General features: G+C 38.3%; 2 protein-coding genes and 1 long non-coding RNA gene across 5 annotated transcripts in view; 1 reads left to right on the top strand and 2 right to left on the bottom strand.

The window, feature by feature from the left end:
* Positions 1-15305, bottom strand: part of LOC139116635 (mucin-2-like) — a 53125-nt gene extending 37820 nt beyond the window's left edge. Inside the window, exons 1-13 of the mRNA XM_070679231.1 lie at positions 15037-15305; positions 12804-12889; positions 8871-8996; positions 8467-8586; positions 8126-8245; positions 7277-7543; positions 5927-6466; positions 5082-5224; positions 4249-4408; positions 3368-3599; positions 2124-2173; positions 1290-1603; positions 317-461 (exon numbers count right to left, since the gene is read on the bottom strand). Coding sequence (XP_070535332.1) covers positions 317-461; positions 1290-1603; positions 2124-2173; positions 3368-3599; positions 4249-4408; positions 5082-5224; positions 5927-6466; positions 7277-7543; positions 8126-8245; positions 8467-8586; positions 8871-8996; positions 12804-12889; positions 15037-15128 — 2395 coding nt within the window. The 5' untranslated portion in view covers positions 15129-15305. The remainder of the gene's footprint in view (positions 1-316; positions 462-1289; positions 1604-2123; positions 2174-3367; positions 3600-4248; positions 4409-5081; positions 5225-5926; positions 6467-7276; positions 7544-8125; positions 8246-8466; positions 8587-8870; positions 8997-12803; positions 12890-15036) is intronic.
* A 3214-nt stretch (positions 15306-18519) lies between these two features.
* LOC139115630 (uncharacterized) lies at positions 18520-21829 on the bottom strand. The gene is made up of 4 exons (XR_011548146.1): positions 21572-21829; positions 20869-20970; positions 20454-20539; positions 18520-19747 (listed from the first exon to the last, which is right to left on the bottom strand). It is a non-coding gene; the product is annotated as an uncharacterized lncRNA (long non-coding RNA).
* Positions 21830-27730: 5901 nt separating this feature from the next.
* On the top strand, positions 27731-48129 carry LOC139115629 (uncharacterized). 3 transcript variants are annotated; one of them, XM_070677897.1, is made up of 5 exons: positions 27796-28245; positions 29155-29311; positions 30683-30818; positions 35342-35409; positions 46326-48129. In XM_070677897.1, the coding sequence occupies exons 1-5, from the start codon at positions 28131-28133 to the stop codon at positions 46336-46338; spliced, it is 489 nt and encodes a 162-aa protein (XP_070533998.1). In that variant the 5' UTR covers positions 27796-28130; the 3' UTR covers positions 46339-48129. The 3 variants fall into 3 exon arrangements, with proteins under 3 accessions (XP_070533997.1, XP_070533999.1, XP_070533998.1); XM_070677896.1 differs by lacking the exon at positions 35342-35409 and having other exon boundaries at positions 27731-28245; XM_070677898.1 differs by lacking the exon at positions 35342-35409 and having other exon boundaries at positions 27774-28245; positions 29155-29307.
* Positions 48130-72089: the final 23960 nt, after the last annotated feature.

The following is a 72089-nucleotide window of genomic DNA, read 5'->3' as shown; positions in this document are numbered from 1 at the left end:
ACTAAATTTATTGAACAACAGGATTGATAGCGCACGCACCCTCGGCAGTGGGTTCCGAATTCACAAAACAACAACGTACTTTCTGTATGTCTGGAGCTTATGAAAGTTAATTTTCGTGAACATATAAGATGGTAGCCATTTTGAGTTTCACATACACACATCGGTAAATTTTGGGTAATTTTCTTTCTGTGGCCTAACATTTCTGGAGAATAGTTTGAGCTTTGATATTTTGAGCGAAGTATGATTAATAACTGAGAATGTCACCTTTTGAGCTGAATGTTGCATAAAAAACCAAAAGAAAGGAAAACATCTGTACCTGCTTTGGTGTAGAAATCATCTAATTGATTGTTGTTGAATGTCCCACAGAGACCGCAGGTCTTGTCAAGATGGTCTGGACTCACCGTGATGTACACCCTCGTATCACCATCCCATAATATGCGCACTCCATTGGGCAGGGTGGTCTATGTGAGGAAAAAGTGGACACCGAAACGAAATTATGTCTTCGACTCCTTCGAACTATTTGAAATTGCTGGCGCATATTTCATGGTATTTTACAACAAGATGGCAAAGAAGCTAACAAAGCAGAAATTACATCCGTTGACAATAATTCTTTACACGTATATCCTCTAAATGTATCATGTGGTATACATTTTACATTTATATAACTTAACATCTGTCTGTACACCAATATTTTACTTTTCTTTACCTCTAGCATGAATATCTGGCTTCAAATTTTGATTTATGGGAATGGAGTTCCCCATCTAAAAGTTATCCACCGACATCTTTAAATTCTTCTCCCTTTGTCTGGCGTTTTGTACTAATGCTTTAAACGATGGCAAAACAAGTTATCATAAACTAAACCGAATGATTTATTTGTGTTCGTTACCGCGCGCGTAGCTTTGGAGTTTCTTCGGGAGTAAAAAACAAGAGTATTTGAATAGGGCTTTGCCGTGGAGCTTGAGCACTCATATTACGTGGAAACAATCACGTAAATATGAAACTTGCACGTGTAAAATTTTCAGAGCGTGATTTTAACCGCTTACCTTTCGAAATTTTGAGTGGACGTAAAACAAAGAATACAATTACTATGGCCTAACGTACCCCTGCAATCAACAACAGGGTAATCGATGCTTCACTTGACATTTTTTCTGTTTCACGTTAACACTGAAGAAGTACTAGGACAGGCTACAAGCCGTAGGTCTATACCCTATCTCTTTCCTTAGAAGTAACATCTCCCATAATAGATTTAAAATTTGAATAAAAACAGAATTGTGTTGATGTGGACTTACCTTGGAAAATACTGAAGTCACTCTTTCTATGTGCACACCGAAATTAATGTACGGGAAGAAATAGACATCTTTGCCGTCAACCAGAACTTCATGTCCCTGTTTCATTTTGATATGGTGAAATCCCCAGTAAATGTGGATAGCCCTGGTGCACACGCCGCCATTGGAACTGCAATCGCTGTTCTCCACGTTAATTTTGTACTCCTGGTACTCTGCAAAGCAGTTTTCAACAAGCACATAGTGGCACTCCCCGGAGAAGTCGTAGTCGAGGCCGTCAAATGTCGTGTAATGCGGGTCACCAGCTGCCGAACAGGTCGCTGAAAGAATCCGTGAGAAATTGAGAAATATTTATCCTTCATGCCCTTAACGTTCCTGTACACTATATATTTAAACAATACAAATGGAAACACTGTGTTCAAGCAATTTAAATCCTACTGCAAGTAGGGTTCTTCACTCGTATAATTGTCTTGTTGTAAAATTCACATAAACTTTTAACCATGGCATAGCCAATTTCTGTCCGCCAGGAAAGGTAAAAAGCATCTAACTCGGCCATACAAATCTGTAAATCATTGTTTCAACGGAAATTTTGCGACAAACTCGAAACTTCCCATGATGCTCTTAATATGGGCTAAGTCGCGCCTCGCATAACACCTTTGTACATCCGACATAATTCTCCTAATATTGAGTGGTTTTAGAAATAGTAAACTCTATCAAATTGAAATAAAAATATTATTTAACAAGTTGGTGATTTTGAAGTTGTTTGACACTCAATCCGCAATGCCACCCACTAAATATGACTAGTTCCTGAAGCGAAAAGACTGGATGTGTTACTAGTACCTTCACATTGGTTCTGTGTGCAGTTTGTCCATCTTCCTTCCAAGCATTGACTATCAGGTAGAAATTGGAAGAAGACAATTAGACCGGTAAATCGCTTGCAAACTTATCACACAATCTTAATCTTTTTATTTAAAAAAAATGTTCACAGAATTGAGATCTTCCTTTGATTCTTTGATTCTTGTGATATTAAACGGAATTCAAAACGCAGAATTCAGGATCTAACGGAGCTTCCTGTGTTATAACCAACTGATTAGTCAAGTAAGAATTTCTCCTACGATCGTCTCATACAATACGTAACTGAGTAAGCTTCACACCTGTCATGGGTCTTGTCCCATATAACCATTTATTTATTTGTTTATTATTTATGTTTTCCTAGTTATTTATCTATTCATTATCGGTCTGTCTGTCTCTCTAACTGGCTGACTATCTCTCTGTCCATCCACCTATCTATATTGAAAGTAGTGTTTCCGCAAAAATAAGACCTTGCACGTTGTGCTTTAGCTTCAAAGAACGAAGATACCATAGATTTGGCGATCATTCATTCCATGTGTGAAGTAACGTGACGTGCTGCAACCGTGCCAACCCAATCTACACTGACATACAGAAATATCCATTTCCACTACTGATGAGCTCCACCCCCACCCCCACGAACAGATATATATGCCTTGGAAATTCTGCCAAAACAGATCCAGGCATCTGAACGGAAAAGTTGAACTCAGTTGTTGAAACGCTTACTCAAATGTTTGCAAACCCTCCTCGGGCGACAAACTCACATGATACTATAGAGGTGCGGCCCAAAAATTTAATGCGCCGGTGGTAAGCGCCCTTAACGGGCAGGATGGAAAGGCAATTTTCGTCCTAAGTTACATTTTAAAGTACAAACAAATTTGTTTCATTGTTGCTCGACAGAAGGGTTTACTAAAACAGTGTTAATTTAGTGTCGCTTACATGTTAATCAAGTCCTGTCGAATTTATTTGTAAGCTTATTGCAGCGCTACCTCATTCAATTTCAAATATTGAGCTCTTTAAGAAACCTTTCTTTTCGTATTGCTCTCCGACCAACTGACCCTGCGATCGTAGGCCTCGTCTTCAGAAAGAAAAAGAAGTCAATAATACCTTGCTATGAGAGCTACGTATATTTTAACATCAGCCAGGAATACTTTCGACATAACCCCTTTTTTATTAATGACCTCTGATCTCTCATTACATAAACATTTCTTTGACAAAAGTTGAGGTTTACCCACCATTCATTGCAGTCCTGTGAAATCCATTCCGTTGGGTCGTACTGCACGCCATGATAATGACACTTACATTCGGACTCTGTGACACATTCACCATCTTGTAGGTAGGTCCCTGCTGGACAGTGACAGCCGTCCATACAATGTCCATGCTCACAGATGTATTCCTTCCTCGCACAGGTCCGTGGACAAGAAGACCCACAGTCATCGTAAACCATACCATTGGTGCAATTTACATCTGGAATAATATGATGTACGACGTTCCTTTATGTTTTTTTCGAATGCCTTTTCACAAAAAGATTATGACGGTTCAAGCTGTAATTGATATCCAAAATCTCAGATGACAAGAATCACTACGATGTCACACGTCATCAGGCCCCACCAGTGGGCGAGCAGTTCAAACAAACACTGATCAAAAACAAAGTTGATCAAGATTTTTACGAAAATTGATCTAGTCATTCAAATATTCAAACAGAGCAACATGCTTAAGTGGGAGCCAAAACTTGTTTAATACTATTTTTAATGAACTAAATTTAGACATTATTGGTAATTTTATTACTTTTAGACCCAATTTACATCAGCTATTGATTGATTTATACATGATGTAATCTGTTTTTACTTGTTTGTTTCTTGTTTTAGTTTCTATTTTGTTTTCATTGTCCATTGTCATTTTTATCTTTCTCTTTTCTTTATGAAATGAACCCGTAATTTGGGCAACCTGTTGGTTCATAACTAACTAACTACATAAATCAATAAACAAACAATACAACCCATTTTCATAAACCTGTAAGTATTCCTTGAAAAGACTGGCATCTTCTATGAAAAGAAATCAATTAGGATATAGAGGATCTTAATATTTTACTTCATGTAATTGTCTGTCTACTCACGGCAGAAGTCCTCGGTTCTCCAGTTGGGCACGATAACACCAGCCCTAGAGCAAGCTCTGGAATAGGCCGAAACAGCACTGCACGCACAATCTTCGCGTGATGATTCGCACACACAGACATCGTACTCACAGGCCTCAAGATAGGGGAACACGTCTACATCCTGATGATTGAAAGTGCGAAGCGGAACTCATAGGACTTTAACAGTGAGTATGAACACGCCGTGCATACATAATATCAAAACTGAAAAACTATTAAGGTAGAACGCGCCTCAGGGACAGATATTTAGACTCAAACTTTTTCAATATTCTTTTGGCCTACGACTTGTGGGGACTCATTTTGAAGCTCGTATAGTATATAGAGATTTCATGGGCTTAGATTTATGAAAATCGGGAATTTTATTTTTCCCTCGTAGAGATAACACAGGGATGGCGGCTACTTTGAATTTAAAATATCGATAAATATTGAGTGATTGGCTTCTCTGATACCAAAATTTGCATCCCGATTTTTAGCCTTGATTTAAAAGAGAATTGAAAGCTTGCTCGAAGAAAATTTGGGCAACAGTTAAAGTCTTTCATATGCGAGACGCGAACAACCTTATTATACCGGAAACACAATATGTGAATATCATCTACCATGACTCTCTGTAAACCGTGAGGCGGTATCTTTTGAAGATTCGTTTTTATCATTTCGTATTTCTTCAAACAAATTCAAATTGAAATGACTGCTACTGTTTCACTACCGACGCATGGTACAACCCATTGTCTTTACGGCAAAGTCGGACCTCTCGACAGGCAAATGGATAATGAAACTGTATAAGTTAGGGTTATACATACCATATGGCAAACGGAGAACAGACCATACAGCAGTATCTCACACTCAACAAGGGCCTTCTGTTGTCTGTACCACATTTCAGAATACTCGACAAACGTGGTATTTGTACACGTGTTTGTTTCTCTTATGCCTTCTTCGCAGACACCTTGAGATTAAGACACAGATGTTAAAGTCAATTTTAATGGGAGGGGCTCGGAACTCTGCTCAAAGGTTGCCAGGGACTCCTACGGCCGATGTAAATACTGTATCTAGGGTACGTTGGCGACTGATGAAAGTTAAAACATATCTGTTAACAATGAATATCGTAAAGTTTAAATTTTGCAGATCTGTTGACGTGGTGCATCTAGATATCATGCATGAAACACATTGTTTGTAAACAAAAAAAGTCGGACACGCGCAGTTCCGACGACCCCCTCCCTTTAACGTTTAATATTATTTTTGGATTTGATGCGTGTATGCATTTGGTGTATTTGCTTCATCGCATTTCAGACAATAACAAATGATCATTTGCTCCGCTGATAGGAGGATTTTAGAGGTTTTGATCGCATTCCGTTCAACTACACCAGTGTACTAAAGTTTGTGAAAACTTTCTGCCAGTTTAAAGTGGAAACTCGCAACGCTTGGGAGTGAGTACGCCTGCCAATATTCTTTCCTCGTTGCATAATACCAGATACAAGAACAAGAACAATTTCTGGTATATTTTTGCTCATGTAGCCGGATATTTAGAACGTTGGGATTTAAAAAATGCTGCCTGCTTTCCAAAACTAACCAAGGCTGTTACGTCTTTTTACCTTACATGGATGTCTGCAAATTTGTTGGTCTACCAATAGACTTTTAATAATCTTACCGTTGTTGTCAGTAATTTCCCAACTCTTTACAAAGTGATGCATATCTGATGTTATTGTGCCCTGAGTGTCTGTCCAGTCATCGGATGGATCATTGTTGTAGATTCCGCAGAGCCCGCAGGTCTTGTCAAACAAGGATGCACTTGTGATCTCCACATCTATGTACTCGTTACCATCCCAGCGTAGCTTGAAACCAGCGCCGCTTTTCACTACGATGTAGTGGCCGATGATCTCAACCAGGGAGCCGTGCCGATAGGCAGGGATTTCCAAGACTTCATTGCCATCAATGACACTCGGACCATCCTCTGTCCTGATCAAAAGCAACGTGTTGTAGGACACGCCGTTGTCTATGAGGATTGAGCGTCTGCAGAGCTGGCTGCCATCACAGTCCGGGTCATTACTGATGTAAATGTTGAAAGACCCGGCATTGCAGTCAGCCGCTAACTTGTAACTACACTGGCAGTGAAAACTATAGAACTTGCCATCAAATGAGCTAAAATGATACTGGGAAAATGTGAAACATGTCCCCGTCATCGGCATAGCTGCAAAATAAATAAATAAATAAATAAATAAATAAATAAATAAATAAATAAATAAATAAATAAAATGAATAATGTCTGTAGGCAATGTAGAAATGTATGTCTGCAGGGCATCAAAAGTCTCTTCTGTGTATTGTTGTGTTTTGTTTGTTTTTGTTTGTGTGGGGTCTATGCACACAATTTGGCACAGTTGTCCGATTGTATGTTAAAATGGACATATCCCATGTGGTTGAACCATAATATTCTTACCAGGACAAAACAGTTTTCGTCTGATCATTAGTTCAAAATTCTAATACCTCAATTAACCCATCCCGTACGTGGTTGCTGTGTCAAGAAATAGTGTCAGGATGTGGAGTAAATACTTCGAGAAAAAGATACGGGAATTTGACATCGAATGACGTCAAAGTCATGATAGAATAGATTTCTGTTTACTGGCGCCCTCATGAGATATTTGTAATAGCACGGCCCGCCCTTCGTGTACGATGAACGGCCGCAGTGTTTCGCATGGCCGAAAGAGAAAGTTTTTTTCCGCCATGCGATATTGGAACTCACTTAATATGACATCCAAGTGATCTCTGTATTCACAAGAGCTCCGCTTTTTGATCGCAAAGAAAATCCAACTATGAATAAATGAATAATACAGTAGATTGACAGATCTTTTCCATGGAATGCTAACGGGTCGAGTAGCTGTGGTGTACCTTTTCAGTCAAATGCACGGAGTGTCGTCGATATATAACGTCTTATTACATCATCAGACTCTTGGTTAGCTTAACCATGGTTTAACCACGGTGAAATAGGTGAATTTTTCCCTACCTGGCTGATAACTGATTGGAAGATGCATTGTTGTGCCGGGAAGCGTCGTTGTAATAGCCTGTGTGGTGACGATTTCGGCTTTCTTCATCGGTATGCTATCTCGCCGGTAGTGCTGTGCGCGAAATTCGTCAAGCTGCCTGTCGTACTCGTCCCTTTCACGGTCATCTTCCTCATCAACGTTGGAGGCGCCATCCTCATCTTCCTTCAGGTCTGCGTGTTGCAAGTTAGCTGGGAGTGCGCTTAGCCCGAGGGAGTGTGTCATTTTCTCTGTTCAATAAAAGGCAAAAAACAATATAGGTTATGTACGTACATGTATTATAGAAAATTCCAGGGTTACATACATAAGTGTAAGACATAAACAAATCAGATTGGAAGATTGCCGAGGCGTATTAAAACTTAGAACAAAAATTGGAACAAAAAATAATCGCATGCAGTAAAATTGCAAATTCATGGCTCCTACCAACCATATAAAAAGACGGTCTACAGGATGCATTCTTGCCGCTGACGATAATTAGAACGATTTTACACCAACGAAATCCACTTACAGCGCGCTATAATTATCTAAAAGTACAGGCTGTCGGACTTTCTCGAGTTCTTGCTCCTCGATCGGTGATACAGAACTTGGTCACTGGGCGTATCTTGAAACCATGTAAGCGGCATTGGTGGTACACGATTCACAAACACACACACACAATAGGGTTGTGTGAAATACATAGCATATTCAATGCATGACCATCGCGCATGCATCGCGTGACGAAGCTATTTCCCGCTTTAAAGGTAATTCCTCCGCTCAGACTCTAATGTGGTATATTTACCGCTCCCCGTCGCACAGAATGTCGGTATACTTACTCGGCTTGATTTCACAGTCATTTCCAGAGAATCCCTGTTTACACCGGCAATGATATCGGCCACTGCCAAGGTCATAGCAAACACCGTTGTTCTGACACGGCCGGCCATCACATGGGTTAGCTGTTAACGGGAGATAAACGTGTAAGAATATCAAATATCTTTGAAATAATCGGATCAAGGTTTTGCAATGTTAAGAGTTGGTTTCCGAAATAACTCAGTGGTGCAGTTTTGAACATGGTATATCAACGTCGTTGATTCAATGGATCAAAAACTCGCTTATCCGCGAGCAGTGCCTTCCTTGAATTAGACACTTTCGTTTCCAAAGGAAGCGTCATACGTACCAGAAGGCGAGATTTCACATTGACTTCCTTTGTAGCCCTGAGCACAGACACAATAAAAGTTTTGACTTCCGACACTGACACAGCGTCCATGATTCTGACAAGGTGACTTTGCGCACGGATCTAGTGCAACAGAATAGAACAAGACAAATATAGTATTATTGCACGCACTTTTATTCACACTCACTTTTTTGTTCAGTAAATGGCCTAACCCTTTCCTTCCTCTCTCTCTCTCTCTCTCTCTCTCTCTCTCTCTCTCTCTCTCTCTCTCTCTCTCTCTCTCAATACTGGCGATGGATCTTAGCGTTTTATGGCCCATGGTGAAAATAAAAACATTAAAATACGCCGGACTTTCGGTACCATTGTTCAACCTATCAATACGATCTTCAAAAATGTTATTGACTTACCTGGCGCTATTTCACAATGCTGCCCCATAAACCCGCTTTGACAATGGCAAATGAACTGGTGCAAGTCTATGTCTTGACAAACGCCGCCGTTCATACATGGATGGCTCGAACATGGACTGAGTGTGACTACAGTGAGGAACAGATTGAACAAGAAAAGGGGAAATAAAGTGTATCATGGTTAGAACAAAATTCATGCATAAAAGTTATGGCAGAAAACGAAGACAGTTGAGACAAATTTAGCGGAATCCTGAACTGTCTTATAGATTTCTAAAAATTGTCAAGCTGTCGTTGTGTGCTGTGAATTAATGGCTATCGCAAAATGGTACATTAACTGAACAAAATTCAATTGTAGAAGACAAGAAATCAAAATCTTGAAAATATTTCTTTTTTCAGTTTCCGTTTCCTTTCTTTCAATTGTTTGTTTCATCGAGGTAGTAGCAACGTAACAAATGAGCGGGTTGGGTTGACACGGGATTATCAATTTCGTCTTGGAGAATAGTATTAATTTCTTGCAGTATTACTTCGTATCTTTCAGTGAACTTCGCGATTGTATCGTTACGGTTCTCCGAGTCTGGCACTAATCACTGACGAAGAGCACTGTAAGCTTACGATGGGGAATCAGCAGCGGCTAGAAACACAGGTGTAAGCAAAAAAAATCAACTTAAAAATTAACTGCTTGAAGCCGGGCTAGAGAACCAATAAGAAGAATTGCACGTGTGTGATGTTTATTCGATTGAGAGTCTCTATGACGTGCGAGAGATTACTTCTTTGAGGTATTTCGGAATTGAAAGACTTAACTTTTGCTCCAAATTTGCTCAAAATATACCGATGCGAACTGAAAAACCGCCAGGCCCATGCTTGTCGAAAAACTTAAGCCAATGAAGAAGATTAAACGGTTTGATATAGATACAAAGAGCTAGAGTTAGTTTAGACAAATCAAAAATTTAGCAATAAAGTCGGCAAATTTTGTTGAACGCGGGTATGTATAGAGCTCTCGTGTCCCTTTGTTATAGTTTTGAAAAAAATGTTTAGTTAACGTTTCAGTTCGCAAAAGTTTCACTTGGATATTATCCCCTGCCCGTCAAATGTTTCGATGAAAAAATGCAAAGAAAACAGACAGAACGATTTGTAGGATAAATGGTACTCTTAACGATTTCTCTCTCAGAACTGAATGCTTGCTGTTGTTGTGCTATGCGGAAAATCGGAGCGACGGGAAGGGATTGTGTCGAGAGAGAGCCCTCCAGCGACGAGTCTGTCGCTCTGTGCATTATAGTGATTTACGATACCGCTCGGTCGACGTGGACGCCATTGCAGCGAGCAACTTGGGTAACCATGGATGCGAACAGACATTTCGGAAGTGCTCGAGTGGCTATTAAATACCTGGTCAATATTACGCATATATAATCGCATAATTACAGAATTTTTGGATACAAAAGTTGACACCTTCGACTCGACTGTGTATACCTGTATACTAAGCTTTCAACGTCTGTTTGCATGTGATTTAAAGGTGAGATTTGATTGCTAGGTAGTGACGTCTGTGTCCAGGCAACGTGTATATATATATATATATATATATATATATATATATATATATATATATATATATATATATATATATATATATATATATATATATATATATATATATATATATATATATATATATATATATATATATATATATATATATATATATATATATATATATATACGTGTCCAGTGTTTCTCTGTTGACGCAGATATACCTAGGATTGTAAGTGCGTGTTTAAGTATCGCTCGGCATTAGCTGAGTAGAAAGACAGTCGATAGTTATTTTTCGTGTCGCGCCTGTGTTTATTGCCAGGGCTTTTTGCCACAGTTTGCTTTTCAACCCCTTGCAAGAGATTACTGTGGCACGGTGGCATTTCCATTAATGCAAAGGATCTGTGTGCTCACATTATATTTTCGGGAATCTCATTAAAATTTTTAGACATGTGTTTATTTCTTGAATGATGGACTGTGTCATCGTTTGGAATACACTTCTGGCATTTCAATGGCGGAGGACTTTCGATAGTTCTTATCTCTGATGAATCGAGAAAAAAACAAACTTTGAAATCTTTATTTTAACCTATTGGGTTGAAATATTGATTAAAGTGAGTGATATTTTTTCGCATCGTTTTATGATTTGTAAATAATTTTCGAAAAGATAAATTATTACTTAATTTATGACATTATATAAATATTTTTGAGTATTTCGAGAGCTACTTTTATGAAGGAATGTTGCAACGTCGTCAAGTTAACAAATATGATTTGGTTCAGCCGATGAAGAGCCAACTGTGTAGGTATATCTCACATGACAAAATGCTAGAGTAAAACTTTCCTGTTGGTTTGAAAGGAAATTTCGCCAGTCTACAACTTCTAAGCCATACACTGCATGGAAAATATCTATTGTGGAAGTTGTACACTCTTTGCATTGTAAGACTTCTGAACGAATCTGTTTAGAAAGGTCTGTGTGCTCCAGTATTCTGTGAAAAATGTTTGTCGTCAAAAAGTCTTCTTTTATGCGTTTGAACAAATTAAAATACGACAAAGAAAATAAAAGTCATTGTCATCACCAATGGTCATGACTCTATTAATCACTTTTTATTTACGCACTGTCTATGCATCTTCAATAAAATCCAAGTATCCAATGACGGGTGCTATTTGACACTGTAAGAATATTTTTAGCACTACAGATTACGATACAAGAAGATCGATGAAATCGGTGTAGGTTCTTTTCTTTCTTAAGATTTTTATCTGTACATTACACACACCTTTGCAAGTTGCCAGTGTAGTTTCATGTCCATTCACACCGTCCAATTGAAATTAATTAAATCACGAAGTGCGCATGAGCGCCAATAATATATCTGCGACTGTGCACAGAAGAACTTCCAGCCAATCAGAACACCCGGCAAGTCCATCGCCATATACGGTCGGCGCGTTGTCATGGTGCCAGATTTGCTATGACCTGGATGGGATTTTTTGATTTTCTGTGTCTTGCTTATAAAGTGGATGTCGGTTCATGCGAATGTCTCATTTCTCATGCTTTCTATCGCATTTATAATTTCCAATGTGCATTTTATATAGATAGTGTTTGCCAGCTCATACCTTCATGGCAAATCGAGCTCGATTCTGATTACTTCGACTAATTTGAAACTCTATTCTGGCCGTCACGGTATGTGAGGACATGAACCAGGAACAATGGCTGATTTGCATGTTTGATGACTGTTGCCCCCATGTTCATGGATGAACGAAAAAATGAGTACTCAATACCAATTACAGTCAAACGTTATGGGTTCAAGAGGGCTTGCACCGATAATTTTGTAATCAAGTAGGCCTTTCATTATGGTTTGCATAAGTATCTACTCAAGAAGAATTTGTGTGACACCTGACAAAACATCCAATAAATCAGTCATATGACATACAGGCCTACACTATTAAACCGATTCTAACAATCAATGATGAAGTGGCGCCACGTACGTGTCCGATTTTAGTGAGTCCTTGCCGAGTCTGCGGCTTTTGCCAATGGTTTGCCGAAGTCATAACAGATAAATTTGAACTAACGAAGACATCCATATCGTCCCAAGTATGACGAAGTTAAGATGGTCGTAAACTACCAAGTCATCCTGACAGGTTTGGCAATCTTCAATGACGCAAGTACCTGCGCGCCGGTACTCCTTTACGCTTGTCTGCGCGCTGGGTGTTGTTGAGGGCGTGTGTCAGGTGAACTCGCACTATAACCATAGACATAGATCATTACCTGAGCGATTGACTAATTCAATTAACTATGTAAAACCTTGCAAACACTTCTACGCGAAAAGACAACGGAAGTCGGGCAAGCGTAGGTCTACAATATTTCATGTTGTTACTCGGAAACCGGCAGTGACATATTAGCATACGGTAAAACAGGCTTACCTTCCCCATGATGTGAAGATTGGTCTTGGAGAGTGTCTCTTCTGTGTTTAAGTTCATATAATTCATCTATGAGAGAATCATCAATGCTGCAAGGAGAAAAATAACTTCATGCGTTACAATGGCCCTCTACCGGCCAAACTTTCGTTTTCATGAGAACATGTTCATGGCTGGGATTGTCAACCAAATTCAGTTGGAGATTTTTATGTGGTTTCTCAATAAAAATTTAATTTTGTTGTTTTGCAGTCTACTGTGATGCCGCCGCGTTTATGCGAGATTAACACCAGAACATGCAAAGAAGGAAACTCCGTTCTGATGACAGATAGCTTGGAACAGTCAAGTTCAATTGTCGGGTTAGGAATGCATCAAAAGAATCCATCTATTTACCAATTTGATTCTCTCAGCTGAAAGAAGTGAGGGTATGTACAAATAATATCACTTAGTTAATGATTGTTCCATTTCCGTTTTGTATGTAACATCGTGCAGTTTTTCATGTCGAAAGTCTTCTTCAAGATTTAAACAGATTTAACAATCTTGTTCTTTCATGTTACTTTGTTTAAATGTTAGTCTTCAAAAATATCATATATTGGAAAACTCCACTCTATTTCCAAAGAGTAGCATAGACGACTAAAACGTGACTTTATCGAAGTTCAGACTTTTACCACATTCGCGATCGTATACAACACCAGACTGGTCGTGATCTTGTGTTGGTGTATCCCACTCGCATCTTTCATCAGATTTATCACCTCTTTAATAACCTTTCTCTTCTTAACTGCCCCTCCCTCACTCTGTCTGTCTATCTTTGTTTGTCTGTCACTCTCTCTCTCTCTCTCTCTCTCTCTCTCTCTCTCTCTCTCTCTCTCTCTCTCTCTCTCTCTCTTCTTCTCTCTCTGTTTCGCAAATTTGGTCACAGACATTCATCGAATAAAACAAATAGTATAGAACGAAACACTTGAACTGAGATCTTTTTCGTTTCTTTTCTGTTTTTACTGATTAAGATTGTCGTCTTTTTATCATTCAACATTACAAGCTCCTAATATCACCTGACATTTCACGACAAATACAACTCAACGATTATTCTACCGTAATCTACTATCAGGTCACGCGAGAATGGGTAGCAAGGTAATCAGTTCGATTCGAAAACTTGAATGAATCCTGTACATCGTCTTATAGCTAAAATATCTGAACTATGTCGCTGATTGATACAGTCGTGGCTCACTAGTATTTTTGGTCCAATTTAATTCATGTCAGTGAACGTTACTCCGCCAGTTCTTTTCAAAGGACTGATGGAACGAAAATTATCCTGAAATACGAACTGTAACACGTCGCAGCTTCTGGGCTCTCGACAGTGATATTTCCGAGTGCTTGGGTCAGGGGTCAATGAGTGGTCCACACAGAACACTTGTCCAGCTCACTCCAAATACCGCCGTCGTCAGCATATATAGCAACGCCAGCGTGGCAAATGGCCAAGCTCGCTCTGACCAATAGGAAGTGACATAAGACAATTTCGTAATAAAAGTTTGTGAACAAACTTTCACTTTTACTAAGAACGGTCCTGATAATTTGATTAAGTAATTTTCGTTGCCAATGAACGAGTACGTTTAAAAACAGCGTCAGAAATGCAGGCCTGAGGCTCAATGTTATAATTTCGCTGTCTTGAAACCAGTAGTCATGTGGAAATTTAAACGACAATAGAGAACGCAATGAGAACAAGAAAAGATTACATTCAAGCGTTTCAGGAACTTAAAGCTATGTCTTATTCCAGAGTTCATTACCCCTTCAACATCTCCGGCCAAGCGCAGATGAGGCACAAATGAAGTAAATCTAAGACACTGCCGTGACAAAACTGCCATGGTGGCTTTCATTCATATATACTTCAGATTTTCTACCTGAAACTCGAAATATGGGACAGACACAAAATAATGCATCATAGCGAACAGACCAATAATATTCGCCCTCCGATCTCATTTTTTCCAACTAAGTGCACTTTGATATCCCACGAGCAAGGGGGTTGTATAGGACGATTTGGAGGCAATTTAAACCATAAGCGAAATCTGATTCAAATTAGAAAGATGACACAGACTAGATTTAATGAAATAATGAATTATTATTCACCTCAGAAGAAAAGTAGTCAGCAGAACTTAGGAACGATTGTATAACCTTTGTGCAAACTGTGATGTACGATGAAAAGTGCGCCAAAACTTGCAATAGACAGTAAAAAAGTTGTTTAACTTACTATTTCTTGGGAATGTGGACTTGAAATGCCCTTGGAATGAGGAGGAGGAAGAGCAACCCAGCTAGGGCTTGCGGAGCCCCACTCCGCGTCATGCTAACTTCAGTGTAGTTTGTAGCTGTGAAGTGGTTTTCTCGTCCAGTCGATGTCCAGTCCGTCGGAAAACGCTGTCTTGGCCAGATAGAGCGAGCTATTTGATGCTCAAACTCTAAATGATTCGAAAGCGACTTTTCCAATCCTTATCTGAGTTCCGTGGCACGTTTAGCACCTATCTCCTCGATCTCGTTGATACGGGAATGAGTGTTTGATTTTGTAATTTATTGATATTTTAGGCTTAAAATAAGTGAAAAATACCCTAGTATGACGTAGATTGCCACGTAAATATATATTGAGGATACCCTGTACTTCCTGCAATTTACTGACCGACGGCCGTTTCTATGATGACAAGGCATCATCTCATCACTGATTGGTTGATCGTCTCGCCACTGATTGGTTGAAAAAGTTTCACAATGTATAAATCATATTCAGGTAAGTGTACTTGACCTGGCTGCACTTACGTCCTATGTACAGACGATATCTAGATTGTAAGTGCGGTTGGAAAACCTGCCAATCATTGCTTTTCGCTTTCAGTTTTATCATAAGTAATGAAGAATTTGAAGACGTGCTATACCATTGTCGGCACGTCCATCGTCAAGTAGAATTTTAAATGATTTCAATAGGTTAAAAACAAAATATTAAATATACGGGTCAAATATTTTTTTTAACCATCCTAATTCCCGCCGGTTTCGAACATTATGTGGACACAGCTGATTGACAAATTCATATAAAGCATACTCTCTCTATATTTGTTTTTGTCGCTATATGTCCGTCGGTCCGTTCTTCTGTCAGAGGTACGCCTTCCCGTGCCATTAATTAACCTATTTCTATAAAATCTAACACACACACACACACACACACACACACACACACACGCATATATATATATATATATATATATATATATATATATATATATATATATATAAATGGTCCTAAATGGTCTATCTATGCGCCTCGGGGACATACTTTTGTAATCTCAAATTGTAACAAAACCATTCTAAATCTGCTGCTTGTGTCGAATCATGATTAAGCCTTGGAAATCAATTAAGTTTTCACCGTCTTTCTTTTCTGAAAATTGAAAATGTATCTTTTCCCGAAAGTTAATACTGGTGTGGACGCAACTTAGTATTTCAAACATCGGTAAACTTGTGGGTAATTTGTGGTGACTTGTCCTACATGTCCCTGAATATGCACCGTGACTCCTGGTTTTTTTTAAATTCTTGATCATGAAAGTGAATGGGCCAACGTTTCCATGAGAAAAAAAAATCAAAGAAAATTTTATCATTATCTGTTTTGGGGTGTATACTCAGTCTGTGGAATTTTAAGTATTTGTTTCTTGTCGGTACAATCCTTCCATTTGGGAACCCAGCTTCACCCCCACAACTTTTCCCAGAAACGAAATCTGAAATATTCAGTAGCTGAAAAAAGACATTGTCACCGAGTTACTCAGCAATTGTGACAGGAGATAAACGTGTCCCTTAACAACTACACTTTCAACAGTGGAGTTCCCAGTTACTTTAGCTTTACTGTGGCCTGCTGTTTTACCAATGCGAGATGACAGCGCTTTCGATCTAACCCCGGGTGATATTTTTCCTAATTCCTCGGACGAGATCCAATTTTACGGTCATAATTTTTTGAACATATCAACACCTGTGTTTACTTTAATGTGTAAACCTTGTCCGTCTCATTCATATCATTTACACTGTGATTTCCGAAATGGGATAATGATCAACCAAGCACTCCTTGTACAATTTGATGTAACACGCAGTAGCTGCGTGGACAAGGTGTTCATTGCCGTCCACTGCATCGACTTGAATTGGAGTTAACTGTTTCAAATTATCAAATGAGGCATCATGATAGTATCACGTGATATTGCTAACACCCAATGACTGACAAGAAACGATCCGTCAGCGAGTTGAGATGAAGAGATTCCCCATGTGCTAAGCGTCAAGGTGTGTTTTCCTGTGTAGACCAGTGGAATCAATTTATCTACAGTCTTCTCGTCGAGGTTCTTCCAGTATCGCTGGTAGTTTGACGATGCTGACGATACTTTATACAGGGCCATGAAGGAAAATACTTTTGATGCTCATAAGCCTGCAGTGTACACCCACCTAATTTTTCATTCTCGTTGTAGAATTTCAAGTTCATCTTTTACTATCAAGCAAAGTAGGTTAAAACTAGTGATGCAAAACATGCCCCATATGGCACACGCTAACAAAAAAGTGAAAATTTGAAGGCTCTTGAAAACAGAGATACTGTAAACATGATTTTTACTGACTAAATCTGTTATGAACAGACAAAGCAAAGTGGGTGAAAATACGTATTGTGTGTGATAAGAGCTATCTTCTCACTTGTATTCAGTAGTGTGTAAGATATACCATAACACAGATAATATACTTTAACGAACCGATGCAAAAATCTCGTCTGATCAGTCAAGTCACTTTTAAATTCGTGTTCTGTTTTCTCATAAACTGATTTCCCACTTGTTACTCGCATGTGTGTCAACCAAGTTTGGAAACAGTTGGCTGCAACTCGGCGTTGCAATAAGGCACTGCATTCTGTCGACTTAATTATAAACTATCTGGCACTTCACAAAAGACAGCATAAAATGTTGAAGGTCCAAAGAGAATTTGACGTTATTTCAAGAACGAAAATGCACTTTCAGTGATTAAAGAAACGCACCGTTTATTTGAATAGGCAATGTTTTATATTCAGTCTTTTTTATCCATTGCTATTTTCCTGCGGGTATACTCTCTTACTCATCTTTCCGTCTCCAGATCTACTTCTTTTTGTTTTTGTCTTATCCATTGACTCTGACGTGTCATCATGAGTACTTCCCTCATGTCGCCCGTGTAATGTTTCATCGTAAGTAGAGAAGAGAAATGGAGTTCCACTGATGTGGACCGTCTTGGATTTTCATTCAATGCAAGTTTACAGTAACTGTACCTTGGACCAATATTTTCGTTGTTTTGTCCTATAAAACATGTTTCATGTTTCTTTATTTCCAGTTGCCCCCCCCCCCCTAATATATGACGGTGCCCAAAGTCTTAGCCAGTAATGAATGTAATATTTAACAAATTATATATATTATAGCCCAAACATGGGACTGTGTACCCTCGGGGCAGAAGACCATTTGCCCTCCTTACGTCGGTCAAATGGTCACCTGGTCACCTACCCTTTGGCTATAATATTTTTATTACATGCCTCTCTTCCATGATTTTCTCTAAAAATTTGTAGGTTTATTTACAAATGAAAATAACAGGCTTTATTTCCATGTTAGACGAAAATCTGTTGGCAAAATAGAACGATTTTCATCATCGAACGGCGCATTGATATATTTGAATCACTGTTATTCGGCTTATTAATTTTTTACGCACAATTTTTAAAAACATTATTTTCTACTTCATGACATGAAATTTTAACATTTTTAAATCCTAAAGTTGTCAAGTTGAAAATAGTTTTAGTTCACTTTCAGTCAAATGATGGCGACGTCATCGACGAGTTACCATTGAATCCTATGGAGCGTTCCATGTAGGAGGCATGTAATAAATCTTAACTCGGACCAGAATTTAATTGTCATAATATCATACATCCATACGAGCAAGTTGAATATTAAAAATTTTGACATGACGTTTGACGATATTTTCGTTCAAAACACTAAACTAAAATAACATTAGAGGGATACAGTCGTCGTAACTGCGCTCAAAGGTTGTATGGGTCCCATACGACCGATGGAAACAGTGTATAGAAGGTACGATGGTGATTGATGAAAGTTAAAACATGTCTGTCATAATCTACATCGTATAATGCAAATGTTGCAGCTATGATGATGAAGTTGATTCATCACACTTCAAAGAAAACCTCAAAAGACAAGTAGACCACTGTACAACAACCACAACAAACAAGAGAACAAGTTCACTGCACACAACAACATACACAGTACCAAACAACCAACAAGCAATGTAACTCATTGTATGCAGACAGGGCATACAAAGACAACCAGAGGTAGAATTTCATGCCCACAGCTCTTACAGGACAGAGCTGAACATAATCAACAGTAAAGTAACAATATGGCTATCAATTAAAACATACACCCAAGTCTTCTTTTATACCCTGAAGGGGAAGTCAAACTGTGGGCTCTTCCTCACCACATATCACAATCAACTATTGACAGTTGCATGGGAAGCAATGCATGCACATTGATTTGTTTGATACAAGGCAACTCATTCTGGCATCACATAAACAATCAGACATTCCATGACTACTTACCAACAACGTGGATGGATACCATCTTAACATCACTACAAGAAGGAAACAGGGTGTATGATTTGTATGTTACTGAACAGGGCAGAAACCTTTCAGTTGCAGATGCAGCACATATACTTGCATATCTCAGTATACAAAACATGGGGCCAGAAATTGCTGTTGACATTGTCAATCCAGATAATTCTTCTGTTTCCCGAACACTTTCTCACCTGTTGTTGACCTTGCCAACCAAATCAGCTGGTATCTTTATTTTACAAGGAAAGTCCACTTTACTATAAGCAAGCCCAGATGATCATATTGTCCTTTTCGATAGCCACACACATGGAAATGTTGGTGCTATTGTATTATGCTGTCAAAAAAGAAGAGAGCTTGTAGATAGAATGTTGCAGTACTTTAATTCATTATCAAATTCAACGAAATATACTCTTGGATCACTGACTGTAGTACAATACACATGAGTTTGGCATGCTTCTTGGTGAAGCATTACAATATGCTAAATGACGGAATACAATTGAAATGTTTCCAAAAAAGTCTGCAGCCCATCATAAGGTTTATGAAATTTACACATTAATGTGGCTATCCTTTGCAATCTTGAGATGCTCTTATTTCAGTTACAAAAATCAATGAAAATGAAACAAGAAAAATGATACTGATGTTTTTACATGAGAATTGTTCTTGGTCCTGATTTCTAAATTAATTTTTTTATGTACATATGCAATGTAATACATATTATGTATTTATACTTTTCTCATAATTATTGACATCTATAGTGTATGACAAAGGAGTATTAAAATCTCATTTGATTATTTACTTTTCTATAAGATTGTGTCAAGTCTCTTTGTATGTCAAGTAACTGATTACTCACAATCAGAATACTGAAATTCTACAGTTATGCTTGTTACATCTATACCTACCTGCTACACACTGCATAACCCATTTATCAGTTTGTATGCAAAGAACTGAAAATTTATTTAGAAATGAATTGATTTTATAATTAATACAAACATAATTCAAACTGTAAATTCATATAATGAACAATGATAAAATCTACTTACCAATTAGTGCAAATGGGAATGCTTCACCTATTCATTTTGTAGGATCTTCCTCACATCAATGATTAGCAAATCTTTTTTAAATCTGACTTTTTAAAGTAAAAACAAAATACATCTAAATGGACGTCTTTCTGTCATGCGTTCACATCTAGCACATGTAAATATTCAAATATGGCACCCTGATTAACTACAGGATTGGACCATTGCAGTCAAAACAAATAGTGTCTTAGAAACTTTTGGTGGTTAAAAACTTCACATTCTTAAATCATAGGCATGCAAAATTATGTCCATGCTTGGACTCACGCCAACACTGTACTCTCATTAATCTAATATAAACATATAGGGAGGAATTTTTGATATATAATTTTACAAAGTATTAAATAACAAGGTTTACAAATAAGTATTAATATGAACTTACCTGCATCATCCTTGGGTGCTTATATTCATCCAATAGATATGTACAATACAGAGAAGTGACAAGTATCAAAGCAATCAACTACCAAGTAGTCAGACATACATCCTGCAAGATTAATGCCCATAGTAATAATAACTTGAAAGTGAATAAATACATGCAGTTCAACAAATTCATGGTAATGTGAGGGTTGGCCTTGTATACTAAAACATGACAATCATTTCTTTGATCTCACTTGTTAATTACATATAAGTAAAAACAGATCTTGCCTATTGGAAAAATAAATAAAAGCTGGTATCCTTCGTGAAGAGAATGGGAAAAATAAAAATGACCCAACCGTATAGTTCATGATCTTTAAAGTTTTTTTTTAGTTACTATATGTTGAGTGCTTGGTTCTCAAAATGTGATGAAATTTCAGAAAGTAGCTTTCAAACAACAGCAGTTTATGTGAACAATCGACATTAATTTGTTATCTTATTCCTAGAAATTGAATCGTGCGAACATGAATCAATTTGTAAAATCAGCCTTTATATACTAGGCTTCGTTTAGAAGCATATTGATACTGAAAATCCAGGACATTATCCAAGGTATGGAATAAAATAAGATTCTGCAGTTTATACACAAAACAAATACATTGAAAATAAATCTTTAGACAGTGAGACAGTGTATCTCAATACGGATGGTATTTGGCAAATGAAATCCAACTCACCCAGCTGGGCCTGGGCTTGCTGCAGTTCCGTAGCCCACAACTTTCCTCGACGAGTTGTGTGTGTGCATCCGGAGACTCGACTCCGAGCCATTGATTTTTGGGTCATTAATGATGAGCCCGAGGCATTCTGATGCAAAACATGGAATTCAAGACCACTGTCGAAATCTTAGAATCGTAAGGAAACCTCTCCCTGCATGACGTTGTCAACTACAAGCAATCACTTTCGCTGCAAACCGTAGTAGTAGCTGAACGTTCTTCCGCATTATAAACACTCACACGTGTGTTTGTTTCCGCGCTTCTCAAGTAATTTCGCACATGCGCAGTACGTTTTGAAGCGGTGTTTGCTCAGTACTGTTCATTTAGCACGCCGATTTTAAGTTTCACCCATTTTCATCTCTTTGAACGTTGTTGTTAACGCTGCCTTGAGTTAGATCCAGTAATTGTAGGTATTGGCTGTTCCTACTTAGTTGTCTTCTCTTATAAAAGTAAAGATACATTTGTCACGCAGTGATGGATGACAATTGTTTCCTCATTTATCACATGAACTGGCCCGAATTCCCACCTGTGTGACGTAGAACAGGACGGATAAGAAATCCGAATTACCCCTGTTGTACGTCATCAACCGGAACTTTTTTCTTGCATGGTACCGTTCATACATGCGGGTCGCGACGTAAACATAGACCGATTTGTCGTGATCGATGCCGTGCTCTCATGACATTTTTACAAAAAAGGTGACCCGATAAATCCACACATGGAAACATAGAAGGCATGTCCAGCGAAATTTCTAGTCGCTAAAACTATAGCTGTTCCCGAGAATCGAATGGGGATACCGCCCCGAATACCGCCGATCCAGTCGCGTCGCCTCGTAACGCTCAATGTGGACGTCGTACCTGGCAATCCCGGTTGGCGATAAACCTGAAATCTACACCTCAACGGAAGTTCAACTGAATAAATGAGTACAGTATAATCTTCGGGAAAGCGACATACAGGCACAAGCATAAAGTCATTCGACTAAAAACGATAAATTTCTTCATCATACAACAAATTCTGTAAATTCGTGCTCGGAATCAAACCTGTAGCGGCGTAAGGCTGTAGCGCTATAGCGAAGACATATATGCATTGCAGCGCTGTGGAATCCGATGTACTTCGAAAGTTGACTCAGACAACACTCAAAACAGAGTTTCCGTCAAGTAAAATTAGGATGTACATGTATCTACGGGTGAGATATATGTCACTGCAAACATCAAAGTCCTTAAGACGAAAACATTGACGACCGAGATCGGGATTAACGAGTAGACACCGGCATGGCAGAGACCGGTGACGGCAGCGTTGTGGGCATAAACATGCAATGAGGTACACTCTGTGTGTCATCGAACAGAATATTTCGCGCTCGCCACGGTCGTAAACTTGTGTGATATTTTGGAGGCCACGGAATCTCTAAGAATAAGAATTACTGTTTCGATCATGTCGTTGCATTTACTTCATAAATCTATTTGTAAATATTCTGAATAATTCTTGAATACTATGGCTATCCGTCGCTAGCAAGATGAAAGTTATGTCCACCAAGCACCGTACCGATGGCCGACTTGCCTTGGCATCGGTACAGCGCGAGACAATGATTGACAGGCTCACGTGACAGAATCCGTATCTGTGGTTGGTGGAGATACCATTTCATGTAGCAAATTTCAGCTTGATGGGATTTATGAATGAAAGTATCTCCTGGGTGACGGGCCGCTTTACTCTTTAAATGAAAGTAATCCGCGTAAGTAAAACACAATAGCGACGAAATTCATGCAATTTGTTACGATAATTTTGATCCATTCACATCAAAAGAAAAATAAGAAGACTGTTCATGTGATAAATATATAATCCCATGGTATTTTTTCTCTGTTTGACGTCATCGTATACGAGTGTTTTTCGCGGAGCCGCGCAACTTCGAGCCGAATATATATAAATTATAAATTTGATATACCGCATTTACGAAGAATTCTCACGTAACATTTGGTAATAATTAAGCAATAAAGCACTCTCAGCGACGGTATACCGCGAGAGTTTGACCAGTTCACGACATATATGGACGAGCGATAGCGAGTGCATATATGAAGTGAACTTGTCAAAATCGAGTGGTATACCATCGCTGGGTGTGATTTATTGCTATTATATCATAACAGTATATTGAAATTCTGGCATGGAACGTCATAAACGGATTTTTGCTCAAGCTGAGAGCTCGCGCATATGCCAGCCGTGGTATATCGCCAATGTACCACGATTCTTTTCGCGTCTCGACCAATCAGATCGCTGTATTTGCACCATCAATGTGATACTGGTATAATAATAGTGGTTTTTTTTCAACTGTATGCATCGTGCATGCAATAATATTACAGTGACTTCTTTCACACCAGTCTGTAACACTTTTCACACGCCACATCAACCCGATTAGGGGCCTAGAAGATTAATCATACCGAACTTCATGAATTCAAAGATATCAAGCCGAGTACAGTATAATTCATCCGTGTCACGTATCTCCCAGTACAATCTGCAAGGTTCACTGAAATGCATTGCTTTACTTTTGTCAAGTTACAAAAATTTACGTCAGAGACATAGAGTTCTTCACACGGGTATTTCAAATTTGCGTCAACCATTGTGGCTTAAATTCACTCCTCTGTATAGACTGTACAGACAGACAGACAGATAGACAGACAGACAGGCAGACCGACAGATAGATACACTCAGGAAGGAAATACTGCAAAAAACCCTGGTAGGTGAAAAGGATTCTGGCAAAATTCCCTAATAGTGCAGATACATTGATATAGAATTGCAGACATAGTTAAACAGCAAGTTAAATTGGTAAATAACTTTGTAATGGACGGGCAGCGAACAGCTTTTTTAGTTTCGCCAGCGTTTCAAAGTTGCTGGTAATTTCTTCTAGCTAAATTAGCTAAATTACTTGCAACGCTTCATGTGGTTGATACTGCACTCACAAAGGTGAACTACACGGGTGAACCAGCAATGACCAAAGTTTAACATCAAGCTGTCACAGACACTAAAATTTGTTCATGCTTTCGTCAGTTAAAGTCTGAAAAGTGCAAATGGCAATTAACGTGGCAATTTACTTGGCCCGTTTTACCTCTATATGTACTTGGATAAAAGGTTTTTAACAGATTGTTTGTACTAATTTTGGAACCCGTAGAGAAAATAAGACCTCTTTAAAATAAACTTTTTTCCTATTAGAATAACACAGCGATGGCATCCATTTTGAATATTAGATTTCGGTAACACTTGACGTAATTTTCTTTTTTGATGCAGAACTTTGTACTGTGACCATTGATTCTTTTTAAATTCTTAACTACAGAGAGAAAAGTTGAGTACAATATGTACTAAAAATCAAAACTCTGATTTTTAGTGTGCCTATAGCTATTGACCATATCATTTTGATTTAAAATTGAGGTTCAAACGGTTTACGTTGAATGTTTTCTCACTTTTATCAGTGCGAATTTCAGTCAATTTGGTGAAAACAATTTAAAAAGGGAGCAATCGCAAGAGACTTTGAAATGTAATGAGCGCTTGTGACTTCAGCGCTGAACCGGTATGTCTTTTTCCACGCCTGGTCCCTACAGCTCTTTACTGTGGCAGAGAATACTAGTGATACGATACATATCGCCTGGGATTTCCCTGTTTCGCTACAAGCAAACAAATTTAAAATTGCCAGTATTTAAAATACATAAATATTTGCATTTCAAATTTACATTTCCCCCATTGAATTCCTTTGATAATGTAACCTGACTACTGCACTGATTATGTTTTGAATTGATTCTTGACACGAAGATAATATTAATCACTCACATCCGTTCGCATGAAAAGAGCTGCTGACAGCTGCGTTAATCCCGGTTTCCAGGGAGATGGCAGATCAAGCTCACTTTGTGCATACGTTTGCAGAATGGTACCAAACAGGTACTGTGCGATTAATAGCTGCACTCTGTACCCACTTCCTAGCTTGTTTTTGCTATTTCGCATTCCTTGATTCGTGTGTCTCCTGTGTGATGTTTCAAGCATTTCTCCGTAACATGCTCATTTTTCATAATTTTATTGATTTTGCGTAGTACAAGAAACCACCTTGACAAAACTCTTACAACAATTTCAGAAGGGAGTTCTGTCGTAACAATTTCGATGCCAGCTGCAAAGGAATCCCAATCACATACTACCATCCCGTTCGTGAAACTCAACTCCAGCATTCTATCAATACTGTGTTTATCATTTGAAAATGTGCACATCAATGAGTTAAAGTTCCAGTCGCACGCATGCATGCATGCATACATACATACATGCATCCATCCATCCATCCATCCATCCATCCATCCATACATCCATCATGCATCCATTCATACATACATCCATCCATCCATCCATCCATCCATCCATCCATCCATACATACATACATACATACATACATACATACATACATACATACATACACACACACATACATACATAAATACAGGCAGACAGACCGACAGACAGACAGACAGACACGTAAGCACATACCATGTTGTACACAATTACACACGTATATGTATCATATGTTTGTTTACACATTCATATTTTCGTGTCCTGGAGTATACTGTGACATGGCTTTCACGTTGGTTGTTGTTTGACATAAAAGATATACGCCCATGCTAATTATGTACAGGTAGCAATGTAGGTCGGTTCATCTACTGAGTATAAAGAAGGAAGCTTGACGCCAGGTGGCAAGTAGGCCACCGTACAATTAGTTGCCCTAATTCGGCTACGTACCCATAATCCTCAAGAAATGGTCCGCTTAGATCTATTTAATTCTAGGTTAAAACAAAATGCTAAATTTTGCGAATCAGCCATGGAATAACACACTGGGTTGATAGAATCAAAAATTTTCAGTAGATTTTCGATTTCCTAGAACTGTCTCCGAAAAGGAAAAGTGTCGATTTAAGCTGTTAAAATATGTTATAAATTTGCGAGTAAACAAAAATTAGTTAACCACCACTCATAAGAGTTGAACAAATTTACATGTGTATTAAAAGTGGTGATTCTATCCAAGGTACAAGTATTTATATATCAGATCCAAATTTACTTCAGAAGATTCGAACGGTTTGTGTTTAAATTTCTGCGAACAAAACATGTGCAGATGATATAACTTCCCATTAAAGGTACCGATCTACATTATTTCCGTGAAAATCGCATATGTTGTGCCTTTCAACTGCAACTATAGGATATTGAGATGGTTGCTAGGGAGAACCACATAAGTGCCGTATGGCCACTTCCTGTCACTTCAAGGGTAATGCAGATTACACGGATTTCGACTCGGACAGTGTGGGTATGTGTCAGAATATATTTATTTTATTTTTTGATAGTATAGCCCGGAAACTCTTTTGTCTTCTTCCGGGGCAATGGAAGTGAAATCAATTCTCACGTTTCACAATAAAATCCCAACACTTCACAAAGACTCGACACCTACGTTGGGCCCATTGGTGGACTGTGACAAAATTTTGGAAATCGTCACAGGGGCGTTGTATTGCGTCGCCATAATTTCCAATGTCAAACTCGAATCTCACCTATTCAGACACCCGGAGTATTGCAGCATTTTCGAATTACACGATTTTTAGCATACTCAGAAAAGTGCAAAAATTAGAGACTGCAATTATTGGACATTGTTACAGTGAAAATCAGGCATTTAAAGTGCTACACTACCAAACCTACGCTATTGGACGCCCATTGGTATTAACTATTGGTTAGCTCAGCATGGCAGGGCTGTGTGTTACCGGCGTTAGGCCGTATAACGCCGGTAACACACAGCCCTGCCACGCAGAGCTGTGGGTTTTGGTTTGCTCTGGTTTGCTGCGACTGATCGTTCGGCACGTACGGTATTTTTAAGACCGGTTCAGATGATACGAATTCATAGTAGGTTTTCGTATGAGCGGGCGCTTGAACGCACGAGGGCATAGAGTCTGTCCGCGTTTGCACAGTACGACAGCAAAAACAACGAAAATGGCTCTTGCAGGTTTCCATGATCTGGTTAGGAAGCAATAAAAAGAAATATTAAATCATGCGCAACATGCGTGCCCTCTCTCCCCCCCAAAAAAACAAAGTAAGAAAGTCACAATTTTCTTAATTAGCTGAGGGCGCCCCACACAGCGAGAGGTCAACTTCGGTCAATCTCACCCGGAAGAGGCTTGTCAGCGTCGTCGTCGGTATTGCGGAAATACCGTGATATTCCTACGGCTTTTCTGTCGTTGTTGTTGATGTTGCTGTTGTGTCGCTGCTTAGGTATAGATTTGTGCATACACCTAAATGGTTTACAGAGGGACAAGGATTTCCCTAGTGGACGTCTGATGACAACAACCAGAGACACTTGTTTGGATCATGTCTGTTGATTACGTACCGGTGACCACCTTAAAGTTGAGGGCTGAACTGGTTAAGTTGTGAACGATTGACTTTATGATATTAACACTGAAAGCAAAGTAAGACGAGGCAAATCAGACAACGATAGGCTACAGCTCAGTCTTTTGATCTTGTAGACTGTTGAACATGTGGAAATTAGGGCTCTGGATGAGCATCGAATCGGATGATGACGTGGAGAGCCGAGATGACAGCATGGAACAGGAAGACGCGACTCCAGCTGAAAACCAAGGACTTGTCTGTGGTAAGAACGACGTGGTACTATGATTTGTATGTGTTATCAATCTAATACCATCCTCTCCGTGAGATGTCACTACCTCTATGGTATCTCTTTCCTATTTTGTTCTCGAGTGGACCAATAACGTCTAAGTGTTAATTATTAAAGAGGCTGCGAGGGGAAGGTGTAGCTTTGGATCCATACCTGTGCTGTTTTACGAGTTTCAACCTGTGGTGGAGGGATTTTATTAACTCCTTGAGTGCTGTAACTTCTCCTACCAAAATTTTAGTGCAAAATTTTACAATTTTTATGAATTTTTTATAATTTTTTTAACAATTTTGGATCAAATGGACATTTGTTTTTATCGACTGCAGTTTTTTACCAAAATTTAACATTGCAGTTTAGTGCCAACATCATTATCAGGGTCTTTTTCAACAGGTTAGGGGCTAGATGTTCCAAGGCTGCCCTCTCATTTTGTCATTTCACCAAAGGAACAAGACCTCGTTAGCTGTGCTACCACATAAATGAAATTGTTTTTATTGCCATGGACATACGAAAATGGACCTTATTGTGATGGACATACAAAAACAGGATATATATATATAAGGTTGCTGGAGAATTGATTTTACAATTGAGATGAAATTGTAAAATCAATTCTCCAGCAACCCTTATATATCTCGCTCTACTTTTGATTGAGCACTTTGTATTGGACAAGTCTAACCGCATACTTTGTAATATATATATATATATATATATATTATATATATATATATATATATATATATTCACAATTGCTATATTAAAGTTAATGTTATGACAGATCTCCAAACCTTCATCCACATCTTGTTATTTTTGTGTGTTTAATTTCGTATTCCTTCTGTTTATAGTATAACAGCAAGTTTCAGTAATGAATGATTATTTTCCCTCACCTTAAAGGTCTGATGGAGGCAGATTTGAAGCCGTCCGAACACCTGTATGCAGAGCAAATCACAATGGCTGAGTATCAGAAGCAAAGTGAAGAGTACACAAAGCAGTGTCTACAACAACTCCTCAACAGTGAGGAATATCAAAGAATTTACAAAACATGTAGTAGGTATGGAACATTTTAAAGGTAGAACGCACCCTGGAGACAGACATTCGGACCCACAAACTTTTACGATTCTCTTCTGATACACAACTTGTGGGGGCTCATTTTAAAGCTCTTGGTGTAAGAAAGCTTTTCACAGGCCTAGTTTTTCGAAATTCGAAAATTATTATTTTTCTATATAGAGTTAACACAGGGATGGCCTTTTTGAATGTCAAATATCAGTAAATCTTTGGTTATTTGTTTCTGTAATAGAAAAATTGCATGGTGACCCCAAATTTTTATTCTTGATTTTGAAAGTGAATGGTTGAAAGATTCCTTTCTGGTGACTTACCAGAGCTACCCTATATATAGGGGTTTAGGCCTGAAAGGGTTAAGGAAAGTTTGAGCAAAAGTTTAAGTTTTCACTTTCGGGGCACATACTACCTTAGGGACCGTCTCAGATTGTCGCAGAAGTTCAAAAAGCGAAATTTATTCGTTTAGGGGGGGAGGGGGTTTGACCTCCATTCAATTAGTGAACTTCACTTTCGCACTTTTATTTTGTGATCACAAGTTTTCATGTGTTTATTTTAAATTAAAGAAGAACTGCACACTCGTGCCAACAAATTTGTAACTGTTTCCATCTCGTTTGTGCCCCAAACACAATTTACCGATAGGAACATTGTATTCTAAACATTTCATTCATCACATTATATACATAGACAAAAAGTATAATCTTTTTAAAAATGTGCTATTTATAAGCGTCTGCTCTAACAACTAGATGTCTTTATTCTCACTTGTTATGCACCTGGTCATAGTCGTTTGAATATGATTGAACATGCCTGGGCCCCCTTGTCAAAGTTTCTCGCTTATTTACCGCCCCTACCAAGTACAGATTGCGTGTTCACAAAGACAAAGAACAGCACAAGAGATGCAAAAGGGAAAGTAAAATAAAATGAAACTTTTATGCGGTAAAATGCCCTGTTAGTACTCAAATCTGATCGATTACTTTAATTGTAATGTGGCAAGGGGAATACGTCTTTAGTAGCTATAGCAAAATGCAACATTGTACTCTCAGGCAGACATGAACATTTCGCACTTTTGAAGTTTCGTTTAGGGGGAGGGGGGAGGGGGTTTTGATCTAAACGAAGAAATTTCGTTTCTTGAACTTCTGCGACAATCTGAGACGGTCCCTTAACTGACTATTTTCTGCTTACGTTGGAGCGTGCCTGAAAATTGAAAGGCATATATTTGTCTCATTACGATCAAATCAGATAAGGAAATTTTGGTTTTTGAAACTGATTCACATGTACATGTACATGTTCCAATCAGAATGTTTTTTACAATGTTTTACACGTGAAATTTTGTGATTTTGATCGATTTTGTTTCACTGTTTCACAGCTGCAATGCATGCTGGTACGATGAGCAGGCCAGCCCAGGCTGTGCAGAATGTGGAGACGGTGGCTATGCCATCACAAGACCCTGTGCAATATGTTGTGGAAAGTGCCAGCAAATCTGGACCAGAGACATTGACATGGTGAGTATGAAACTCAAACACATCTTGAGCATAGACCCTAAAAGAGATGCTAAGATTTAACAACTATCCTCGGTTCACTTTCTATATTGACCATGGTTAAGAGAAAAAATGGGGTAATCCATTGTTTTCTTGTTCATAATTTTTTTTATTCATAGTCCATGTACCTGTCATTTAACCACAGGTGAAGTAGGCATTATTTGTGTTGATTTTTCCTGTTATGATCAAAAATTAATGATGAATATTAATGAATTATTAATATGAATGCTATAGAAAAATAGATCAATTTTTTACAATGTCGTGTATTTTGTGTAAATATATTCTGGAAACCCCATTGTTGTTATGATTATTAATAAATTATAATTATGATTAATGAAATCATATTTTACACATTGTAGTAAGCTTAGATAAAAAACCCTCTGGAAACCCTTATTTAGTTCACAATCTATGCCAAAATATACAAGTGACACCATTACCCATTTTCAGTGTATGGCAAAGGTTACTACACAGTGTCAATATGTAGGAACTATCACTTAAATGACGTGTACATGCACTATGAAAGTAAACTTTTAATTTTAGCTTTCAGGAAGAATGTTCCTCAGGGATATATATCCAGACTCTCAAACTTTTACAATTCTTTTCTGATCTACTAATAAGGGGGATTCATTTTAAAGTCTTTGGTGTAAGAAAAATTTTCACCATTTTAGTTTTTCAAAAACAAATCTTATTTTCATTCTTGATTTTGAAAGAGAATGCTTGAAATATTCTTTGAGGAAAGTTTGAGCAAAAGTTTAAATCTTTCACTTTTGAGGCATATGTAACAATCAGTTCACCTCCTTTATAAGTAATCCTCCGAAATTAGGCAAGAGACTTCTGCTTGGTAAATCTTTATGCATCAATAATCCCTTTTTTGGTTTTAGGACATCATAGAAAACAATCTTGGCAGGAGTGTCATAGGTCAAAGTTCAAAGGTCAATCCCTAGAGATAATTTTGTATATCATACAATAGTCAAATAGAAGTGTACATGTATACGTATTCTGCTTTGTCAAAACTGTATATATAGATCTCATTTATAAGACAAACTACAGTGGAGTGCACATGACTACTGAAAACTTCAATGTTTGCCACACGGTGACATAGATGTGTGGTGCCAATTTGGATTCAGTTTTTTCAACATTGAAATTTGCCCTGCTGAGCATGTTGCATATCGGTAAATATGATTAGATTAACCACAGTGCAATTCTTAGGTGTTGCAGTATCTATGTTGCTCAATACTCCCTCGACCAATTGCGCCAGTCTCCTCAAAAATCAACATTCACAGTGTCATGCAAACATAAAATATTTTTATGATTGTTCAAAATAAAAAACTAATGTCAGTGAAATAATAATACCATCTACATGTACCTCAGAAATCTCAAAAATCTCAAGGTAGAGATTACACCTTTCCACATGTCGGAAGTTTGATAATTGCCATGAGGGATTTCAATAGCCAAGTGCTAATTTCAATTTCTCTAAATTAGTCATGTATACGGCTTTACTTAACACAAATTACTGCAGGGTGATTTCATGCATGTCAAGCTGTGTTTTCAATTATTACATCAAATGGACAAGTGCTGTATGCAGTTTTATAAAAGTTTTGAATAATGTTTCTGCCCATGATTATGATTTTTTTAAATTTATTCATCCCAGTAGATTAACTGTAGACCAGCTGTCATAATGAAGAAATTAGCATATACTGCCAATGTTATTATATTATCAAAAATTATGAAAACAGTACATCAAACATACATACATTGGCCTTTGACGCACCAAAATTTTGGTGTGAATTCAAATAGGACCGACAAAATGTCTTTATCTTGACCTTTTTGGAATTTTCATCTACACTTGAAAAGGTCTCTTTCTTGTCTTATATGTTAGCGCCCTCTTGAGGCCACTTAGATAAAGTAATTACGGAGAAAGTCTCCTCCAGGTAGTACCATTGTATACAGGCTGTGGTTAATTTAGGCTGACTGACATACATGTATATTGTGTGTGAACATGAATGTAATATCTTGACCACTGTCACCCTTCTTGTAAAAAAGAAAGAATTTCATATTGGCAGGAACATACATGTAACAATTTCACCGACTTTGTCATCGCCTCTTTAAAGTTCCATGGGCCAGTGTGTGCAGCTTTTGGTATATTAATGTTCATTTTTGTAAAAAAATTACAGTTTTTGATCTATAAAAAAATTTACCAAAAATACAGAGTGTTCAACTTGTGAACACAGCCTGTGTGCATGCAATGCCCAATATGTTATTATTGACAGCTGAATTTTTGTCAAGAAGAAAATTTGTTTGTCCACCATGATACTGCATATTGTACCATGACAACATTTTCACATACATATTTATGCTGATAGAGATTGTGTATAACGGGTCATAGGTTTGTGTTTGTGCCAATGTGAAGGTCTGATTGTTATATAGAAACAAATGTATCCTTTTAGCAGGGCTCAACATTACCAGCAGTCTGTTCAAGGACAACAAAGCCCTTGCTTTGGTATACTAGTTTCTGGAAATGCCTGCCGATGGAACTGTCACGATAGTCACGTGTCATGTTGCGAAACAGCTTTGTACAACTGAATTGAGCGTGTTAGCTCCAGGCTGGCTTGCAGACTGCTCCAACACAACGGTCAGTGATTGTGTCTGAACCTGTGATCATCAGCTGTAATTTACTAATGTTAACCCATTGAGCGCTGCAATTTTTCCCACCAAAATTATAGTGTGCAACATTTTATCAATTTGTGAATTTTTCTGTAATTTTTTTGACAATTTTGGACCAAATGAACATAACATTCTACTGGCTTCAGATTTTTATCAAAATTTTAGCAAAAATTAGAAAAAAGTTGACTGGTATATATTTTGATGTAGGCAACAAAAATTGACTTTGGCGCTCAAAGGGTTAAATCTTCTTTGGCCATTCAGGATGATAAAAAGGAGAGGATAAGAACAATTGTATAGTGTATCTTTTTGTCTGTTGTTTATGTGTTTGCACTGATTGCCTATATGAAAGGGAAATCTATATTTTCTGGTGCAGTGTTATACCACATTAGGGCTTTACATTACCTTGATGCACTCACTCTGTTGTCTGGCTCATTGGATCAAAATTAAACTACATGAAAGATAGTGTTCAAGTATGATATAATTATTCATATGTTTGACAGATTTGCAGAAAAAGTAATCACACAATTTCAAATAAGCCATATGGCTCAGGTAAAAGTGGACAACCAGCTGTTTTCTGTGGTCTACTAATTTTTGGAAATAGTTGGCCACTTAGACTACCACATAAAAAAGGAAAAAAGTGAATTTCAAACACTACTTTTTTATTTTATTTTTTTTTGAAACGTGATGCTATTTTGTGAAAAAAGTAGCACAAATAGTAGGCTGAATAACATAAATGCTGGGTGTTTACCCATTAAATATGTCCCGTCAAATGGAGCTGGTCCAATTTGAGTGTTTTTCCCCATTTAGTCCATTATTCTACTTTTCTGTCTGCGTTATAGGAACCATCAATCTACGTCTGCTTTTTCAATGCTACAACAAAAATACATTGTTGTAACACTGAACTGGATTTTTCATGCTTTTTGTACCACTATACTACCCTATGCTAAAATATCCCTCTATATGATGTAACCCAATCAGTACCAACTATTCTGTTGATTCGTATTAAAATTCACTCAGCGTGAGCCCACTGTTCCTCAGTCCTGTCAAAACACCAAATTGCATTCATGCTATTATACATCCCCTGATTCTGATGATAGATTTGACAATAGCGCCCTCTAGCGAATGAGGAGTGCTGTAACTATGGAAACTAGTACATCATCACACAATACGAGTCATCTGATGTACATTGTGAATATCTTTTTGAGCTTAATATTGTTTTCTCTGTGGAAAGATTTTGCGGTCAGAGTGGTAGGATTACGGTGTTCAACAAAACAAAGTTAAGTAAAGTTAGCTGTCACGGAGCGTCTTTAGGTGTGAATCAACTTGGCCCCCATCAGACCTGGAACATGTTTGCGTTGTTATAATAAAAGCGGTATCTATCAATAGAGTTTAGCAAATCTCCTGCGCATTGCTGATGGTTAAGTCGAGTGCCTTGAGGGGGAATCGGCACGGTCTTTCATCAGACTACTGACCTCTTTCAGATGGGATTCTACAATTCCTTCATGGTTGAGATGTGAATGTTTGCCTTTGTTGTGGTTTAGTCATTTTCATCTCGCACCAGAAAAACCGTGAATATGACAAAAAATGATGCTCCTAATCATATGGGCTTGATTATTTTTTTTTCCAAGTCAGCTTACTGTACATGCGACTAATCCCTACCACGAGCTATACATACAGCTAAGTTTGCATTAGAAATGTCACGAGAAGTATTACAACAGATATTATTAGCTCGTCGCAGTTTTCAATATTTGCTAAGGATGTCAGATAACAGATTCTTTTGAAAACAGCCAGGAGTAAGCTCAACTTTTTGGCCCTTTTTTCAGGAATACGAGTCAGCCCACTCCGTAGCAGACAATGGAATGAAACCAAACATGGCTTTTAGTTTAAGCTGGTATGTGCAACGTGTACATTTCTGTCATACATCCTGATGACTTTATCATCTTTTTATGCCCATGTATTCTCAGCCAAAATCCAACTTTGAATAAATGTGACTCATTATATCTTATTCAAGTCGGACAGACTAATTGCAGACTGTCCCTTTGAAATTCAAGGTTCGGGGTTTAATCCCAGGACCTCTGTTTATAGCTAATCCTAAGAACAGCATCATTGATGGGGATTGCAAAGCTAATGATGTATATCCCAGATGGATCAAGCTATCACTGATCTCAGGACTTAAAAGAGGAAATCGAGATAACACCAGCTGTCTTATCATTAATGTCTCAGCATCCGTTGTGCGTCTCTTGATCATCATGTATTTCCAAAGACATCAGCCATGATAACATTGGAAAGGTGGAGGTGGGTTTGTTTAGTCCAGATACTGTATTTCTGCGTCATTCATGGACTTTTTGCATTAGAGACCATATCAGTCGCTTCCTGGTAGCGGTACGTCTGACATGCGAATTAAAAGAAAGAAACTTACAGCTCAGTGTTACTTAAATGAAGCAGACGAAACGTACAGCAATATACAGGCGATGTGACTTGTTGATTTTATTACTGGCTAAGTGGGTTGGAGACAGGTTAAATAATACTGACGACTGACCTGCTTCATGTGGAAACTGTATCAGTACTAAACCATGACGGCCATGTTATTTTTACTGAAAATGCTTCTTGTTCTAGCCAGGGATGACTAAATCTTTTGAGTAGTTGGTAGAAGTGTGCATGTATTTGTATCCACATAAGAAGCCATGCTGTCTAGTTTGTGCATTCTTTATCATACACGTACAGCTACACTGACTCTTCACTTGTTTGTTTGATAATATGGTGCAGCAAAGTCACAGGGTAAAACTTTGGAGATCCCTGACCTCTGACCTCTGGATTTGGTCACATTCTTGTTCTGGGATTTCCTCTTGGTTAATACCACAACTATGATTCCAAATCAAACACCACCGTATATACGGTGTTTCTCCGTTGCATATCTGATGCTGTATGCACAATGAACCTCTCATTCTGGGTTAGGTTGTGTCTCAGATTCTTTGATAAAGAATAGCTTTGAAACTTTTATCATCTCACATACACTCTGCCACTCCCTGGAGGGCACTATAGATGGGTCCAGCCACCCCTCAGAAACAGGTTTACCCTTTCACCACCATGGTTTATCCCAAAACCATTGTTTTCTATGGTAAAGTTGGATCTGTATACAGGGAACTGGGGGTGAAAGGGTTAAGGTAGAATGTGCCTCAGAAACAGATATTCAGACTCTCAATTTTTTACAGTTTTATTTCTATATTTTCCCCGTTTTTTATGATAATGAAAATTTAATTTTACCCCATAGAATTAGCTAGAATAGCAGCCATTTTGTATTTCAAATGTTGGTAAGATTTTGGTTTTGTGTTTCTCTACTGAGTACCACAATTCATACGATATGACTCCTGATTTTTATTCTTGATGTATAAAGAGAATAGTTCAAAGTTTCTGTGAGAAAAGTTTGAGCAAAAGTGTAAATCTGCAAGTTTTAAGACTATTCCCGGTACCTGCAGCCAAAGAAAACCAAAATGTGGCGATTAGAGGATTAGCCTTGTGAGTGGCAGTTGATAGGAGCTGAAGGAACAACACCACATTTCCATTGTCTACATGCAAATCCCATCTGTCATTCAACAGGCATTGTGACAGATGACATTGAACCCGGAGTAAACGCATCAGCGTGTTGATACATCAAATTCAAACAAGATCATCACGCTGTGCCTAGTCTTCTGTAAACCAATTTACAAAGTCAAGTTCACATTCTCCTGTCTACTGAGTGAAAAGCGACTGAAATGACGGCTGATTGTTGATTGAAGTTAAGAGAACCATGCACTGTAACTGTATTTAAATGTCATCAGTCACTATGATTTGTGATGTGGGGATAAAAAGAAACCTTGAACAAAGCTTGTGTTGTCGTATACCTTTATTTATGTCCCACTGTACTGCTATGCGAGAAAGTGCCCTCACATGTATGCAGTAATTTTTTAGCTCATATTTGGTTTTGTATATAAAAACCAAAAAGAGCTTATATGATGAGTCGGTTGCGTCTGTATGTCTGCATGTTTGTGGGTATGTATGTGTGAATGTATGTCCGTCATACACAAAGGCTCCCATACCGCCAAAGCTACAATCTCAGTATTTGGTGTACAGGTAGATGTAGATGCAGGGCTTGAGATGTGAATTTGTTCAAATGAACATGTCAGTGTCACTTGAAAAATCTGCAAATGAGGTAAGAAAAAGGGAAATCCTGCGAATGTGCAGGAGTGATGGCATGCGCATGCCAGTGTCTGAAACAGGCTTGAGTCATTTCCTGTAATTGTTTATGAACTGTTACTTATCAACAGACCTGCTCAAACCATAGACAGTAGAGGGGGGAAGACTGTCTATGCTCAAACTAAGAGGGGCTAGCTGTAGTGCTGTGCATGTTGCTAAAGTTGACATCCAGTACCTAAAGTTTCAGACCTTATTTACTTTTGTCATTCTTTTTTCTGATTTAAATATTTCTTGTTGTTTTTTTTTGGTTGTACTATGCAGAAATCATTGTCATAACATTAACATAGAATTTTCCTGCACTGAACAGATAGAAACAATATTTATTGTTGATCTTTGGTAACCATACTGGTATATACCAATTCTGATCAAATTTGAGCGACATCGTATAATTGCGATATTTTTTGTATCAGCCCTTGACTAAGTTACCCATTTTTCGATTAACACAGCCAATTCTGGCTATGCTTTTGAATTTTTTAGAAAATAGTCCACATGTAAATGACTCTCATACTTCAAAAGTAGTGATTTGCAAAACAGAGTCACTTGGCAACTAGTGTACATGTACTTACAATTATTTATTTGGTTTGGCACCACTGAATTTAGGAGCAATTCGACTGCCATTCCGAAATGATAGCAAGAGAGGTTTCTGAGAAATGTTAGAGATGCTAAAATCTAATACTGTGTTCAGACAGGGAAAAATTGAAACGCTTCTGCAACACTATTTGTGATTTGTAAACACAGGGGATTAATAGCTTGAGTCCGCTTGCGTCCACATACACAAAATTAAGCCATTGTTTTGATGTTTAAGACGTCTTAATACGCCCTCTCGAGTTCAAAAGGTGTGTATGGCCAAGCATTGTTTGTAACAAGATGGCTGAAATGGACGACGTCGTACTGGCTGTAAAGAATGTCAAAGAGGCTCCCCACCTAACTATCCAAAATGTTTTTGTGTCGAGTTTGTGTTTTATTCGTTTCTAAAATGTGTTCGTACATTCTTATCCGATTGTTTGTGTTAATATAAATGTTTGTTTCGCCTCGCCATAAGCTTTCCCCACACAAACAAAACATTACCGTCCACACTAATCCAAACTTCCCTACAAATATCCGAGGCGAAACAAACATTTTTATTAACACAAACAATCGGATAAGAATGTAGGAACACATTTTTGAAACGAACCAAACACAAACTTAATGACTCAATCGAATATTTTTGTTCCCAATTAATAAATCATAGACAATCTCAATTCTCGGTTTATGGCAATTTTTGTCGACCGATAAAAGTCTTTTCATCTTCAATATTCCATTCTAATTTCACCTACGGTATATAATATCCTAAACTCCTGTGACTTTCCTTCTAAACGTTGATTTGCCTTGTGCACCAAAAGAGATGCTGTATTTTATGCCAAACGATGAAAAAATATGTGAAGAAATAACCATGTATCAGTCAGTACGGCAGGCGAAACCCGGACGGCCATACCGATTGGGGACAGAGCAGAGTAGGTCGAAACGCAAACGGGGTGTTATTATAGGAAAGGCGATGACTTATTTTAAAGCTGAACGAATGCTGTCTCTGGTTGTGTAAGTCTGTTGATCGAAATATATATTTTGTTCCCAGTTGATTAATCGTGGGGGATGGCAGTCTCGATCTCCCCTTTATGGTTCGATATTTACTGACTCGTTCCCTCTCATTTTTGTCAATCGATGAAAGCATTTTCGTCTTCCATATTCAATATTACTTTGACCGATGTTACATCCTGACCTATACTGTCATTAGTTTTGACCAACGTACAAAGACGTTGCCCATGCGTCCGGCTGATGAGATGTTTTGCAAAACGATGAAGAAATATTTGAACACGTACGGCCATACTGTATGCATGGGGGCCCGGGAGACATCGATGTCAGTCTTTCCGGACTGTTTACATGTAGCTTAGGGGATATCAAAGGAGATGAATCAGTTAGTTGAATAAAACATAACTTTTCGGACTTATTTTATGTCAATTTTGTTAATGTTAGACTAGTTTAATTCAATTATGGAAAGGTATTAAAGAATAAAGGGTCGTTACAGTTGCTAAAATTGCGAGAAAAACGGCACTTTTTACTCAAATAGAATAGTCCTATTCACAAGCGCTATTGTTTTAAATCACGTCCAGGGTGTGCTGTTGATTTTCATTCTTTCGTGCAATTTCATTCGTTTGAAGCAATTATCCTGACATTTGACTGCTCTGTGGGACTCTTCTGAATATGTGTTTTGGATAAAAAGAACTCTACAGTGAAAGACATAAACTCCGACGGTGATAGGTATACAATATCGGTTCGATGTGCGAAGATATACAGATTACAAGTTATTTTAGAAGTTCTCAAAACCAGTAAAAATAATTCTGCGCGCCACTTATTGATAGTTTCTTCTTGTGAACGTCCTTGAATCCGTGACCGCGACCATTGTTTTCGAAGTGTTCGACGGTCGATGATCGGTAGATTAATGAAGATATATGTTACTGAACTATCGTGTGATTGTTTAATTGCATGGTTAGGTAATAGACGGTGTAGTCTGTAGAGGCGATACGGCGAAATTCCATCGCATGGTTTCTTACAACGAATGAGCCGTCGGTTTCCTTAGCTACTACGTGAAATCCGGCCTCACCGATGTCCCGGGCCGATGTCCCTGTCCTGATTCGGAGAACAACTTTCAAGCTGCGTGTTGAGGTTCAGATGTCCGATTTTTTCATATTCAAAAGGCTTATTGATTTACAGAGAACGCCCGTCTTGTTTTTAGCTTTAACTTAGCACATGATGGCAATTGAAAATTCAAAGCCAAATAGCCAGTGGGAAAAAATAGACGACTCGCTCTCACCAGCGGTCGAGGTCGCAATGAAAAAAAAATCGAAGTCTCTGAAATCGGTATCATTGCTCTGCCATGTTTATTGTTGGTTGTACGGCCAGTTTAAAGTCACAGACTTTCTTCACGGTAAAATTCATATAATTGCCATACCGCGAAGTTCCCTGTGCATTTCAATATGTCTATTTGGAAGCAAAAGCGCCACGGACATTCGATCGATGGTGATGAACTTTCTCCACTCCAGGCCGTGACATGTCACCAGTTACGAACTTTACCGGTTTTCGATACGAAAGATGCAATATATTATCAGCGTTGTTCACGTTGTGTTTTGAGTTTGATATGGAATATAACAGGAAAACACTAACGATTAGAGTGACGATAGAGACCATGCCCGATACGGAAAAATTGACATCAACTACTTGCATTGAGCAGTGACCTGAAACTTCAGACTGATATATAAATGTCGACAATATAAAACATTGAAATGCCGGAGAGAGAGAGAGAGAGAGAGAGAGAGAGAGAGAGAGAGAGAGAGAGGGAGAGAGAGGTTTACGCTGTCGCGAACTGATTATACTCTTTCGGATATGACTTCGGTGTAGACGATACACAGACATCGAAAATGTACACCTACTTTCCAGAAATTCGATAATAAAGAGTAGAACAAATCCCAAAGTGTTGGTTGAAGTAAATCTTAGATGTTGGTTTTCTAAAGTTAGATAATACTTACAGAAATATGGTCGTCATAGTCTTCTTTTAAAAACTATTATCTTCAACACCACATTTCTTATGATCGGTGATGTCATTTTTTATTATTTTTACAAACTTTCAATGCATCAAACGTTATAAGACAATCTCATCTGCCTGTCAAGGAGTTACAATATATTTCCAAGGGCTGGCACACGATGTCAACTTACGTGTCGTCCGTCGAGCGGGCCGGTGGCAGTGTCACAGATTGTTCCGTCTGTAATCGCGGCCACTTTGATTTTGATGTGACACCAACGTGCGTTTGAGGTTTTTTGTTACTTAATTTGTCGACCTCACAAAATTTCAGTCCATGCTTTGAAGCAGTCTCAACATGGCAAACATGTCTCGCTTAAATTTCATCCTCGTCGTTCCAAATTAAATTCATTCGACCACTAAATTATTTCGGCAGTTTTAATTTCCTATTAATTCGACGTTTTTCAAATCGTAATTATTTTTTTCTGGTCGAATTGATAGGGTTTTTGGTAGCAAGCTTATCTCTTCGTCGGACCAGTATACCGCGAGATGTAGTACTGTGTTCGGCAGCCATGGCAAAAGTGAATATTGTATATTGGTTGTTGTTTGTTTTATGTTACAAATACCTGTCGCGTGAGGGCGTTTGAAACGCTTCTGAAGCGGCTCAGTCTGTCCACACAGCGATTTGCGGATAGAGTTAATCCCTACAACGGCTCTGGTCGGGCCGACTAAACCGTCTCAAATCTGAAACGCTTCAGAACCATTTCGGAGTGTCCACACATAACTTTCTGTGTCAGTATTGGCCCAGAACCGTTTCAGAGACGTTTCAATGGCCTGTGTATGAACGGCATATTAAAGAGCATTATGGAGTATCAATATCTTCAGTTCCTTCCTAATATGCTGTGTTTACACATGGTTTTAATTCTTTCTGACGTGACTCATCTCTAACCAATCAAAGTCAAAGACACTTCTTACTTTCCCGCCAAAACCGACTATATCACAGCCTGAATTAGCAACTTTACTTTAGTATATGTTTATGCACAGTATAGTGTATGTGTATGCGTATACTCAGAGCGCATCGCTCACCACTGGATCTGGTCGTCACTTATCCACCCACTGATACATTAGGTTATTGTAGCAGTAGTTCAACGTAGCTGTAGTAATAAAGTTTGAAGAAATAGAGCAGTCGCCTCTGTCTCCATCATTTGAACTCAAAAGATCCTGCTTCATAAACAATCCCAGACTTTGTTTTTGGTGCACAAGGGGTTGCTGTTTCAGTGGCAAAAACACTCGTAAAATTATTGTGACATTGTCCTTTCACATCTCACAATGTATGGAAGGTTACTTCAATCATATTGCCATGTTCCATAAGGTATACAATAAAACCTACACAGCCCTGACAGCCATTGTCATGTCATAGGTCATTCAGTGGCATTGCTTTTACACTCTGTGACCTTTGACACCAAAAATATCCATTAGAACCTTGAAGATTATCATTTCACAGTTGTTTTCAAAACACTAATGTACGTTTTATGATCGTTGAAGAACCTTATGTCCTGGTATTTTTTGATGCTACAAAGTATTCATAAAGTTAAGATCTCAATCAATGCCAGAAAGCTTTGATAGAAATTAAGTCACAGTAATTCAGTACATAATTCAGAATATGGCTGATTGTGACAGAACGTTTGATTAATCAGAGAATTTGTGCCAGTGGAAATGCTGGGATGTCAGGGGTCATTAAAATAGTAAATTCAGTAAAGAGAAGATGTGCCATAGATGGAGCTTTGCAGGGAATGTTCTTTTGCAGGTCCCAAAGTAAATTTATCAGTTGAATATGACAGCATTTTGAACGCCATGTTCAGTTTCCTTCATGAGGTATGTCATGGTGAAATAAAATTATATTGAAGTGAATTAAATTCAATGTTTTCGGAACTCTAGACATAAATGTACCTTGTTGCAACTCTGTGTGGTGCACGTGTTTAAAATCCAATCATTTTAAACTGTGGTCAGGAGACATAAATTGAAATAGCGGGGAGTTTTGGTTCAAGGAATGAATTCCAAGTACAGATCTATTATGTGTCTTACATGTCTTACAGTATTCTGTTCTTTCTTTTCTCGGTTGGTAGAGACTGACCAATACCTTTGATATAAAGTAAAACTTCCATTGAATAATCACTGCATCTGCCAAACAGTTATCCCAAAGCTTCTTACATTTATGGTAGTTAAGGGGCCTTTCATTATAAAAAGATAGTGACAAATACTGTACCTCCTAAGATAATGCCTAAATGTAATATGGCTTGGTGTTAGCATTCTTCAGTCTACTGAAAAAACACAGGGATAAATTTGTTTACCCTTTCAGCCTGTGTTTCTGGTAACTTACCAGAGCTACCACTATATGTAGGGTTTAGGGCTGAGAGGGTTAAACTCAGAATTTTACTGTACTTTTCTTGTCTAGAGATTGGGAAGACTTGTTTTGAAATCTGCATGTGAACTAAATTATTACTGTCTGGCCATTGGAAAATAAAAAATTTAATTGTTCTCATATAGTTGACTATACTGGGTAGCAGCCATTTTAATTTGAGATGGTATGCATTATTTGTTAAGTTTAACCCTTTGAGTGCCAAAGTCAATTTTTTTCGCCCTTATAAAATATACTTCAGTCAACTTTTGTCAGATTTTTGCCAAAACTTTGATGAAAAACTGGCCAATGAAATGTTGTGTTCATTTGGTCCAAAATTATCAGAAAAATTACAGAAAAGTTCATACAAATTGGTAAAATGTTGCACTAAAATTTTGGTGTGAAAAAAATACAGCTCTCAAAGGGTTAAAGTGGTTTCAATATGCTTATAAAACTGCATTGAGAACTCTGATTTTCTGAGAGAGTTTGAAAGAGAACACTTTAAAATATCATGCAGCAAAGTACAATGAAAACTTGAAACCATCCATTTTTGAGGTGCCGAAAGGTATACTAGTTCCGGTATGTGCCTCGAAGCTGAAAGACTTAAACTTTTGCTCAAACTCAAGGAAACCTTGACTCAAGATCAAGAGCAAGATCTAGAATAAAAATCAGGGGACACTGTGTTAAGTTTGGTGCCAGAGAAACAAATTACCAGAGACATACTAAAATGTGGATTCAAAATGGCGGCCATCCCTGTGTAAACTCTGTGGAAAAAAATGAATATTTGATTTTCACAAAAATAAGAGTGTGATAACTTTATTTACTTCAAGAGCCCATAAGCAGTAGATCAGAAAAATGTTGTAAACATCTGAGAGTCCAAATATCTGTCCCTGAGGCGCATTCTATCTTAAAAGAAAAAAGCTATAAGAAACTAGAAAATTCTTCAGCAGAGACTTGACAAATCAATCATGTATGCCTCTTATTCTTTTTTAAAGTAGTTCTGATGATCTGTTTCCAGTCATTATCTTGGCAACCTTGGCAATAGAAGTAGACTTGAACTGAAAACTGATAACTACATGTATTAACTTACTCCTTGCCCTTTTACATGTAGTTGAGACACTAGGGGGTCAAAGTGCCTGTTAACCTTGATCGGAGTGCTCTTCCAAGAATGTTGAGGTTTTTGCACTTTTAGTAAAGGAACACTTGTGACGTAAATTGGGATGTATGTCCACGTAGACATCATATCAGCTCGGATCATAAAGGATTTAAGTGGTGAAAAGATCACGGAGATGCCAGTTTTGTGCTGTAAAGGAATACTTTGATGTCAGAGGTCGGCACCCATGTCATGCTAGGTTGATAATTCAGAATTTTTTCAATCTTGAGTATCTGTCTGAAGTTGTTGAAATGATTACGTCAGGTTGTGTCACCAGATGTAATAGTTCAACTCCGTATGTCTCTCATGTTTTAAGTACGTGACCTGTGCCACGTAAATGCATTGGTTACTGTTGTTCAGCTCTGTGAGATCAAAGATTGAAAAGAACCAAAACCATAATTCCTTTACTGGTTCATGATGTATATATAATTTGAAATTGGACTGGCAGAATTTGTAGATTATTTGATATGAAAGCGAACACTAACCATGTCAGTTTCACTGTCATAATCACAATCTTCAAGACTGTGAATTACATAATGTATCTTGGAAATTTAAGTCCCTGAAATGTCTATGGTGTATCATATAAATGTTGTAGAATTTGTGTAAAACTCAGTATGCATATGTAAAGTGCCATTTGATTAAACATGTGAATGAATGTTGACTCCAGTCTGGAGGAGAACTTTGGCCTAAACAGACCTTGATTACTCAGAACTCAGTTTGGATGAAATCAAATCCTGTTAAACCTCTACATCTCTGAAATTGAACATTAATGAATAAAACCTGCAACAAACCAAAACTCGCTCATGAAAGAATAAAACGTAACATTTGATTATGTGTCTCAAAGCATAGTCATTACAGCATCATAGCTAATCTGTTGATAAATCATTACAAAGTTTTCTGACCAATACGTTCAACGACAAAATTAATTGAGCAGATCTGTCAGTGATTTGAGTAAGAGCCATGGTAAAACAGAAGCCCATTTTACAAGAATTGACCTGTTCACCCCCATTCCCTGTAAACAGGTCCACAATTACCATTGATAACAATGGCTTTGGGCCAAACCATGGTGGTGAACAGGTTAACCCATTATCCGTTCATCTATTAGTTGATTATATGTTGACATGATCCTTGCAAAAGTGTAAGAACCCCTCCTTGGGAGAATAATTTGTTGCACTTTCTTTTATTCGTTGTTATTGTTGTTGGTACATGTATGGATTCCTTGTTTACACTCAGATGTTTAGAAAATTGCAACAGATGATAATCTTGATCAGCTTCTCTTACCCTCCCGCCACTATTTTTGGTATAGTCCCATTGTTTTTTATGGCAAAGTTGGACCACCAAATCAAGATATAGGGGTGAAAAGACGTCTGATCAACGACAATGTAGGTCGCCCTTGCTTCACTGTTATTACTGAAGACTTGGATAAGAAAGCCATACATTAAAATTGAATCTTGTTTATTTTTCAATTTTCAGTCACACAAAATGAAAGAAGCCCACTGGAACGGCAAATGCGGACTGCCTTACCAGGAACAACAAGTCTTCATCCTGGAGAATCTAATAGACGGAGATGAAGATATGCTTACAGATGCCATGCAAGATCTTTAGTTGTTTGGTTTCAGAGCCGCCTCCGAGACTGAGAAACAGACTCATTCCAGACACTGCCCTGGAAGTGTCTGGAATTACAGCCATGCGGAAATTGTTCTGGAAGCAGGAAAAATGTTTACGGGTTTGTCTATGCCTGTTTCTCAGGAAGTATTTACACCATTGATATGAATAGGCGTTCCTTCAGCCAAGCTTAATAATTTGCTGTCACTGTACTTTTGACTCGCCACAAAAATCAAGACTATGAGTATTTTTTACAAGAGATTGGCGATATGCAGCTGTTTGAAATAAAAGTGCTGGTCACTTTACATTAGGTCACAAATTATTCATTATCGCCAGCGTAGGTACATGATAAAATTAAATAAAAAGACTAGAGGGGCGAGCGATTATGCTTGAAACTTTATTATACCGGTAAAGTTAATATTTCAAATTTCCTTTTTGTACTGTGTGTCCTTGTGATACTGTATAATCAAGGTGTTGGAATACCCAATATTCAGCCCATACACATATTTGCAATGTATGCCGTTTGTTTTTTTGACAAATAAATGAATGTCTTATGTAGTACTGGTTTTCACAACACAGTAATAGGACATTTTCTTCAATGCTTGGCAGTTTATCTCACAAAACTGAATAATCTTGGGTTCGCTTTGAGCCATATTACAATTCAACACAATCTTGGGTTCGCTTTGAGCCATATTACAATTCAACACAATCTTATCTAGACACAATGGAACACACCAAAAGACAAGCAGATTGCAACCCAAAGGAAAGCTGGAACCCCTATTCTGCAGATTTAGCGTTATTTGTGGTTTCAACAAAAAGGAATGATGATATTACATTTTTGAAATTGATAAAAAAACCAGAAAAATGCATCAAAAGTTATGTTTACAATTTTTGAAATACAGGACAGCATTAGTGTTGTCTCTGAGATATTCTCTGAATATGTTGGTCAAGAAATTTTCAACATTGCTTGGAGTTTGTACACAATATACCCCTCTGTGTCTACAGGTCTTGATTGAGTGAATTCCTGTTTTATGGAAGCCCAGTTTTCAAATATAATGAAGCAAAATGTCCACTTTGTAGTTTTGTTCAAGATTTGAACAAATTTCTGCCAAATCTTGGTAACCACAGAGAATGTCAAAAGAGAACGTGCTTGTGCAGTAGTGTCCACCAAAACCTGGGCCAAAAATGTAAAGATTGATCAATTTATAGGTTTTCAAGTACTGTATGGGGAAAATATATCAAGTATATATATGGTGAAAATCATCCACCATACTTAATACAGCTGTGAAAACATTTCAAATGTTCATGTGCCAGAGACTACATATTATACGATACCAGTGCTTGTAACCATATGCATAGCATTGAACCTTTTTGTGTGGATTTCATAACCGTTTTCAACTCAGTTGAACTTGCAGCAACTACCTTTATTGACTTTGTATGTACAATTTGAAAATTGTTTAAATGAATCCTGGCCATAGTTAGTATATGTGCTGAAGATATGATTTTTATCACAAGTTTCATGAGTGTTTCATAAGTTGTATATACTGATCACAAAATATTGTGACATTTATTGTTAATAATTATCAAGATTCCATGATTTTATAACAGCTACTATATGTCTGTGTCCATCATGACAGTGTTTGAAGAATAAAAATGTTTTGTTTTCAAATTACACTTCTAAATTGTCATGCTATGCTGCCAACTAGGTTGTAGGAATAGTTGCCACAGTGGAAAGTGGCAAAGCGATATGAATTTACGCATTTTCTACTTGTTTTTATTTTATTATTACAGTGGTAAACCAGTCTCTCCATCAGGTTTTTCATCATTCTTAAATGGAAAGTTTTCAATAGTTTATACTAGGGTCATTATGTGGGTTCAGGATATTCTCAACTTTATCCTTACTAAAACTCACATTTTTGTGGTTTCTGGTGTTCCTGTTAACAGTCAGTAGGCCATTTAAAGAAAATTCTTTGTTTGCTGTCGTTGGATTTTTGAAAAACCTACCAGCCGGCCAGGGAAAAAAAACAGACAAAAAACACGAGTGTATTAACATAAGCTCAATTTTTATTTTGGTTCTAGTGGAAAAATAATATTTTTATATTTGTAATAGTGTTAAAATTGTGTTTTTATTAATTCATTTTCTCCGAAAATCTACCAGCACGCAGACGGCAAACAAAGAATTTTATTTAAAGCCCCTTAGTTTGTTAATTTCCTTTTGTTCAAAGCCTGTCTACCTCTTTAGATTCTGCTGATACACTCCTAAAATATGCCGGCAGATGTGAAGCCTGGTGTTTATTGAAGAAGATTGCACTATTCCAGAATTAGCCGTTTTTTCTTTGAAAATATGTATGTAGATCGTAAGTGTCGGCCATTATGTAAATTAGGAAGGGCGATTTATGTAAATTAGGAAGGAAATCTGAAAGTGGTGTGTGTGATGAAGCGCTAACAACTCACTATGTTTCAGGTACTTGTAGGTTCTTTGGCGTGCTATGTCCATCAAATATCCAGTACTCGAACACGACTTTCTGTTTAAAATCTCCGTGAAAACGCGTACTGGGCCAGCTCCGAATGAGTGTTCTCGTCTGAATAGGAACTCGTCCAAGCTGTTGAAACATGCCACTTCAGAATAAGGACTCTGTTTACCAGGTGAATTTGGCCATGGACCTTATAAGGGTTTATGATTTGGTGGCGCCATGGATTTTGCGTGATATTCATGTGTTAAAGGGGCAAACGCCCTGTTCTTTGGAATCGGTATTCTAGCGACCGATGAAGGTTCGAGATTGAAAGTAATTGTTTTCCATTCAGCAGCAACAGAATCGCTTGCAAGTTTACTAATGAAATGAAATGTAGCTACCCTACTGGTAGCTGTGGACGCACGCTACCCCGCCAACAGATACTGGGTAATGCATAAATACAAATATATTTCCACGTTGTGAACGCATCTCTCTCTCTCTCTCTCTCTCTCTCTCTCTCTCTCTCTCTCTCTCTCTCTCTCTCTCTCTCTCTCTCTCTCTCTTATTAGAGTGATTGGTTTTTAACCCTCCTGTTATAGCATTTCCGTTTTGGAATGGTATATAAACTAAGGCAATCAAAGTTACCTCACTGCATAAAATTCAGTGTTCCCTGAGTATACGAATTGCAGCTATACCGACAGGACGCACGGTGCACCGGTTTTCGTGACGTCAATACAGCTATCTGCCAGTTTTAGAATGTTTTTATAGGTAATTTTGACAGAGAATACTTCATTTCCCACTAGTGTCATCTGACGATGTAGGATATTTGTAAATGTCAAAACGTAAAATACCGAGATCATCGCTGTTACCTCATCGGTTTGACTGAAATTAGGGACGGTTTTCGAAAATAGCAGCGGCTGTGAAACATTATTATGTTATACGTCAGTTATTTTTAGGCACATCTATATTGGAAGCTTTTCTTTGCGATGGTTATGTCTGTTTTACCGTTGTAATTTAAGAAAATCACTCTATCAGAGACACTTTACTACCTTTCTTTATATAAATCTTGTGCGTCTAAATGTGCTTGGTGCATCTGCACCTGCCTTGCAATAAGGTCGATAGATCGATAAGAAGTTACAAGATCGTTTCGTTTAGAAAACAAAACCCTTCATAAGTAGAATTTTCATGCCAATCTGGCGGCGATCTTCCGATCAGTATTATTGCATGATCGCAAGGAGATGTGCTTGAAACGCTTAGTAACGACGAGTCTGTAACTATGATATATTATTGTGATGGTTTAGCCCCTTTACATACATACATACATACACACACACACACACACACACACACACACACACACACACACACACACATATATATATAATATATATATCACTTCAAATATATATATATATATATATATATATATATATATATATATTATATATATGTGTGTATGCATATATATATGTGTGTATATAGCCACACACTAACGTACATGCAAATATTTACAGAGAAACGATAGAGAATGGTATAAACTTTATGGCGGAGGCTTGTTGCACCTTTTTTCGTTCAAGCACGGTAAATAACTTGACAAGAAGATTTTTTTTTATCAGTCAACCTTGCCTCGTAATGAAACATCATGGCACTGTTGGGATGTAGCTGATATATGTGTTATGAGTTTAAATCAGATTATCTAAGTCTAGAGGTTTATATCATACTTTAGTGTAATTTCCACATGGACGAAATAAAATGTGTTCGGGTCGTTTTGGAGAACAAAATGGTGCGATAAAGCAGTTCATAGGGCCGTGGAGGGACACTTCCTCCGATCCGGAGATATCTCTGTGTCACGAAGCCATTGTTTTAAACACAGGTATGGGAAAAGGGCGTAGCGAAATACATCTCAATTATGCTGGTAAACAACCCCGCTTCGGCATTAGGAATTCCGCTTTTATACGCGAGGATAATTGAAAGTTAATCGGAAACCACTGCAGGAAGTAAACAAGACATAGCCACAAACGACAGAAAATGAACCCGAGACAGGAAATCCTTAACAGCATTTCAAATTACATCTCTCCTCAAAATTTGGAGAACTTATTAATGTAACCGATGATGACCGTTAGGTACTCTCCACCTAGTATCGCTGCACGTCTTACCACAAAACAAAAAAACTTCTATTGCGTATGCTGTATCTCCATATATACCTTCGCTTCTTTCACTGTTAAAATTAGCCTCTGCAAATTGATATAAATTCAATCGCAAAAACATCGGACGAAAGCAAAGGACAATTTGGAAATTGCGATTTTTTTATATTTCCATAATGCATCGTCATCCAACGGCGAAAGGAAAGAAAAGTCACAGTTGGTTCTTGCAGAATATCTTTTCTAATTATATGCGTCTCTAAACACAGATCGTGGCGATACCATGAGAAAATCATTGAATTTGATAAACATATTGAAAATACTCAGCCTGCCGAAACTGTAGATACTGCGCGAAACTGTAGGCCGATAGCAACTTGAATGCTACCAAACCGAACTTCGTTAACAATTCTTAAACTGAAAGCGTGAAATGAAGTTCATTTAAAGTTCATTCATTCAAAAGCGCAAAAAAAAAAATCGATGAAATAAAGCGTGCAATCGTCTGTACCGATTTTTCTCATAAAGGAAGCAAAATCCAACATCATAATTTTCACTGAATATTGAGCAAAAGACGCAGTCACACAGACAACTGCCTGCCCAGACAACTGCAATGCAGAGATACAAAACGTTCCGCTAGGCCACGTGTCCACACCAAATTTAAGTACTCGTAAACTCTTCGGTGCAGCCCCTCAAGAGAATTATAAATACAAATGTTCCGTCTGGAAGCTTTTGGAAAGACATGTAGCTTACGTGAAGCGTACATAATTGAGCCAGGAAGAACGCATGGTAATCCACTGGTCGTGAAAGCAGTAGGATGTGTAATTAACTCAATCAGAGCCGGGGGACAATGTTACAATTCCGTATCCTTTGAAGCCCCTGCAAACCGTTGAAGATGGAGGCAAGTAATTGGCATCTGAAAGTAGAGGCACCCATTGTCTGTCAGTAGTGAAATCAGTGTTGGTAAATGGTAAACCATCAGAAGATCGGAACAAAGACAGGCAGCGCCGTGACCTCACGGCTAATTTCATTTGCAGCGCCGTACAATTTCTCGTACAATTTTTCATATTTTGAGTGAAGGAGAAAGTCCCCAGTGTCTCTGCATTTAATTTTGCCATGTTTTTACGCGTCCTTCTTATTGCCATTCTAATGCAACCTGTTCATTTCCCGCTTGCTTTTAGGGACCGTCTCAGATTGACGCATAAGTTCAAAAAGCGAAATTCATTCGCTTAAGGGGGGAGGGGTTTGACCTCCATTCAATTAGTGAACTTCACTTTCGCACTTTTATTTTGTGAGTACAAGTTCTCTTTACAGTGTGCCTAAAAATAAACAAAAACTGCATATTCGTAACGACAAATTTCGCTGCAACTATTTCCAACTCGTTCGTGTCATGCTGATGGTAGTTAGTACTCAAAGTTGATCGATTACTTGACGATGTAATGTGGTCAGGGGAAACATTCTTCAGTAGCTGTAGCAAAATGCTACAGTGCTACTCTCAGGCAGACATCAACATTTCGCACTTTTGAATTTTCGTTAAGGGGGAGAGGGGAGGAGGGGGTTTTGATGTAAACGAAGGAATTTCGTTTCTTGAACTTATGCGACAATCTGAGATGGTCCCTTAATACATTGGACTGCGTCCATGCATTGTGAGGTTCGCTATGACGCACACATCGGCCTTTGCGACATTCTAACGATATTTACACAATTATTCACTCATAAAAAATCAAAATAACACTGAAGCATATCAACGGAGATGGAATCCCTGACGAATTTCTAACGTACTAGGCTTCAGTTGTTCTAATTTTTTCTTTGCACAATTTGCTCTCAAGGAAGTTTATATCGGCAAATGTAAACAAATCAACAGGTAAATAGAATAGCCGGTACTTATTTCGAATTTTAAACATTACATGCTTTCCTTGCACTATTTATGTCATCACTAGATGGTTAAAGACAGACTTGTGTTGAACTTTTGTAAATTACAAATATTTTCAACATCCAAGTGTGCAAACGCAAACACGAAAATCGTTCATGTGTTAGATAACAGGGAACATGTACATTTAATAGCATATTCATGGGCGTGTTCAATGCCTGGGATGATGATCTGCCCCTTTAAGCCTAGACCTTTAATCCCATATAAGCTTGTTCCGGGAGATGCGAGTTTATGCAAATATAAATTTGGACCTGTAAATGTAATCAACACAAGCATACTGTCAATGAATTTACAATTTCAATCATACTTCCTACTTTGAAACTAGGCATATGTCAATATAGCCACGAATGATCCCCTACGTGTAACTGTATACACTTGTGACGGTATACGTGTAGACACTTCGTGTACAAGGTTACATAATGGACTGGCTGTAGTAATTCGCAATGTTGAAAATGACCGTCCAAGCTGAAGGAGTTACCATTCGACATCCGATGACCTGGTAGGTCTTCTGGTAACCAAGCATTTCTCTTGACAAATAATCTATTATATAAATAGGATAGCTAAAACCAACCCCATCAGCTTACCCTTAACTCACCCATTAAACTGCTGGTCACTTATCACTCGATACTTTATGTATATAATTTTCATTTCAGTAATAGAATTTTAAGTAACTAACAAAGATGTATCTTAAGTTTGTCGGTTGCAGTTTTGTTGGCGGTCGTTCACAGGCGTAATGATAATATGGTTTAGCATCCCTTGAATACCTTAGCCAAGTGATGGCCGAATTACGACATTTGTAACTGAACTTTCAAAATTCCTGTCATCTCTATTCGGCATTATTTCATCTGCTTGCATTGGGTAAAATTAACATATTGATCGAAGAGTCTGCGCCTGCGATATATGAAATGTATCGGTAGCAACCAGTGCCGTCAAAATGGATTGATAAAATCACCATGACGATGACGCCGCGTTGTTTTACGGCGTGATATCGGATTTTCCGGATTAAATTTGTGTCTGTCAGGCCTCCGTTGTAATCCTCGCACCTATGTCAGAATTCGCTGTGCTTTGCTGGTTTTAGTTTAGTTTTCTCTGTGTGTCATCGTGTCTTGTTCGTTCACATCGAAGTCGACAAAGTCATATAGTCGAATTCCACACCATTCAAATGTCGCGTTTGAAACCATGATTTAGACGTCGACGAATCAAATGTCAAGGACATTATGTACCGTGTCTTGTCCTTGAACACGTTATCTGTTATCTGGGACCTTTCATCCGTCAGTGTTCCAGTTCTTCGCGGCAATTTAAAGTATTTCGACTCCATTTGTATCCGGAAATGGTAACGTTGTTCTGCTCTGATGACCTGAATTATGTCATGGTAGGAGCGAGATTTACTCTCTCTGATTATGTACACACGATGGGAAAGCGAGGCCCTTAGCAGGAGGTCCATTGGTCATAAGTTCAATGACTCGGCCAATTACATTCCACCTTTAGAGCATGCTCAAATGACCTCATGCAATTGCAACCATTTCATGTACGTCCAGATCCGGAATCATCTGAACTCGGTCGATGGCCGATAGCGATCAGATCGGAAACCGGATTACGAGTCGCGGATCTCCCGTGAGCCTGAAAGTTAACGAGACCGGTCATTAAATATACATTTGCATTATCCCTTCGCAACGTTTCCAACGACCGCTGTTTACTCCATCGTGACCGATTCTTTCTTAGTTTAAGACATCGTCCCGAAACTCCCAGCGTTGGGACTTACCGGATCATGATGGCTTGGCATCCATGCTTGTTCCTCAAAATTTCAAGACACCCCGTATCAGGTTTTTTCAACAAAAAGATACTCTTACTTTTAGAAATACGTAAGAAAGAGCAAAAAAGGCCACCAAATAATTTACAAAATCTCGGCGAGCGAGTCATACCAAAATATAGTTACAGACATGTCAATGTTGAATAGAGCGATCAGGATGTTTCAACACATCAGTGTAAAGTCTATAATATCTGTACCAGCTTATCTTTATCACGCTCTGAAGCAACATGATACATTTTGGAAAAGAGTGCGCGTGATGACGTCATCATTTAAACAATCTCATTTTTACTGGCACGGCTGTACATGTAAGAAAATTATTTACAAGGTTCCAAAGGGTATTGTAATCTTTTCACGGACCAGCTTTAGGAAAAACACCCTAGGACCGTAAAGACGAACTAAAAGCATCCCTCTTCCATAATGTTTGGAGCCCGCATGGGTACTTATTAAACCTCACCACTGGAGAGGGTTTTACGGTATGTTGCCAGGTAAATGTGAGTTGCTGCAATTTTTTTAATCGAGCCGATGTAAATTGGTCTCGTTCAACAACAGTGCTCCTTACGAGGGGAAATCACATCTGAGATTGTACAGATACGTGACATACAAAATTTGCGGTGTTTTGTGTGCTCTTTAATGCCAATATCCTGGTTGAGCTTTTCCAGTGATACGCTGGACATAAAACTTCGCGAATAGCGTTTGTTCTCACTGCATATCAGACTTCACTGGTGCCACATTGCTGACAGCGGTCGAGTATAAAACTAGATTTCCTACTGATAACGCTTCAGAAATACAAAACAAGTCAGTAGCATTACCGTAACCACGCTGGAGGTAGCCTTTTGATGCTGTACCTGTTTACAATTCATACACATGCTTTATTTACACATGCTCGATGTGTTTGTAAAGAAAAGTGGCTTTTTGACTGTCTACGCATTCAAAATTACTGGAAATGATGTGACAGAGACACGGATTTTAGAGGCGCATGTTTGATTTCTTCGAATTACGAAATGAAATGAATTTCATAAGACTGAAATAACTACCTATTTGAAGTGATGGACCAGTTTTGCTAAATTTCCAATGATCTAATGCGTGCTGGAGGTATGAAGGGCGCCTGTTTCCTGTTTGGTACTGTACCTGGATGCTCGATGCTGGGACGCGATGGGCGCTAGCCTTTATATGTCGTGGCAAATGAGACACACCTGTCGCTTGATAAAGACCCATAATGACCATTTGAGAAATTCTCCATACTACCTGACTCCTGAAGCAAACGTCAGCTATAGCATTTTAAGAACAAAATAAAATACCAAAGGTCACCGCGTGGTTATTCAATTTTGAAAATAACAGTAAGAAAACGTGCCGGTAGATTTTGTGCCGTCTACGTTGGAGCCAAGACTTTTTTACCTCCATGCTCACTAGGACCCAACAGTTGGTATTAGGCTGGAGATAAAATAACATCACAATGCATTACTTATGTAGCGATTTCTTCGGGGTGCATTAGTTGTTTTGATCCAATTAAAGTGTTAATAGGTATGAAATATTTTCCGTAAATCGGATGAATTTTCTTTCCGCTCCGCTGTCTAGTATTATATCACTGTACCAATTAGTGTATCCAGCTGGACTCAGCTCAACCGGTAAAATCTGGTTGGTTTGAGGAAAGACAAAGTCTACAGTCCAAGCTTGGCATGCAGTAGTTAGGTTTACATTTCAGGGTCCATTTAATTTCGATGAACCTTTACGAATTAAACGTAGTTGAATTACAAACTGGTTGCCGTTCAAACTCTCCTGGAAACATAACATTTAGATTTTCACAAAAAAAACGAAATTGATCGATCCGTTCTATGGTTTATAGATGACTCCACACATACTTTTAAAAGCGTTGTAGATTGAAAGGGTCGCTCTCTCTCTCAAGTTACAAGATTGATACAATCGTGCAGGACCGAAAATCAAACAGCAATGCATTGCCTACTGACACTACATGTAACAGTGTCTTCCAGAACACTGAGTACTTCCTTACTGCGAGCTTGAACCGCTTGTTAAAGTACTTAGTGTCACTCTATTGCACAACGCTATCGTCCGTGTAGCACAATCATGCTTAATTGGCTTGCGACAAGGACGTTTGTAATGCTTAAGTGCTGTCTCAGAGGTCGCTGACACTGCAGCCATCCCGACCTGTACCATCTCTGTCTTTTGTCTAACAACTTTGTATTGGCTCTCAAACAAATCCGCTGGTACAAGAGCCTACAAATATGACGTTGGCGGTTTCATGGAATCTTCAATTAAGGGATAAAATTCATCTTTGCTTTCTGTAAAGTCATACACGTCACAGAAATTGCCTTAATTACGACCATGTGCCTTCCCACTTACAGACGGGTGACAGTCGCCGAACGCGTCCACCTACCAGCATTTGAAATATGCGCGACTTTTTGTCACTCTGTAGAGTTGTGCGGTGTTCTCAGCAGTCATTGACATAACCTTGTTGGCGGAGGATATTAGATCTGTGTTTTTATTCACAAGTGTGTCAATTTTATTACCGATTGTCCAGATATTAATAGCTCCTTCACTTTCTTTGTGCCCCCAAGGCGTCTCAGGTCTTCTGACCTTTTCCGGATTCCAAATCACCCGTTAACCTGTCTAAATATTGTTTTTCGTCTCGGGCAATGTCACTTTTAAATAGTGTCTATCGTTTTGATATTGATTTGTTTACCAGTCTTAGTGCTTTTAAAACACAAGTGTCATCTGTTTTATTATCTCTTGCTGATAGTCATTTTACTACCGAGAGTTTTTGATGTTTGTCAGTCTCTGTTGTTACTTGTTTAGTGCCTTTTTTTTTTAAAATTAGTTTCTGCATGTTGTAATTTGTCTTTTTCATGTTTTAATTTTTCTCTGTTTGCATCCAGTTATTGGGCTATGCCTGTTGGATGTCAGAACGAATAAATAAATAAATAAATAAATAAATAAAATTAATTCCCCATCGAATTATGTGAGTTTAATATGGGGATTTTGCGAGGGAAGGTATACATGCATACTGTATGTATTGTAACATCAACATTAAGTTTTACTTCAGGAAGAAATAAAGATTGTTGTAATATCTGAATTCTGATGTGATTTACCAATCAACGTGTGACACTTACAGTGAAAATAGCAATTGAAATTGAAGTAATGAAATTCATTGTCAAGGAGAAGTAGGGCCTAGAGTTTATACTTTGAAAGTGTGATTTCTTTTCTTAAAATATCACTCCTTAATTTACGCCTTTTCCCAACCTTTGTCTAGTCTCTCGGGAGACCTTTTGGTCATGCCCTTACGGAATTCGATAAAAATACTCGCAGCTTTTCAAACCTTCAAACCCCCAAAACTTCGAGCAAACTCAGAGGTGCCGATAGCAATATTACAACTAGCGTCAAAAGGAAATTGTTGCAGCCGTTCTAAACTTCGGCGGAACATTTCTAGACACACACACACTTCTGAAGGAAGTCCACGATTTCTTCTCAGCACGTTTGCCGTGACTGTCCACGTGATTATAGCTAGACTGTGCATTTGTATTGGCATCTTACGTATGTATATACTTCTGTTTTTCGGTTGGCACTTTCCAAGCCCTCCAACCGTAAGTTACCTTACATTCTGAGCCTCAGACAGTAATTTAATTCCAAAATTCAGTACCCTTTCTCAACGACAAATTGAAATTAAATAATGAAGTCTGGAAACCTTTCCTTTCGGGGACACATCTTTCATTCCAGTTTTTGAGCCCATGTAAATTAACAACCAAGCAAAACTGCGGGGGAAATGTGTGCGAATAAGCAGAGGTACATGGCAGCTTCCGCCGCTCAGGGGGTGTTTTCCAATTTTTTTTAACACGTGGGGTCAGATAAAGCCAGCTCAACACGCAGGTATAAATAGATTGTCGATAATAAAAACCATTCGTGGCAACTAAACGGTAAGTTTTGTCAGGTTTCAAAATCTGAAAATTCGTTCGTCGACCAACATTTCTCGTATCTCGTATCCACGGAGAGTGACGTAGAAACACGCGCGAGACGCACAAAGGTTGCTCGAATATTCATAAATCTTGATACTAAAATGTTCAAAATTACAACGGCAATTGTGCATATCCGCCCCCTTTGTGTTACTTTTAAGAGGCTTCCCTTATTTTCCGAAATAACGTTCAGAGAATGTAATCTCCGAATGACGGAATAGGAAGATTGATAACCAGGGGCTGTTCAGATTCAGTGGCGAATAATCGAGAACACGCATTAACTTGTTATAGCGTTTTTTAAAAGAGTCTTCCAGTCGACAGAAACACTGAAAACACTGTAGACGAAATATAGACAGCGGTCCGCTGTCACATTGTTATCGTCAGTGCAATAGAACATACGAGAAATTGTGTGACTTGTCGATGCACGGTGCGATGTTTGAGATTCTTCCTGCGGGTCTGTGGTGCTAGCTCTCTAGATCCACACGTACATCGTAGTCACTGACAGGCATCTGAATTTCACACTTCTCTGGCTCTAAATGTACACGTAGAGCCTACTCACGCTCTGTGGCTAAGTTTCACTCAAATAGTGAGATGACGGCACGTAATAAGCAATGCGATAATTATAAAACACTGCTCCCATCGGCCCCTCTACATTGGAAAGGAAGTCGCGGTTTGGGATTTGACAATGTATTTTGAGCGGCCGTCACAACGTGGGTCATCGGATGAGCAAGTCGACTCTAAAGCTAAAGCTTGTAACATTTATCGTAACTTTGGTTGTCAACGCAACACCAAATTTGACTCAAAGTGTTCTCTGAGCAACAGATTAAAGATGGTAATTTCTTAAGCGCGGTCTAGACACGCGCAAATCACCAGTAAAATGACAGACACTCCCTCATGACACTTGTAACGATATTAGGTTCGTATTAGCTGTGGGTCCATAGCTGTGGTGTTTTCAGACGGGATTCATGCCTTTTACGGGCTGGTTTTGACTTTTACGATTTTAACCCCGCCACCACAGCTATGGGATATTCCATAGACTAGCGTCCAAATCCGCCGCAAGCACCCTTTGCGCAAGTTTGCTCGACGATATTTCGAAAAATTTTCCATCCAAATTACAAATTGCCAACACTCATCGACAGCTTGGTTATTAGGGACTCACCAGACCAGAAATCCGCTCAAAATTCACTGAAATATCGCCCTTTTTCTAAGTTTGCGCGACATGACTACACGGAGACCGCCATTTTGCTAGCGTAAAACTGTTGGTCGAGGATCCCTGCAGTACGTCACTACAGTGACGTAGCGGTGACCTCTCAACTTCTGAACACAAACTAACTTACGGCCAGCATCCGCGCGGCGCGCCACGAATAATCATAGATCCTAGGACTGAACTTTTTTCCCCCAAGTAAAAGTTTGGTTTCAGTTTTGTGAGACTGGGAATGTCCATAAGACGAACGATGGTCATCGATATCACACGATGAATCTCTCAGTTTGTGTTTAGAAGTTGAGAGGTCACGGCCCTACGTCACTGTAGTGACGTACTGCAGGGATCCTCGACCAACAGTTTTACGCTAGCAAAATGGCGGTCTCCGTGTAGTCATGTCGCGCAAACTTAGAAAAAAGGCGATATTTCAGTGAATTTTGAGCGGATTTCTGGTCTGGTGAGTCCCTAATAACCAAGCTGTCGATGAGTGTTGGCAATTTGTAATTTGGATGGAAAATTTTTCGAAAGATCGTCGAGCAAACTTGCGCAAAGGGTGCTTGCGGCGGATTTGGACGCTAGTCTATGGAATATCCCATAGCTGTGGTGGCGGGGTTAAAATCGTAAAAGTCAAACCAGCCCGTAAAAGGCATGAATCCCGTCTGAAAACACCACAGCTATGGACCCACAGCTAGGTTCGTATTTTCAAGTTTTATCAAACGTACAAAAGCACAGTCTTGGACGTACAACTACATGGGCTAAAGATGACTTGGTTGTTGATGACAGTGTTAAAATTTTACCAAAGATGTTATGCGTGACTCTTAACTCCATTTTGTGAACGACGTTATTTTATATTCACTCATTGAATCAACGGCCACAGACTCAGGGTGTTATGATACGCACCGTAACATGCAACCCTGTTTTTGCCATCAATTAACAGACCCCCTTGCAGCAGAATTCGTTCAATTCTCGCTCAGGGAATCGAATATTTCCTCTGAAATTTCATCCAGGTGGACTCGAGATTTCTACCATTTCACTTAAATCGTGTAAGGGGGAAGAGGGAAGGCTTTGAGGATCGAATAGTGCTCGTGCCATTGGACACCTTCCTTTGTGTGCAGATTGAGTGGAGTCGCAGAGTCTGAAGGGAAATTGCTTGCAAGAGAAAGGCATTCATCAAATATATAATTTTAATGAGAAATTCCCAATCCCTTTTCCTTGACCAAAATGAATTGTTTGAACTGGGTGACTTCATATAGAAAATCGCATTGGTGTTCATTCTAGCTTATCACATTGCAGATTATTATTCTAAGTGAAGACGATATAACGGACCATCATTCCGAGTGATCGGTGAGGTTTTTTTCATGACAACTCCACGAGAGTGAGTTAACTTATACTTCCCGCAACGACGACAGAAACTAGATCGACGTCTCAAAACCCTTGCGCGTCTGACGAAGAACTGAACTTGAGACGTAAAACGTTACTTAGTGACGGACCATTAGATCTTGGGAGGGGGGTGGTCAAAAACAGAAAAAAAAAAATTTTCAGAGCAGAAAGTTAGGAAAAAAAAAATCTTCAAACTAGTTTGCAAAATAAAAAAAAAATAAATAAGAAGACAAAGGCGTAAAAAAAAATCTGCAAAGGCGTAAAAAAAAAATCTGCAAAAGTCTTTAAAATTTTGAATTTTTTTTAGATTTTACCGACAGTAAGCAACTTTCTGTATTTTTAATACATCCTTCCGGCACATTTTTAATTTTAATTTATACATTTAGAGTGACTGTATCCCTTATACTGGAAGTTGTGATTATCTTATCTTTTCAGGACTTTTGTATTCTGATCACTTGAAAATTATGAAATTATAGAGCCTGTTTTCTACTTGTTTCCTGCGTACAAACCAAGCAGGTACACTAGGTAAAACATTGAAACTATGGTATGGTTGTCAAGACAGAAAGTTGTATTTGCCTTTTAAGATCAAGGTAAACAGATGCAGGCCACATCAGTTTCATTTTTTCCACAGCATTTTATTACAATGATGAATGCAAGAATGGGTGAACAAGTAGAAACACGTCAATAATGATAAAACAACATCAAGTCATTATGTATTATTTTGCTTTTAAAAAGGCATTTTCAATTTTTTTTTCTCAAAAAACAGCCTCAAATAACAACAGTAACACATGTTTTAACATTCAACAATACACTACGTAGAATGCCATCTATCCAACAAATCCCAACACAAAAACACTTAAAGGGTTGAACTTTGAAAGTTTCTCGATAGCAAATACTGAATAAATCTGCATGGTTAATCGTTTTGTGTAGCAAATTTCAAAGAAATTGGACAAGCCCTTTCAGAGAATACAGATTTTTTGACCATGAATGGCATAAATTGCCCAAAAAGACAAATATTGAAATTTCAACACATCTATACACATCCAATCAATTTGGACATGCTGCTACAGAGAAATAGATGTTTTGATCAAAAAAGGGCAACAATTGCTCTAAAAACACAAATATGCAAATTTCACTATATTATTTAGCTTATTTTAGCTTCTCAGCTTGTCAAAATCAATTGTAAATCATGAGATATGCATGATGTTTGGTGGGGTGAATGTAGGCATTTCACCAAGCAGTAGAAAGGGAAGCCAGGAAACCAAAATAGTCAATTTTCAAAACTATACGAAGCTACTGAGGAGCAAGAAGACCATGTTTCAGAGGAAGATGTGTAATCCGAAAAAAATGCTCCCAAAGTGCCACCAAATAACACCATTTTAATCTCTATTTTTCAAAAGCTCCAACGCAGGAGGGGGACACCCCCTCCTGACCACACCCCCACAAAAATACTCCCCAAGTGCCACAAAATAACACCATTTTAATCTCTATTTTTCAAAAGCTCCAACGGCAGGAGGGGGACACCCCCTCCTGACCACCCCCCGCAAAATACTCCCCAAGTGCCACAAAATAACACCATTTTAATCTCTATTTTTCAAAAGCTCCAACGGCAGGAGGGGGACACCCCCTCCTGACCTCCCCCCGCAAAAATACTCCCCAAGTGCCACCAAATAACACCATTTTAATCTCTATTTTTCAAAAGCTCCAACGGCAGGAGGGGGGACACCCCCCTCCTGACCTCCCCCGGCAAAATACTCCCCAAGTGCCACCAAATAACACCATTTTAATCTCTATTTTTCAAAAGCTCCAACAACAGCAGGGGGACACCCCTCTCCTGACCGTGACCGCTTGCGTGGCGGCTTGTGGTGCTTGGCACCACATGTTTGCCCTCTTTATCTTCAGACAGCGACGAACGAAAAAAAAATATAAATCTGAAAATTTACTCTGAAAAAAAAAATTTGCACAGCTAATCTCAAATGGAAAAAAAAAAATTCAGAAATTTACAATAGTAAAAAAAAATTTTTCACAATTTCATTGTGACCACCCCCCCCCTCCCAAGATCTAATGGTCCATCCCTTAGTGACCCAGCTGTCAAGGTCATCATGTACACGCAAACACAGAGAATCACGCTTTATGTAATCGATTTCATTTCTGGAGAAACAAACATTGCCTCAAATACATGAATACACACATGCATAGATAGATACATAGATACATAGATACATAGATACAGACATAGATACATACATAGATACATACATACATAGATAAATAGATACATAGATACATACATAGATACATACATACATAGATACATACATACATACATACATACATACATACATACATACATACATACATACATACATACATACATACATACATACATACATACATACATACATACATACATACATACATACATACATACATACATACATACATACATACATACATACATGTAGGAAGACAGATTTTCATCTAGCTTTAATGTCTTGAGTTCACTTGTTTTATTTTTTCACTACATTTGGGCATTGTTCAACGTTATCTTCCCTCAATGAACCAAGGTTACCGTACCCGCACCACGGAGAGGTTTTACAGAAAACAAAAACCACTTCTGTCGCCAATGCCAGTTGCAAGGTTACGTACTCGCTACGGCTTGATTTGTGCAAATACTGGTCGTTGAGGGGGCTGAATTTCTGACATTTATTTCTAATCAGTGTCTTATACAGTAAATCACATAGTATTGTATCGTGAGAAATTTAACAATGGATCGCTGTCACGATCAATAACATCGCTGCTCGATGAACATACACATATACAGTTATTACTATTATTAGGGCCTATATAACGTTTAGATTCTTTAGTCGCGCACCTACAAAATGCCAATGTATAAGGTAGTTGTATGATTTCCTGTGTGGGGCTCTATCTTTGCGCCGTCGGAAAAAATGTACCCGTCACAACTGCAATGTCGAAGTAGCTTCATCGCTGTCTATGGCGCTACTAAATACTGAATTAAGGCCACTATGTGTATTTCCGGGAACCTAAAAATCGCCAACACTGAAAATTGTTTTCACTGAAAGTGAACGATAGCCCGCAAAACAATGGTTCAAAACTGCGCGAAGTTCCATTGACGTCACCGCAATTTAAAATGTATCTCATCTGTGACTTTATATCATGATTGTGAGCTTCCTCAGTGTGTGGAAGATTCAATACAATGGCAGGTGAACCTTCCCGTAAGATTTGTTCTGTTTCAATGCGAAAACAAACAAAAATGTAATTTAATGTAATTTAGGAGAGGTATTTGCACACAAAAATACAAACAAACAAACAAACAGAGAGGAAGAAAATCATCGTATCGCAGGAGGGCTATGTTTTCAATTCTTTTTTCTAGGTTTATATGCAAAACTGCAAGACAGGTAACTCTGAAGGCTGGCTGGATGCTGTAATTTACTCTTTTTTAAGGATGGGGATTTTGTCGAGCGGTTTTGACTGCTGACATTTTCGCTACTGACTAGGAGCTGTGAACTCGAATACGATCGAAAACAGACTGAAGTTATTACCTTGTAAAATATCAACATATTAATGTTAACCCGCTCAAACATCCTACCCACGTCTCGGTAATTAGATTTTTTGTATTGCTATGCTGCAGATTCCTTATTCAAGTTGAGAAAGTGATTAAAAGCTCAGAACCTTTGCTTTAAAAGTTGCTCCGTTGTCGGCACAATGTGATCAACTTGCAGTCGCGTGAAAAATAATAAAACGTTTGATCGGAAATCAAGCCTATTACTCTCGGGTTTGAGCAAATATACTTCAAAAATTCCAATGGTGAGTGTATCAATGTGGTATTCCCTCACGTAAAATGGAAAATCAACGAAGCGATTTCGATCTAGCATGACAAACCAACCGCCAAATAGCCGAAATCCATGGCGACCAGATGGGACATTGTGTAGAGGCGTGACGCGGACAACACGAGGCGGAATTCTATGCTGACCGTGACGGAAGATCGGGTGGCAGTAATCAGCGCGAGTTCTTGAACACCCAGTGACGTCAAATACACAGCGCTTCAGGGGGAGATGTTACGCTATTCGATTCAACAGGGTTAGCGGAAGCACCGAGGAAGGCGGATGAAGAAAATGAAGGGTGGGGGGCGAGTCTCTGACGCAATGTGGCCCCATTAAAATTTGTGCCCTTCAATTGTACCCGATATCAACTAATGTGGGCACTTGGGGATCTGCGAGAGCAAATGGCAGCTTTCAAAATTACACCGTTGCCGCTGACCTGGGGATCTAAACGAAAGTGAACAAAATTATTTTCTATCATCTCACTCGTCATGATTACGTTATCACTTCAAAGATTTCCCGTGTTTCATATTAAGTCCGATATGATCGAACGGTCTAGGATGCGGTGCCGTATCGCCTCGCCATGCTCTCTATACTACTTGAGCAGTTGGTTTCTAAGTGTCAATCAATTGGTATAGCGTGAGAAATTGACATTCTCATAGGCTTTATATCTCTAATGATCTCACGATGAAAGTTATTGGCTTGGTATCATATTAAAAGCAACTCTCAGTAAATGCACAGATATAGAAATGAAGATCAAATAAGACTGCGCATCCACGGGACTGATATTGTTGTTCTCAATTTTTTTCCCAAAGACAGTCTGGTAAGCGGCTTTTGTGATCTTATTTTGAAGGTTTTGTACCAAATTAAACAAGTTTTCATCGTCTATTTCTATGTGAAATGTGAAAATTGTATTTCCCTCTGTAGTGTTTACACGTGGAACAGCGACAATTATGAATTTCAAACATTTTTAATGAGTTGTTTCTCCTGTGTCAAATTTGCACCGTGACCTCGCCCCCAACCCTATTATATTCCTGCATATGAAATAGAAAGGCTTTTAATATTAATTTAGGACACAGTTTGAACACAAGTATACAACTTTCAGTTTTGTAGCGCTTATTACCTTCAATACATTATAGAATGTCCTTCGGAAGTCGCACACAAAGGTCAGACAGTGATTCCGATAGAAAAGGAAAGAAAAACTCTCGAAGATTGCAGAAAGCGCGACTGCGTGGGTCGATGTTATATCACGGTATTTGGAGCTGATGAGGCCTTGATTAACGGTCAGCACCTTTGGATCACGAAATAGAGTCTAGAAATACTAGTACACCTACGCCTCGCTATTGTCATCATATTTGATATGAAGGTAGTATGCGCCTCGAAAGTGAAAGAATTATGCGTTTGCTCAAACTATCCTAAAGGCAACTTTCAACGATGCAAACCGTGCAAATTTGGTTCTAAAGAAACAAATTACCTGACGTTTACGGATTGGATATCAAAATGGCCGCCATCCCTGTGTTAACTCTATGAGTAAAAAATAAAATATTAAAAAAAACTAAGACGATGATAATTTTTCTTTCTCCAAGAGCTTTAAAACGAGGCTCCACAAGGGGTAGATCAGAAAAATATTGTTGGAATTGAGGGCCCGAATAGCTGTCCCCGGAGCGCATGCTACTCTTAAGGGATATACTGAATTCAGATTCGCGGCCATACGTAAGTTATCGCATCCCGAGCTAATAAATATAAAACGGAAGACTGTGACGGTTAAACAGACTGAAAAAGCAGCATTCACCGGCTTCACACTATAAAAATAGATGCGAAATCTCGATGGCTTCCGCAGGGAATAACCTTGCCCGATTTTCCTTTTACACGTCCATGACGTATTGCCTATAAATTTGTCTTGTTAAATATAACTGCCTTGCCTTGCAGCAAGTCGAGACGCATATTGACGTCAAGCGTCTTTCAAAGACGATCATGATAGAGGTGATGCGGTGATGGTTATAGTGATACAGTGTGGGTTGGTCAAAATGTAGCCAATTCCTTCGATCGCGAAATTGAAAGACTTAAACTTTCCCTCAAACTTCTCGGAAGAAAACTTGTAACCATTCCCTTAGGTGATGTGTCAATTTTGCCACAGTTACCATGGAAAGAGAAAATCTAACCAATCACAGATTTTAAGCGGGTGGCTGCTTTTTAAAAACAGCGCCCTCACATGGGCATTTTGAATACCAAGGAACGCCCCTTTGACCATATACGGGCATATTTAGATTACAGGTGACTGTGTACCTTTAAAATGAGCCCCCTAAAATGATGTATTTTAAAAGTTCATGAGTCCGAATATCTGTCCCCGAGGCTCATTCTACCTTAGGTAGTATGCGCCTCGAAAGTGAAAGACTTAGACTTTTGCTCAAACTTTCCTCAGTGAAACTTTCAACCATTCTCTAAACCATTTCAAGAATTAATATCAGGGGTCACCGTGCAAATTTTGGTACTAGAAAACAAATAACCAAAGATTTACCGATATTTGAAATTCAAAATGGCTGCCATCTCGGTGTTATCTCAATGGAGAAAAATTAATTTTCGGAAAATAAGATGGTAAACTTTTTATTACTTCAAGAGCTTTAAAATGAGCCCACGCAAGGGGTAGATCAGAAAAGAATTGTAAAAGTTTGAGAGTCCGAATATATGTCCCCCAGGCGCGATCTACCTCAAATGAGTTTCCTTTTTTACTCGTGCCCTTATAGTATTTGGCGATACAGAATATCATCTTTTAATGTGTATAAAACAGCTGCAGTGTTATTGTTGACAAATAAATTCCTTTCCTGTTGCCAACGATAACTTAATTACACGCATACCACCTGTATTGACAAATTCAATGCCATGGATTTCTACATGACTTTGGAAGCAGAATCATAGGGTATTTAGAAGACCGGTTGTTCCTTGTTGAAGAACATTAACCCTTTGAGCGCTGTAATTTTCTCCCGCCAAAATTTTAGTGCAAATTTTACCAATTTTTAAGAATTTTTCTGTATTTTTTTCATAATTTTGGACCGAATGGACATCACATTTCATTGGCTAAACATTTTTCTCAAAATTTTGGCAAAAATCTGAGAAAAATTGACTTGGGTTTTCATGAAGGGGACAAAAATAGACTTTGGCGCTCAAAGGGTTAATTTGTTCTCTCAATAATATTATTGATGATGTAAATACACATAAAAGACCGCCGCAATAATTGTTCTACTACAGCTGCAAAGTATCATAGAAGTACTACGGTATACAACGCTGTATCTATACTCCGTCCTCGGGCAATAACGACAATAAGTTAATTTTTTTTTTCAGTTTTTATTAAAAATGCAACAACAAAGATTCCTTATTAACAACAACAACCACATTTCTATGTTCCCTGTGAAGGAGCAAGAAACGTCTTCACAGTCAGAATAAATATACTAGAAAAACACATCTAAAGAAGTGCAAATTGTTCATAAATTGCCCAATATCTACCAATATTTGAAATTCAAAAATGGCCGCCATACTTGTGCTATCTGTATATGAGGGAAAATAAATTCCTGATTTTCACAAAACTAAAGACCCCACCAGTGGTACGCCAAGAAAGTGTAAAATTTTAGAGTTCGAATATGTCCCCGATTGTATTCCACCTAAAGAAAGCCTGTAGGAAGAAAATAAACCATACCTTTATCTGGTCGATCTATCAACAGATCTATTACTTGTTGATCCCTACCTAAATAATAAGTCACACCGCAGAATGACCGATAAAAAGTGTTCAAATCACACTCCCAAAAAACAAAACTTTCTCAAGAATCAAATGCTCGACGTTTCAATAGCTATGTGATAGAACCACACAAAGAATATCTGCCGTCCTACCACATCCTTTTCAATCCGTCTTCAGCCGATCCCTGGCACTATATAGACAAACAAGAGTCAAAATTAATGCTCGACATCGTCACTACGTACAGTCCGTATTTTCAATTGTTAATAAAACTATAGCATTACGTCAATAACCTAACACGTAAACGGCGGTGGAGCTGCCATTTCGAAAGTGAAAGGCGTAAACTTTTGCTTTAATATTTAACTTACCGATATTTGAAATTCGAAATGGCCGCATTCCCGGTGTCAACTTACCGGGAAAATAGAAATTTTCGATTTTCGAAAAATAAAGACGTCATTCCAAGGGCTTTAATGTGAGCCCCACATGTGGTAGATCAGAAAAGAATTGTAAAGTCCGAATGCTGTCCCGAGTCGCATTCTATCTTAATCAAACTATAACATTACGTCAATAAACTAATACGCCCTGGCTGCGCAAATGAACGGGCGTGTATTCTCAGAGCCCGTGACAGAGTGCTGACGCTTGCGTAGGTTCCATTTTAATAACTCTGTGATGTACACGTGGGGTCTTTACCCCGACGGATTCCAGACCTAGGGGATATTACACACGTTGACAACGCAGAGAAAATTCGATAACAACATCGCCCGAGGACTTTATTAAGACCACGGCTGGCAGTTTTTTTCTAGAACACCAACGTCTCGTCAGAGAGGGGATTTTTTGTCTGTCTCTCAACCTACCTGTAATTTCCTACTGTTATGATGTTGGGTCACGTGTCCAGAAACTCGATTTATCCAGAAACAGATCTATCCAGTAATTTGCAATGTGATGTAATACAATGTTGTCAAATATATTTTGTTGTTGTTGTTGTTGTTGTTGTTGTTGTCAACTATCCTCTTTCTCCCTCATTGTCTTATGTTTTTGAGCTTTTATAACTATTTTGTAAAATTATTGTTATTACCTGAATTGGGTTTATTATTTTATATATTTACTGTTTCTACAGACGATATAGTAGTACTAAAGTTATTAGGCCTATTATTAGTCTAGAAATTTATTAGTTCTGCTATTTTAATTTCGTTTTTATGGGTTTTTTTTATGTTTGTGAAAAATTTTGCAGGATAGAAAGGCTTCGTACCGCTGAGTGAAGCAGCTATACTGTATGTATGTATGTATGTATGTATGTATGTATGTATGTGTGTATGTGTGTATGTATGTATGTATGTATGTATGTCTGTCTGTCTGTCTGTCTGTCTGTCTGTCTGTATGTATGTATGTATGTATGTATTGTTACGTGCAGAGAAAACGAACAAAAGGGTGAACTCAGCAGTTAACGTTTAAACAAAATTTATTACGAAAAATAAACTAATTGCTAAGTCAGGGATAGAGTACAAGCTTTAAAAGTGTACAGACTACTTATCTCAGCTGGGACGGCAAAGCTCCAGTCTCAGAGTTGTAACAGTCAGTTGAATGAATGAACAGTCCTTGCAGGCTTGCAGCTGCACAAAGTCCACAGTATAAATCCAGCGTTGACAGTGAGGTCTTGAAAAGTCTTGAGAATGACTACTGCTGGAGTTTATAGTAACACACAAGAGACACGATCCCAAAAGTCTGACTGGAAGCTGTGCGCGTCCCTTTTATAAAGGCATATAAGAACAATCTAGAACTTTTATTGACATGCTAATTACTGTTCTAAAATTATCTCCCTTACACAACTAATCAACTTTCCAGAACATTCCAAACATGACTAATTGAATTCAAGGTTGTGAGGTCATCAAGGGCAGTGACCTTGAGAATGTTCTAGACTAATTGAACTCAGGTCATGATGAGTGTGGGGAAATGACCTACATAACACACCCCCTCTTCAAAAAGAAAATTTTTCAATGAAAAATCTTTCTTTTACAAATGTAATCTTAAAAGTGTGAACAACAATAAGTTCTAAATACGAGAGAGACAGTCTGCAATTAAATTGTCTCTGCCTTTGATATGTCTAATATCAAGATTAAACTCCTGTAACATTAAACTCCATCTTAGCAATCTCTGATTTTTGCCTTTAAATTTCTGCAGAAAAACAAGAGGGTTGTGATCAATATAAACCACTATTGGCTGATTTGAAGAAGTAACATAAACTTCAAAATGCTGTAAAGCTAATATCAAAGATAAACACTCTTTTTCAATTGTAGAGTAGTTTCTCTGGGATTTGTTAAATTTGCGTGAAAAGTAGCAAACAGGATGTCCCATGACTATCTTCTTGCAATTTGTTGTTGGAAAACTTGAAATGGCACTGAATTTGGCATAAAGTATGCACGGCAAAGTCCGGTTATTTTTACCGAGTTCAATAAAGTCATTGTTCGGCAAATACTTGGCTTCCTCCTGGAGATATTCCGCTTTCGCAGGATTCAGTCCGTCTGGATGTTGTTCCACTGGATTACTGTCGCAGACATCTTCGTTGTGGTGGATGATGTTTGTCCCCGTTGGAACATCTTGAAACAGGTGTTTATATTCGTGGAGCAGTTCTTTCACCTGTTGTTGTTGTTCTGGCTGGAGGTGTGCCAACTTTGTAGACTCCAGCTTCTCCAGGATTTCTGAGTTCTGAAGCTTGACCGAGCCCAGCTTTGAGTTTAGAGTATTTTCACTCAAGTCAGTTTCAGTATCACTATCTTCATAATGGCCAGAACTGACGGTACTGACAGGCTGTGTTATAGTAGGATTATCCCTATCCAAATATGGCTTAAGCATATTTATGTGACATAGCTGCTTTTGTTTTCGCCTGTCAGGTGTTATTATGATGTAATTTAAATCACTCAATTTCTTATCAATTAGATATGGCCCAAAGTAACGAGCATGGAGTGGTTTGCCAGGAATTGGAAGTAGAACAAGAACTTTTTGACCTGGTTCAAACTTCCGTTTTGAGGTGTTTTTATCATATTTGGTTTTCATTGACTGCTGAGATGACTCAAGATTTTCTCTGGCTAATTCACATGCTTTAGAGAGTTTTGTACGAAAATCTGACACATATTGCAAAATTCAGACAATCATCATTGTCTGATAGGAATTTCTCTTTAACGAGCTTAAGTGGGC

This window comes from Ptychodera flava, chromosome 17 (genome assembly GCF_041260155.1).
Source record: "Ptychodera flava strain L36383 chromosome 17, AS_Pfla_20210202, whole genome shotgun sequence".
NCBI classification, from domain to species: domain Eukaryota; kingdom Metazoa; phylum Hemichordata; class Enteropneusta; family Ptychoderidae; genus Ptychodera; species Ptychodera flava.
The sequence above is the reverse complement of the archived record's forward strand: the minus strand, read 5'-3'. Positions and strand labels throughout refer to the sequence as shown.

Coding starts and splice junctions, on each gene's coding strand:
- LOC139115629 (XM_070677896.1), top strand. CDS start 28,131: ATGTGGAAATTAGGGCTCTGGATGAGCATCGAATCGGATGATGACGTG. Junction 29,312..30,682: donor ATTTACAAAACATGTAGTAG/GTATGGAACATT, acceptor ACTGTTTCACAG/CTGCAATGCATGCTGGTACG. Junction 30,819..46,325: donor GGACCAGAGACATTGACATG/GTGAGTATGAAA, acceptor TTCAATTTTCAG/TCACACAAAATGAAAGAAGC.